The sequence below is a fragment of the Rhinichthys klamathensis genome, unplaced genomic scaffold (genome assembly GCF_029890125.1).
Source record: "Rhinichthys klamathensis goyatoka isolate OS25496 unplaced genomic scaffold, OSU_Roscu_1.1 h1tg000440l_1, whole genome shotgun sequence".
In the NCBI taxonomy this organism is placed as follows: domain Eukaryota; kingdom Metazoa; phylum Chordata; class Actinopteri; order Cypriniformes; family Leuciscidae; genus Rhinichthys; species Rhinichthys klamathensis.
Window position 1 is genome coordinate 733,571 of NW_026606936.1, and position 72,089 is coordinate 805,659.

The window sequence follows — 72,089 nt, forward strand, 5'->3', positions numbered from 1 at the left end:
GCCCAAAAAAGGCCGAAACATAAATTATCACATTCATTTAATTTTTCCTAGGGGGAAATCACCGACAGGGGGTGGGTGTTGTGAGGTTTTGCACTCGTGCACGGATGCACTCGAAGTCGGAGCAAAACCTCACAACACCCACCCCCTGTCGCAACACACTGTTGGTGATTGGTTGGAACACTGTTTATTTAGGTTTTGGTGGTTGGTGAAACCCATTGTTTTTGTGTGCAGATCTCAGAGCGTAGGCTGCCTACAGAGACGCGTTTTTTTGATGGTATGCTTATGGGGCGGGCAGTTAGCGGATCGCTAGGAAAAATTAGATGAATGTGATCATTTATGTTTCGGCCTTTTTTGGGCCTGAAATCGCTGATAGCACCTTTAATGCCGTTTTTAAGAGGAGCAGCGCCACTTCTCCTGTGTTCAAAACTCATTCACTTCTTGGAGGGAGCCCGGTTCACAGGGTGTCGCGTGATTTTCGTGCATCTAACCTGGACATTGCCATTGCCAACTTCACACCGAAAATATGGCAAAATCTTTTACTATGGTGATTTTTATGAAGTATTTAAGTTTTTAAAAAACTCTAAAAACACTCCCTCAAAATATTTTGTTACAAACTACATTTTATTTTTTCCACACCTGCAAAATACAAATTACAAAATACACTAAAGTAATTAAATACGTATTTAAAATACATTTAATTGAAATACTGCCCATGTCTGGCTGTTTTATTTTACATGTAGCGGGTCACCGGGCAGAAATGTTTTGGTGAGTTGGTGTCTTTCATGTTGCGACAGTCTTTGTTATTAGTTAGTTAGTTATGTCAGTGAGACATTAGGTGCCACAGGATGTAAGTGGTTTGCTGTTTATGTGTGAATTCAGTGCTATTTACAGGTTCCTTTTCTGGTAAAGAGAGTCTCATCTGCTCTTTGTTTTTCTAGAAGTCTAAACCACAAATGTTTCCAGTTGACGTTGTCATTGACCACTTTTGGTCGTGCATGTGCACATCTGTGTTATCAGGCTAATGTTATTAAGGTAAATGTTCTATATTATTACTTGCAAGGGCATAGGTTTGATTTTGAAATTGGTGCGGACATACCCAGAATCTGAGGATTCAGGAAATGAATAGGATAATGTAAGGGCACCTATTATTCCCCTTTTGACAAGATGTAATATAAAGTGCCTGATGTCCTGATTGTGTGAAGTTTTAGCTGAAAATACCCCACATATTTCTTTTTACAGCATGTTAAAATTGCCTTTTTGGGGCTGAGCAAAAACGCGCTGTTTTTGTTTGTATACCTTTAAATGCAAATGAGCTGGTGCTTTCAGAAGAGGGCGGAGCTTCAAGAGCTTGTGCTCCACCTCCGGTGTCAGGACGAGCTCATCTCACGTATGAAAATATCAGAACAGAAACTGTCAGTAGCGATGTTCAGTTCGACCTGAAGTTGGACAATAATGCCTGAGCCAGATATATATGCTGTATGGAGATAAAACAGGTATAGTTTTGTTTAATTACGGTTATAACTTATTTGTACTTGTATCCACTATCAGTAAGCCTGCTTAGCACACCCCGTCCGAATGATGGCCAAAAATGTACCGATGAGTTTTATGAAGTTTATTGTACTTAACACAAAAGACGAAGCGTCTGTTTTACTCCAGAAAATCACCGTAAGAGCTGAATAAAACACAGTACAAGAAGTGTGCATTAAATTCTTATCCATAAACTCTCTCTCTCCCTTGCATTATCAACACACACACCGAATAACACAAAAACACTCGTTACAACTAACAGTAAACAAATATATACAGATCTTTTCAGGGGGTGCTTATTAAATTGGTAAACTTTATATCTGTAAAACAACTCGGATGAACTGTAGTGAAGTGCATGCTCTCCCTTTCTTTACTGCCATGACCAGGCCTAGGCCTATTGCTCCGGAGACTGTAAGATGGATCGCAAACAGTTGGTACAGATCCATCCTCGAGTAACAACTTTTGAGCAAAGCCTGCTTTGTACTGGGAGTTGGGGATGAATAGGGAAAGGACAAAGTGGAAGGGAAAAAGGGATGGTAGTCAGGTTAATCTGGGCATCTGGTGTTGGTGGCCAGGAGACAGTGAGACGAGAGAGTGGGGGCATCATCTCATGATGTATCTCTGTATGTAAACAGAAGGCAAAGCTGTTTGCCTCAACTCTCTTCCAGCCAACATTAGTGTTGATAGTGTTTACTGTAGCTTTTGTAAGCCTGTTCACCGCCACTTAGGAAAATTAACCATGGTTTTGTGATCGATTACTGTTTACTGTATTACCATAGTTTTCCGACAAGTATCATGAGTAAATGGTGTATAACATCGTACCTAAAATGTATAAGAAAAAACAAAAGAAAACAAAACAAATACCACACTGAAACGTCCTGTGAAATCTGTGCTTGCAAAGTCTGTGCATGAAATCCGTTCTGGACGATCCTCTTGTTTGTTAACATTCTCAATAAGGCTTGAATTGGTATGAAATGGACGCCAGCCTTAATATTTGCACCTGAGCAGATAAAACTCATGCTTATGGTGAGGGGCGTGACATATCCCAAACACATGCTAAGCGGTGCCAATAACAACACACTGGGCCAGCTAACCAATCACAGCACATTTCATATTTCGGAAGAAGGGACTAATCGAAACCGGAACTAACGACGCGTTCGGGCCAGACCATGGGCCAAGACTGAGGAGAGAGGTGCTGTAATAATGTAAAATATGTGCAAAATAATGTGTTTTTTGAACAATCAAGCATCAAGCAAACCAAGCAATTAGAATAGGATAATCTTGTACCATATTGATATACATACAGGTCCTTCTCAAAAAATTAGCATATTGTGATAAAGTTCATTAATTTCCATAATGTAATGATAAAAATTAAACTTTCATATATTTTAGATTCATTGCACACCAACTGAAATATTTCAGGTCTTTTATTGTTTTAATACTGATGATTTTGGCATACAGCTCATGAAAACCCAAAATTCCTGTCTCAAAAAATTAGCATATCATGAAAAGGGTCTCTAAACGAGCTATTAACCTAATCATCTGAATCAACTAATTAACTCTAAACACCTGCAAAGGATTCCTGAGGCTTTTAAAAACTCCCAGCCTGTTTCATTACTCAAAACCGCAATCATGGGTAAGACTGCCGACCTGACTGCTGTCCAGAAGGCCATCATTGACACCCTCAAGCAAGAGGGTAAGACACAGAAAGAAATCTCTGAACAAATAGGCTGTTCCCAGAGTGCTGTATCAAGGCAACTCAGTGGGAAGTCTGTGGGAAGGAAAAAGTGTGGCAAAAAACGCTGCACAACGAGAAGAGGTGACCGGACCCTGAGGAAGATTGTGGAGAAGGACCGATTCCAGACCTTGGGGGACCTGCGGAAGCAGTGGACTGAGTCTGGAGTAGAAACATCCAGAGCCACCGTGCACAGGCGTGTGCAGGAAATGGGCTACAGGTGCCGCATTCCCCAAGTCAAGCCACTTTTGAACCAGAAACAGCGGCAGAAGCGCCTGACCTGGGCTACAGAGAAGCAGCACTGGACTGTTGCTCAGTTTTGCATGTCATTCGGAAATCAAGGTGCCAGAGTCTGGAGGAAGACTGGGGAGAAGGAAATGCCAAAATGCCTGAAGTCCAGTGTCAAGTACCCACAGTCAGTGATGGTCTGGGGTGCCATGTCAGCTGCTGGTGTTGGTCCACTGTGTTTTATCAAGGGCAGGGTCAATGCAGCTAGCTATCAGGAGATTTTGGAGCACTTCATGCTTCCATCTGCTGAAAAGCTTTATGGAGATGAAGATTTCATTTTTCAGCACGACCTGGCACCTGCTCACAGTGCCAAAACCACTGGTAAATGGTTTACTGACCATGGTATTACTGTGCTCAATTGGCCTGCCAATTCTCCTGACCTGAACCCCATAGAGAATCTGTGGGATATTGTGAAGAGAAAGTTGAGAGACGCAAGACCCAACACTCTGGATGAGCTTAAGGCCGCTATCGAAGCATCCTGGGCCTCCATAACACCTCAGCAGTGCCACAGGCTGATTGCCTCCATGCCACGCCGCATTGAAGCAGTCATTTCTGCAAAAGGATTCCCGACCAAGTATTGACTATTGAGTGCATAACTGAACATAATTATTTGAAGGTTGACTCTTTTTTTTTGTATTAAAAACACTTCTTTTATTGGTCGGATGAAATATGCTAATTTTTTGAGACAGGAATTTTGGGTTTTCATGAGCTGTATGCCAAAATCATCAGTATTAAAACAATAAAAGACCTGAAATATTTCAGTTGGTGTTCAATGAATCTAAAATATATGAAAGTTTAATTTTTATCATTACATTAGGGAAAATAATTAACTTTATCACAATATGCTAATTTTTTGAGAAGGACCTGTATAAAAAAAAAGAAACCCACTAATCATACAAAGAAACTACTGTTCAACTGAGTAGCTGACATGATTCCATCCTAATCATATTTCTCCTGCACACTTTTTTATTTATTCATTAATTTATTTAGCAATATTACAGTAGTATATTTTTTTTAAATACATTTGTATACAACAAAATATTTTGTTTAAAAAAAAGTTTTATTGTGGTCTCACAAATAAGAATAAAATAATAAAAAATAAAACTGAGAACTGCTGGTTTAACCTAGGAAATATTATTTATAAATAAACAAGAAATGTATATTGCCTCTTTTGTCATATATATGTAATATATATGTCATATGTGTATATATATAATTATATTAGTAATTCATGTGCCCCTTTAATCTTAAATTAAAATAACTTTCAGTACTTGCAGTAACATCTCTTGTCTTCTCTAATGAAGTGTTTACTGGCGTGACAACGGGCCAACCTGTCAGTCATATGACATCACAGCAATAGCAAACCACAACCATCCAATTCCTGATGGACAAAACCAAGTCCTGCCTTAGTTACATTTCCTACATTTTTCTTTTTCGAGAAGATATTTCACTTTGAAATTCGTCACAATAGGAAAGATGATCACAACTTCCATTTAATGCCAATTTTAATGGTTGTTATAAAAAGCATCACACACTTTTGTATATTGTGTAGTTGATTTATCATATATATTGACCTTCACATGTGTTACTGTTTCTGTTTTAGAATATAATGCGGCTGATTTCAGCTCAATGGACAGCTGTTAGTGTCAGTATAACCACAGTATACAAGCTGAGCTAACTTCCTTGCAAATGTGTGCACTCTAACAAACACACAAAACCACAGAAAGGCCAATGGAAACATTTGTGCCTGCATGGTGACCAGTGATCAAGTAAGAGGTGTGAAGTTTGAGTTTGATGACATGTCACAGCAGCAAATGTGAGGCGTATGCTGTAAGTGGTCTGAATATAAGAGTTGTGGTTTCCTGTTTTGACATGTTTACACGTTGCTTGTTTGAACCCACTACAATATGACAGAGAACATCACTTTGATAAAAAAAAAAAAAACTTGACCTATAGAAAGCACAATATTTCTCAAGTGAAGATGATTATCTGCATGTCTGAAACCAAATTATTTGATGCTAAACACATCTATGATACCTATCAGATAAACAAAAGTTGTATCCTCTCTTCATATCTGTTTGATGATTATTTTCTATTTTTTTTGTGAACCAATCAGAGCAATTCAGAGCAAAATAAGTCTATAGGGTAACTAATGTTTGGTTAATACTGCTCTTACTCCTTGTACATACACGATAACCGAATTTAATGACAACCCCCTGTGACGTGAGACATTTTAGAAAAGATTTTCCATTGACGTGAACCAATCAGACGAGAGCTGCCGTCTGTAAGACCCTCATAGTGTCAGTTATTCACAGTCACTCACAGAGATGGAGAGGCCAAGACATGCTTTCGTCGTGTTGATGTGTAAGAAAAAAGAGTTATGAGAAAGTTTTCAGCTGTTTTGAGAGTTTTTCAAATGTCAATATTACATTATGTGCATGCACAGTATTTTTGAATGGTAGTTTTTGATTTTGAATGGTAGTGCATTTCAAATTTAAGTGCTTTATTAAGTTATTTTGCACTTTTACAGGTGTTTTGTTGTTCATTCAGATAAGAGTCTATGGAGCAGAAGTGGAGATGAAAGTCAGACCAGGAGACAACATCACTCTCTACTCTGATCGCTCTGTAACTCTTGGTTTCCGCTTTGTATGGATAAGAAACTGCTCTCATGAAAACCAACCCTCTCTCGTAATAGATTTTATGAAATTGGATCTAGAGATATTTAAGCGTTTCAGCTTTGTCCACAACCGCTCCAGTAATTCTCATGATCTACATATTACTAACATCAGTGTCTCTGATCTGGGACTGTATTACTGTGCAGAAGTAGAGCGTAAGGTAAATAAAGATGAAAAAGGCATCATCTCCTCATCTGAAGTGTACTATTATGGAAACCGAACAACTCGTCTCTCTTTTGCAGGTAAGAAACATTTCTGCTATTCTTATTATGCTTGATTAATTCTGGTGAACTTTACCTTTCTCTGTGAAGAAGCAAGATGAACAGATCAGAAATATTTTTATCAGCATTATTAATATGTTTATGTTTATTTTATATAGAGGGAGTAACTTTGTGTTCTGGACTCTCAAACATCACCTCCACTCTTCCTCTATTAGACTGTGTTCTCTGCTGGACGCTGCTGTTCAGTATGTGTCCGGTGTGTGTTCTCCTCTCCTCACTCCTGTCCTCCATCTGTGTGTACTGCCTCTGTCGGGCTCAAACTGCAGGTATCTCGATCACTGTTCATTTCCTCGGACCTCGACACCTTTATTATGATTTTCCCAATATAAAAATGTCTTTGATCAGTGATCAAAGCTGTAAACAAATTATAAATGTGTAAAAATGTGGTTGATTGTTTTTATAGGTACCATAATGTGAGTTTTTTTTGACAAAGCATATGAAGCTGATTCTGATATGAAAGAAGAGTTTCACATATTTAATGTTGTTTATAATTAAAATGACAAATTAGAAAGAAAACGATTACAATTATATAGTAGCATTTATGTGTTTATATGCGACTGACATTTTTATGTATTTAAGATCACATACGTGCTTAAATTTACTAGGTTCAGACTTGCATTTTTTTCTCACTACTGGCATATTTTCACACGATCTTTAGGTTCTGAGAGTGCAGAGATTCTCACAGCGAATTTTATTAAGGTATCTATATTGTTTCAGTAATAAGTTTTAAGCTTTGCCATGTCAAAGTATAGACATATAGTTTAGATTGTTTCATGTGCATCTCCAATTCATTTCAGGGGGATCCAGAGAAACATCAGTGTGAGACGAGTAAAACTGGAAATATCTGCCTCCACACTGAAGTCTCTTATAGACTGCTGACATCTTCATATCCCTATGCCAAGATGTGATTCTGCCTGCTCACTTTAAACACTCTCAGCTGTTGCTATAGGGCCTGTAGCTGCTTTTGGCATTCTTTTTTTGTACATTCTTTTTGTAAATTAATTGCATTAATCACAATAAAGTTGCCACAATATCACCCTGTTTGGACTCAGTTGCACCTATTACCCTGTTGATATTTTTTAATACTGTTTGAACATTTATCTTCATGCCTTTATATGCAGCATAACTGTTACAAAAGTAGCCTATAGGTCAAGCATCATGGGCGTCAGTTTGGTTTGAAATGTGGGGGGGACAGAGACGCATTCGGAAGGGCATTTTCAAAAGTGCTGGGTACAATGACGCATTCATTCTTTTTTCTCTTTCGCGCAGGTCATGGTTTGAAAGACGATGTCCTGTAGCTTACTGATTTAAATAAATAAAAATGTATACAAAGATGTGATGATGTCTGACCAAAAATGTGATGGTACTTTGGGTTTAAATTTAATTGGTCGTAAAATGAAATCTAATATAATGTTGTTAGTATCGTGAATTTTTAGGTGAATAAATACATAGGTTCGTTGCGTATATATTGTAATGGTCCAGTGGCAGAATTTTTGCCAACCGTGTCGGAGGTTGAGGGTTCTAATCCGCACTCGTATAGTTTTTTTTTCCCTCATCAAAACCGATAATGTTTATCATCAAGAATCTTGATATACTTTATCACTGATAAACATTATCGGTTTTGATGAGGGAAAAAAAAACTATACGAGTGCGGATGGATTAGAACCCAGAGAAGCAGGGACACGTTTGTGTGCATTTTGAATTGTGATTTCTCTGGAACGAATAGAATCTCCGCAACGGATTGAAGCGCGCGTCCGAGTGAAGACAACACATTTCAGCGCTAGATCGCCTCTTATTTAACAAATGAATGAAACGAATGCTGCTAGTTAACTGGAGATGTTTTATTTGTATTGGTACATCCGTGACGCGAGATGTTTCAAAAGTGGTGGGGACAATATCGACCCTGGCAAAAAGTGGTGGGGACATGTCCCCCCCGTAAATGACGCCTATGTCAAGCATGCCTTCAATAAGCACATGGCACATTTTTTGTTCGACCAGTGTTATGATTTACACTCTAGCCTATTAATATCAAAGTAAAAAAAAAAAGGCTTCTAAACCCCTATTTGATTCAATGCTACTTTAACGGGTTTACATTTTATTTTCTTGATAATATTAACATTAATTATTTGCCATCTGTGTTAAGATTATACAGAACATGTAACAAAAAATAAAGAAAAGAAAAGCTTTATTATTTAGATGTTCCAAGCAGTTAGTCTAAAAGTAAACGCCTACAGTTTTGTGTCTGTTTTTATTAGTAGATCATATGAAAATGTATCTCAAAATACATTTCAGTGGTAAATTGTAAAATAAAGTTCAGTCAGTATAAAAAGCACAAGTTTTTCAAATGGTTAGACAGAATTGTCTAATATGCTTATGCTTATGTTATGAGAGTGTCTGTGAATGTGAATAAATCTTTAAAAAAAGAGAGGAAATTATGAACACTCAATGGCTCTATCTAGTGGCGAATAGCTCAAACTGTCTTGTCCTCCTTATAATAGCAGAGAATGACGTCAAAAACACTTACCCACAAACCATTTTATCAGGACCAAATCTTGATATGGGCACTTAAGTCAGGAAATGCTTTTATGAGAGATAGACTGTAATAAAATGAATCACATGTGTGCTCAAATTAGTTTTTCCCCTCATAATTGATTCATGTTATGCAATGCTCAATATTCAAGATGAGAACACTGAATTAAGACATTTATACTTGAATAGTCATTGATCTTCAGTGGCAGGGCAGAGACATCATTTGCTTGAGCAGATTGATACAGGAATATACTGTAGACGTCGCATGCAAGTCTTATAGACCTATTACAAAATACAACAGTGGCGTTTTGATGACACAGGGTGTAAGAAGTGGTTTTCGTGTGTGAATTCAGTGCTATTTAAGTTGTTGTGGAGAGTCAAAAGAAAAAGAGAGTCCGGCCTTCTGTTTGTTTTCAAAAGAGTTAGAAAATAAAATATTGGCAACACTTTACAGTAAGGTCTCATTTGTTAACATTAGTTAAAGCATTAACTAAAATTAACAATGAGCAAAACATTTTTATAGAATTTACATACCTTTAATGTTTATTTTTATTTTTAATTGTCATTTTTTTTTACATTCATATTAGTTCACAGTGCATTAAAGCATTATGTTAATTAGATATAACTTTTGATCATAAAAATGTTTTAGTAAATGTTGAGATTAACATTAAAGATTAGTAAATGCTGTAGAAGTATTGTTCATTGTTAGTTCATGTTAATTAATGTAATTAACTACTGTTAACAAATGAAACCTTATTGTAAAGTGTTGCCAAAATATTCTTAGAAGAACTTTCTCCTTTGGCATTTGGCCTTTTTCCCTTTCCCAAATCTGGAACCTTTACTTGTATGACTATATTAATGGAAGTGTCATGATTCTGCCCTCTTGTCGTTGATTTTCTCTGGTCATGAGGCAGGATCAGAACAAAATCATGTTTTGTGTGCAAGCGCATGGCCAGCTGTTTGGGCCATGTGCTTGTGTCAGTGGCGCCTCCAGAAATTTTTCATAGGGGTGGCCAGATGGGGTCACTTAAAATCTTGGGGTTGCACACCAAAACTATAAACCATAATTTCAGAATTTTATTCTACTGTTGTAGTAAACCGGCCTGTAGAAAGCTATCAGAAAGACTTAAGGAAACTCCTACTGATATACTTTGGTTTATTGTGTTATATTTAATGTTAGCTTACTAATGATATTAGTAGGGCCCTACTAATATATATTATATATAATGATATATATATTATATATATATATATATATACACTCACCGGCCACTTTATTAGGTACACCTGTCCAACTGCTCGTTAACACTTAATTTCTAAGCAGCCGATCACATGGCGGCAACTCAGTGCATTTAGGCATGTAGACATGGTCAAGACAATCTCCTGCAGTTCAAACCGAGCATCAGTATGGGGAAGAAAGGTGATTTGAGTGACTTTGAACGTGGCATGATTGTTGGTGCCAGAAGGGCTGGTCTGAGTATTTCAGAAACTGCTAATCTACTGGGATTTTCACGCACAACCATCTCTAGGGTTTACAGAGAATGGTCCGAAAAAGAAAAAACATCCAGTGAGCGGCAGTTCTGTGGGCGGAAATGCCTTGTTGATGCCAGAGGTCAGAGGAGAATGGCCAGACTGGTTCGAGCTGATAGAAGGGCAACAGTGACTGAAATAACCACTCGTTACAACCGAGGTATGCAGCAAAGCATTTGTGAAGCCACAACACGCACAACCTTGAGGCGGATGGGCTACAACAGCAGAAGACTCCACCGGGTACCACTCATCTCCACTACAAATAGGAAAAAGAGGCTACAATTTGCAAGAGCTCACCAAAATTGAACAGTTGAAGACTGGAAAAATGTTGCCTGGTCTGATGAGTCTCGATTTCTGTTGAGACATTCAGATGTTAGAGTCAGAATTTGGCGCAAACAGAATGAGAACATGGAACCATCATGCCTTGTTACCACTGTGCAGGCTGGTGGTGGTGGTGTAATGGTGTGGGGGATGTTTTCCTGGCACACTTTAGGCCCCTTAGTGCCAATTGGGCATCGTTTAAATGCCACGGCCTACCTGAGCATTGTTTCTGACCATGTCCATCCCTTTATGGCCACCATGTACCCATCCTCTGATGGCTACTTCCACCATGTCACAAAGCTCTAATCATTTCAAATTGGTTTCTTGAACATGACAATGAGTTCACTGTACTAAAATGGCCTCCACAGTCACCAGATCTCAACCCAATAGAGCATCTTTGGGATGTGGTGGAACGGGAGATTCGCATCATGGATGTGCAGCCGACAAATCTGCGGCAACTGTGTGATGCCATCATGTCAATATGGACCAAACTCCCTGAGGAATGCTTCCAGCACCTTGTTGAATCTATGCCACGAAGAATTGAGGCAGTTCTGAAGGCAAAAGGGGGTCCAACCCGTTACTAGCATGGGGTACCTAATAAAGTGGCCGGTGAGTGTATATATATAAGGGCCCTCGCCCCATGGCAAATTTCCAGATACTTACATAATTGTGATGAATTTAATCCTTTTTAAGTTATTATTTTGCAGTGTAAGATTACAGTTAACACCTTTAAATATTACATAAATGTACTATGAATTTTTAATAAACTTAATGAGTGTATAAATCAGCAGCAAAAAGTCATTCTTGAAAAAATCTGCACAGTAATTTTATAAAATCTAAATATGTTAATAAAAACAAATTACTATTAGTTCTCTTATAAAATTCAATCAGGCAATCATACATTTCACAATTTTATAATTATATAATGCCAAGAATTCAGAAGTGCATATATAACCTACACTACAAAGAAATAATATACAATTAAATTATGCTTATTTTAAATGTATTGAGCAGGCTAGGTATAACAAAATATATTGGCTTTTAATAATATTTCAGTGCTCAAACACTGATAACATGAAAAACAGAGCGCACAGCGTGTATGCGCATCGCGGGTGCAGAATGATGTGCTCAAAGCAACATGGTGACTCTGTGTGCAGCAGCGCTGCGCTGCATAAGTGCGCATTTATAAGTTCACGTCACAAAGCGAAGAAATGTCGAGCGCACAAATCCTAGTGCGATTTGTTCCTTTGTTTCAGTTTTATATTCCAGTTATTGTGCGTTTGATGTCGATTCATAGTCCCTGTGATGTGTGTGTGATGATCTAGCAAGCACACGGTAGTGAGTCGTTTAAAAACAACAATAAACTCCAACAAAATAAAGTAATTTTATGCAAATCTACAGCCTTTTATCTACAGATCATGCATTATAATGTGAATATATCATATTGGAGAGAGTTTTACCGTGCATCCAAGAGGCGCGCGCGCTGTTTGAGTATGAATGGAAAAGTGATTGACAGCCGCAGAGAAGGGAAAAGGAGTTTCCATATACTTTAATGATGTAAATAGACTTCTGTCCCTCACATTAAGCTATGGAATGACTTCAGATGACTTTGTCACCCAAACTGACGTAAAAAAAAGCGGGAGGCGCGCTGTTTGTATCCCTGCTTGTCAAAACGTGGCAAAGACACATCAAAAAGCTGCTGTCACAGAATACTGTAACCATTTGGCACTTAAAAAGCACGTCACGACACATCATGCCCGTCTTCTTTTACTAAAGAATATTTTTGACTTATTTATGAAATGCATAACTGATGCTACTAAATTTTATTCTGGCCATTGGGGTGGCCAGTGGGGTGGCCAGGAGTCGGCCAGGGGTGGCCGTGGCCACCCCTGGCCACCCCCTGGTAGCGCCATTGGCTTGTGTTGTCTCGTTTCGTTACCCCGCCCCCTTGTTATCCTCGTCTCTCATTATTGTCTAGTCAGTTTCACCTGTCCTTGTCATTAGTGTTCCCTTTATAATCCCCTTGTGTTTGCTGTCCTGTGTCGGTTCATTGTTTGACGTTGAGTGAGTTTAGCTGTAAGTAGTTTATTGAGAAGTCTGTTATTCGAGAAGTGTCTGTACCTGTCTTAGTTTCAAGTCTTAGTCTGGTGTGTTTTACCCTGTCTTGTTTTGCTCCCTCGTGGGTTTTGTTTTCTGTTTTTGTCCTTAATAAATCCCTTGGAAGTCATCTGCTGTCAGCGCCTGGGTTCTCCTTCCATCCACACAACAGGAAGTTGTGTTCCAACTTAGTATGTGTTCATGGTTAAAGAAAAAGAAAAAGAAAAGTGGATTGCATTTTTTCTCTCTCTCTTTTTTTTTTTTAGATAATACAGCTTCAATTTCATCTTATTCAATGTAATAAAGACAAATATTCATTTTACAGTGTAAAATAATTGTGATTGTAATGAACAGCATTTATAGCCTGTATAGCCTATTGTGGAATAGCCTGTGATTAGTCATTGTTAATTATAGTAGAATAATTATATGTGATAAAACATGTAGCACTGACACTATATTAGTAATATATTATTGTTACATTTTAAACAGAGACTGGCGTTTTTTTCAGCTTACCTCAGAATTGTATTCACCTCAGAAATAATTACTACATACTTTATTATTACAACTACATTACTAAATATTATTTTCATTCATATTATGTAATATATAAATATTTAATTATCTATGCTAATATATGTAAATTTGCTAACGCATGTGCTAGCGCATGTGAAAAGGAAACAAACCTCAAATGTTTCCATTTGCGCATGCAACAAATTGAACATCATAAAAGTGTTTGTTGTCAACCTAGGGAACATGCATGCTCGAGGTATATGAAGGTAAGGGTACAAACTGTGGTTTGACAAAAACAGAAAGAAGCATATGGAAAAGGTTAACTGCAAGGTGCTGTCACGAGTAGAGCTGTGTGGTGAAAAGATCATCCTTAATATTAGGTCAGAAAACAAGATGAGTAACACAAACGTATACTCTTATTACTGAGCCAAATAACCAGGTTCGGTTCCCTAAAAAGAACAGGTGTGTTGCCGAATTCTGAATAATTTGGCAGGGAGTCGAAATTCGGCACAACACATGATTCCCATCATGAGGAAACAGCCTATCGGTCACGTGGGTTCAATGAACGCTACGTCAGAATTGATTGCGCAAATCCGTTTCCATCTCATTATTCGCATTAGGCTAACTCTTTTTTTCGCACAAGTCAAAAACCACTCAAGCGAGCGAAAAAAATCTTTTTGCGAATTAATGAATTTATATTTGAAATTTGGCGTTTCCATCTCTCGTTTCTGATGCGATACTTCAAAAAGCGCATAAAAACATGGTGATGGAAACAGCTTGTGATCTTCAGTATCTCTCTCGTATTCTCCAGCGTCTCCTTTGATCCCTCTCCATATATACCTTCTCCACGTACCTCTCCCCACTCCTGGAATCCACTGATCTCGATTCAGGGAAGTGTGTGCTCAGCTCTCTGTCTATCCACTCCTGTGCTTCCTCAACCTGGTAAAAGAGAAATAGCTCTATTTTTCATCTGCCATTACATGCTAACTTCTCTATACCTGCATCACTTACCTGTTTATACTCGTTATCCACCTGTAAAATAAATACCTGCCCGATTCATTAAATCCTCAACCAGGAAATCAGAAAATTATTCAGATACTGAATAAATTAGACAAACCATGGACAATGGACAATTTTAATTCCAGTTTGGGTTACTGGTTTAAGACAGATAAGGAAATGTATGTCAGACATTGTTCAGTTAATTAGAAATGTGCATTATCTTGAAATTTCATACACTGACCTTACAGTTATGTAAAATAGTAAATGTAATTAGAAATGAATTGTTTGTGTGGAGGACCAGAAGTAATTCAGCACATTGGACAGCTCCTAGTGCTGAACCAACTGAACCACATCTGCAGAAGAATTTCCGAATGATGCAGATGATTTTCTCCTTCCTGAATATTAAGGAAGTATTAAGAAAGGCCACATCTGCCTTAGTACCTTGCAGACATAATTAAATTATTTTTTAGCTTGCATTTGACTGATCTCATGAAATGGCGTATGTATGACACGCCAATTCGTATTTCCATTTTTGGCGTGCTATTAACACGCATAATCGCTTTTCAGCGTGTTTATCAACGCCTTTGACTTAACGTTATATTACTGTATTATGTATATATAAATATATGACCTACCCCAACCCCGTCCCTAAACCTACCCGTCACTGGGGTTAATACCATTTATGAGTCTTCTCCTACCATCCTAGGAAAAGAAATATCGCTCCACAGATGTAGATATAGATTTTGCTTCGTTTCGCTCGGACATTTAACGGCGTACACATACACGCGGAATCACTCGGACATTTAATGGCGTAGACATACACGCAAAAGATTTCGGCGTGGACATACACGCGGATAGCTCAAAATGCGTATAGATAGCACGCCACTTGAATTGAAAGTGGCGTGTATGTTTACGCAAAGTCATGATGTCATGTTGCATTTGGCAACTGTGTCTGACCATATTAAATCACACTGTCCTCAATGACTGCCATAGAGCACCACACACTTCGTCTGACTAAAACAAAGTTTATTGCATGTAAATGAGACAGAGAGTTAAACAGAGAGAGTAACTTGGCAGACAGACTGTAGACTTCTTTGAGGTGAGATATCATCCAGATAATACATTTTACACTGAGTTTGTTTGGGTATTGTTAAATAATCACTGAAAAAAAAAAAGAATAGCTGAAAACTGTAACCCATATCTGGCTATCCATATCAGTCGTTCTTAAAATAGTTGGGCTGACTACTTAAAATGAATCAAAATGTGAAGCATTTACATTCAAAGACTACTGGGCTTATTTGTTATACAGGTGTTCTTAAATTGTATATTCCAATTGTTATAACATTTTGTCAGTTTTGGGCGAAATATAACACTGGGTTTTAAATAATAATTTTCAGTTGAATACACACTTCATTAGAAGGCTATTAAGATTAAGAAAACATGGAAAACATTCCCTAGTGCATGTTAGTGCAAATTTGTGCAAGATGGCCCAGGGAAACACATGCACTTTAACCAACAACAACAACAAAAAAAAACCTAACAAAGGCAAATGGAAACATTTGTGTTTTGTGACCAGTGATTTACTGAGAGATTAGATCTGAGAGTTTGATGACGTGTAAAAGCAACAATTGTGAGGAGGCTGTAAGTGGTCTAAATGAAGCTTGTGAGTTTCCTGTTTTGATATGTTTAGATGTTGTTGCATTAGTCCTCCAGTTCAAAGGACTTTTATCACAATCATGAATTTACTGACTGCATGTGAACTCTTGTGTTTAATACATTTCTGATGCTAATCGTATCTTAGTTACATTATCACTAAATACTGAAGCCTCTCTGCATATCTGTTCGATGATAAAAAGGTTTAAGATTCGTCTGATTGCAAAGCCAAATTAGAGCAATAAAAGGTTGTAATGTAATCGATGGTTGGTTAAAATTGCTTTCACTCTTTGTACGTAACCCAATTTAATGCCAACCCCTCATGACGTAAGGCTTTTTTAAAAGCTAAAACTTTCCATTGACGTGAACGAGTTAGAGGAGAGCTGATGTCTGTAAGACGAGACCCTCACCAGAGTCAGTTATTCATAGACACTCACTGAGATGGAGATGTTAAGACTCATCGCGCTCATGTGTAAGAAATATTATTAACTTCTTAAGCTGTTTTTGAGAGTTTTTGAATGAAAATGTCAATATCACTGTGAACATGTTTGTATGATAGTATAATTTGAAGTGCTTTATATAGTTATTTTGTGCTTTTACAGAATCTATGGAGCAGAAGTGGAGATGAAAGTCAGACCAGGAGACAACATCACTCTCTACTGTGATCGCTCTGTAACTCTTGGTTTCCGCTTTGTATGGATAAGAAACTGCCCTCATAAAAATCAACCATCTCTCGTAATAGATTACAGAGATGAGATATTTAAGCGTTTCAGCTTTGTCCACAACCGCTCCAGTAATTCTCATGATCTACATATTACTAACATCCGTGTCTCTGATCTGGGACTGTATTACTGTGTAGAAGTAGAGCGTAAGATATATAAAGACGAAAAAGGCATCATCTCCTCATCTGATGTGTACTATTATGGAAACCGAACAACTCGTCTCTCTTTTGCTGGTAAGAAACATTTCTGCTAGTGGAAATACAATTGAGGTATGAACAACGCAAACATGCCCTTTAATTATAGACATTTATATATAATATATGGAAGATGAAAACTTAATTTCTTTCATTCCAGGGTGAGGAGGAAGAGGTGTGTTACGCATCTTTAGACGTGATAACCAGGAGACAAAACCGGCACAAGAAAACAAGAGTGCCGAGTTCTGACTTCAGGACATATGCTCAGGTCAGAGAAGGAATAGATTAGAAAGTTGCAGGTGCCATGACCAGTGAAACATCATGTTCATGGTATGTCTGTTGGTTGATTAAATCGTAGATAAAATATTTAGCAAAAATTAAAATGCTTCTGTATTTGAAGTAAAGAATTATCAAATAAAAAACGTTTTTTTTTTGTTGTAAAAGTACTTCAGTATGTTTATACAGTATTTGTGGAGACAGTAATGACCTGCATTACAGGATGTAGAAGTGGGTTTCCTGTATGAAGTGGTGTTTAGTTTAAGGTGTGTATATTTCTCTTAAATGGATGACCACAACATTTATCCGACTAATTTTTACAATAAGCATCATCAAATTACCCTGAAACACACTCCATGCTGAATGAGAGATCAGTATTCTGGGCCTGCTGAGCAGGATAGTGTGTTTGGATAACAGCTGGTGACAAGCAAACAGGCGACATGTAAAGTGGGTTGTAAAACATAATCCAAGTGTTAATCTAAAACTTTTAGTGTGTCTTACAATTGCAAAGTAAAATAGAATTCCTACATACATGCCCACTTTAGTTGCTCCTCTGAAGAAAGATACATTTCTTGTTTATCTTTTTTTGTTTTCCTTCAGACTGGTGCATGTTAAGTCTGTCTTTTACTAATTGTACATTTAATTCTTTATTACATTTAAAATTAAATTGAAAGAAGTTATTTGAAGCGTTTCTTTTGAACCGCCCGAGTTGTTCTTCAAAGGTGCTTTAATGCCCTGTTCTTTTTTTCTCAAGGAAGGGTCTTGCCCTTCTTCTTGCCCTTATCATTTAAAAAGATAATTATCTTAACCACAAATGTTTCCATTTAGTTTAGTGCTTGTGTGCATATGAGACAGAAGTATGAAGACAGAGGTTGGTTTGTGAGTGTAAATGTTCATGTGGTGAGTTTGTGGTGAAATTGGTTTGTTTGCATGCAGTGTCTGCAAAAGCTTGATTTACAGCAGCAGTCTTTCTTTAGACTCTCTGATGGATGAGAAAGTTTCACATTTACTGCATCTACATCTCGAAGCACAGACAGCACTTTCAGCCTTGAGATTAAGGCTCTGAGATGGACTTCACACATTCCAACCCCGAGATGAGAGAAAAACATTAACACTTTTATACCCACATTTAAGTCACTGAACTCCAGTGGACTATCTTACACAATTAATGGATTAAATGCACTTGGTGAAGTGAAAAAGGACCAAATTTGAGGTTAACTAAGTAGATAATCTGTTGATGAAGCCAAAGGACAGCTCTTCGTACATTTACATCTACATACTGTACATTTTTGTTACTGTATATAATGGATGTGATTTAAAGTATGTGTCTTGTCTTGTCTTATCCATGATCTGTTTATGTCTGAAAGAGACTCAATTTAGTTGTTAGAGCAGTCAGTGTGAGATGGCCTGAGGGGGCAGTGTGTATTTGTTAAATCAGCAACATTTTGGGCCCTATCATACACCCGACGCAGTTATTATTTTCACATCCTGCACCACGTTGTTTAAAGGTAGGGTATGGGATTTGCAAAACAGCCGGCAGATTTTGAAAATACACAACTCAAAAGGTCCTACATGCTTTCCTCCAACGCTGGCTCTGACTCCACCCATTCGAAGAACATGGACGCGCAATCATGCATCTGCAAAACTCAGATGCGCGAGATTGCACTTACTCTCTCTCTCTCTCTGTGCCGGGGCGACTTGCACTTACTGTGACTGGGTCACGAGCTTTGAGTATGCGCATGAAGGGGACACGCGCGTGAGGGGGGTATGGTACGACCATTTGATTGAGTTGAGTTTTTCGAGTCCTGCCCGTTCCACAGATGATTAAATTGCTTAATTTTCATTTCAGTGCTTCTAACTCAGTGGCTGTAAGTGGGTTAGGAATAGGATTTCAAGTGATTTTGAAAAAATGGTCAAAAAAGAAAATCACACCCCACCTTTACATAGCAAATGCATTTGCGCCCATTTGTGCACCCATGGGCGTGCTGTTCTGAAAATGAGGTGTTGGCGTGTTACTATTTTGAGGCAACTGAAATAGACTGCAGTCAATGGCGCAGTATTTTTTTGTTATTTAAAGAGCGCGTTAGTAATGTGGCCTATAGGCAGGTCCACAACGCGCATACACTTTGTCCCGTAGATGGTCTGCTCGTGTGCTTTAAACTTGTGCACGAGCAGATCCGTTTTCTCACTAGAGAAGCGTTCAGTTTTTCCACTTGCTTTTTTTGCAAGTTATGCCCAAAACACACCCATTACTCATTAAGAGAAGAGGGACAACCCTTTTAGACGTCCAGCATCCCGTCGCTAAACTAGCAAAAGTGGATTCGGACACGCCCTAAGTGCACTTGCGCCATGCGCTTTAGACCATGCGTTTAGATCGTTAAAATAGGGCGCTTTATTTTGAAGGTCCCTTTTGAACATTCTGCTGACTTTAACTCTGCAACTACATGTCAACTAACTCTCATTAGAGTATTAGTAGACTGTCTGCTTAATATCTGCTAACACTTTATTGTGATGCTCCCTAACAGACATTTTACTACTGACTATAGTAACTCTGCAACTACATGTCAACTTATTCTGACCCTAACCCTACCAATACTCTACTAGCACTCTAATGTGAGATAGTAGACATGTTGGTGCAACATTATGTTGATGTGCAACATTATGACATAATGTGTTAAAGGGACCATCAAAATAAAGTGAAACTGTAAAATCTTTTAAAAAGGCCAAAATATTATTATTGTTCTTATTAAAATCTGTCTAATTCTTGTTTTCTCATATTTATTGGCTTTATTTTTGTGCAGCACTTTTGAACTGCACATCTTTGAAGGTATGTGAAGACAAATACATAATAATAATAAAATGTGCCATGCCAATCCATCTTGTGATTTAATTAATTCAGTGTCTTTAGTTGTTTTGTAAGTGACCTTGGCTTCGCTGTTTAAAGGTTCACTATTTAACTTAGCAGTTAAAAAATAAACTGTATGCATCTTGCAGAAGAATATTGTTCTGGTTGTGCTTTGGCTTTATGTCTCTGTGCGGATGAATATGCATTTGTACTTACAAATTTAAGTCCATTGCTGATTCCAGATTGCATGACAAATTTTAGTTGGTAACTTATAATCCATTTACATTACACATTTTAAATTATAATATCTGACTGTTTTGAATTACTTTTGACCCAACTTGTTTATCACAATAATTTGAATAGGATACTCTTGTACCAAATTGATATAAAAATACAAAGAGAAAGAAACCCACTAATCATACTGTCACGAACACGAGACACGAAGGTTGAGGATCCAAAAGCAGTATTTATTGAACGGGGTAATCCAAAGTACAGGCAAGGTCAAACATAGGCAGGCAGTCCATAGAAACAAACACAACAAGGCAAGGAACACGGGCAAAAGAGTAATCCACGGAACAGGCAAGAAATCCAAAACCAAGAGACATGAAACCAGGGAGAATGCTCGGAATTGCAGTGTAACACTAAACAAGACTTTGCAGATAATGAATAATAATAATAATTTGTTACATTTATATAGCGCTTTTTCTGGGGCCTCAAAGTGCTTAACATATGGAAGGGGGGAATCTCCTCAACCACCACCAATGTGGAACATCCACCAGGATGATGCGACGGCAGCCATAGTGCGCCAGAACTCCCACCACACACGCGCTTACTGGTGGAGATCAGACAGAGTGATGAAGCTAATTAGTATATAGGGATGATTAGGAGGCCATGATGGACAGAGGGCAAGGGGCAAATTTGGATTTTTTATGACCACAGAGAGTCAGGACCTCAGTTTAACGTCTCATCCGAAGGACGGTGCTCTTTGACAGTATAGTGTCCCCATCCCTACTGGGGCGTTAGGACCCACACAGGCCACAGGGTGAGCGCTCCCTGCTGGCCTCACTAACACCTCTTCCAGCAGCAACCTGGTTTTCTCAAGAGGTCTCCCATTCAGGTTCTAACCAGGCTCAGCCCTGCTTAGCTTCAGAGGGCAACCAGTCTTGAACTACAGGGTGATATGGCTGCTGACAATGAGAAAACCAGGCTTATATGGGGTGAGCTAAACAAGATAATGAGACAAAGTTGAATGTGATAATGGTTGAAGAGTCCGGGCAGTGAGTTATGGGAGATATAGTTTGTGAGGGAATGACAATAGTCTGATGTGGAGTGCCCTCTGGTGGCTCTTAAGGGCAATCCAGCTGGTGACCTTTACACATATAAACTACTGTTCAACTAGTTTTTGAGTATACATGGATTTCTCGGCGACGTCATCACTGCTTGCGCACGCAACCGAGGCAAAAGACCCGCGGGCTTCCTACCGGAGTAAAGGGTTTGGGCTAATAGCATAGTGGTGGTGTTGTCGCTAGTCAAAAATCCGGTGCAGCATCAAAGTAGTTGACGAGCTGCACATGACCACTGTAGCGACACTGACGGGTATCCGGCCAAAGGTTCGGAATTAGCAAATCCTGGTCAGTGGATTAAAATTACTGGAAGCTAATTTAATCAACCACAATCAACTCTACCCTTCTTTTTGGCTGTGACACAAAGAAGTGTTGTTCGGACTTGATTGAGTCACTGACTACAATTCGCACACACGGCAGTTCTCTCTAATGATTAAGTCAAAGAAGACTTTGTTTACCACCAAAATACATTTGACCAAGAGACCCGCTTTGGCGAGATCACGCGGAGAGCGCCCCGAGGGTTTCCTACGAAGATGACAAGACGAGCATTGTCAATTTAAATCCGCACACACAGGATTCCCCGGAGAAAACGCTGACTGAACAATCACATCCACGCATACCCGCACACAAACGACCTTCCTGTATGCATGCATATCTAATTAGTTTTGTCTTATTCTATAGATGTAATTTGAACTGTTCTGTAACTTCGAACCTTAAGTTTATTTCTAAAGAAAGATTCTATAACTCTCCCTCTTGCAAGGTCATAAAACTTTATGACTCCCAAAAGGAATTCCAAGGGAAAATCACGGCTCCCACTTGAATTCTGATGAAGAAAGAGGAATAGACTCTGCAATCTTATATTGTCTATAAGTATAACCACTTAAGAAATGCATAAACATGAATTTGATATTTCCTAGGTCATGGTAGCAGGTATTATGGCTTTATAGTCGTGTGAAGAAACTTTAAAATGCTTGTAATTCTGCATATGAATGTAACTATGTTCTTCTACTTTTACCTGCCATGTCTGGTAGCTGTTTGACCGTCTTGTTTTGACTGAACCAGTCATACATAGGATATTACTGTAAAATCTATTGTCCGGTTTGTACAATCTTTCTGGGTAGGAATGACAAAATGTTATACCATCATAAATGATCCTGACAAGACAAAGAGGAATCTTCCGCGGGCACTTTTCTCCCAGCTGATTGGTGCCTTCATGCCAGAAGGGGCGTGAACCTAAGTGTCCTTAAAGAGACGCGCCGAGCTTCCCTTCTCCCCTCCTTCTGAAATGCTTCTGAAAGCTTCCTGAAAACTCTCTGCCTAAACTCCCTGGCTCTTCCTGCTCTTCGTGGCTTCATCATGTGACTCCTCGTGCGTCTGGACATCGCCTTAGTGTGATGATCCATCGTTTCTCTTTTTGTTTTCTTCAAGTTTATTTTATCTTTTTCGAAGGCTCCTCTGTTCATGTCTTCTCGCGAAGAAAATGAACACAGCCAGACTGGCAAGCTTCACCTACAAGGACATTCAAACACGCCGCGCTCGCTGGACGAACCCGAACGCTCGGCATCCACATGACAGAGATACACACACACGCCTTTTCCAGATCAGCCCCACCAAAGAGCTTTACCTGTGCAAGTATCCGTTTTACTATGCTTATTTAAGATCTGTTGATTCTTGGTGTCTAAAAAGGTTCTGTGTCTGTGATGAATTTTGCCAAACCAGAAGATCTCTCATCTTCTTTCTCTCTCTCTCTCCTGTTTGTTATTCGTCTGTCTCGTTAGTCTTACTGTTTAACTGTACATACATGTATCCTGTGTTCAAATGTAGAATTCTGTATCCGTAGTTTCAATTATTAAAACCATATTCTTGATTGATCCTGAAGTGCTCATTTACAAGTCAATGAAGTGAATATCTCATAGCTACAATGCTTTACAAGTTGTTACTATATCAGTAACGTAAATTTTATAAACACGAGAAAATTAATGTTCACGGCCGGAACATTGAGATTTCTTGGAGTTTATAAAAAGGGATAACGTTGTTGAATTAATTGATGGGTTAATCTTACAGCCGTTTGCTGGACAAACCGATTGTTTGATAGCCAATTGATTCCCTTAAAGTTATCTCATATAATCGATCTGTAATGAGACCATTGATATATGAATGAGGAATTATAATTCGTTATGATTGATCATTCTTATATACAATCGATCTATTTTCAATTTCGATAATTTAACTGTAATATGCAATATATTAATCATATTCATGATTAATTATTAAAATTCCCTATGCATAATTTGAGCTAATTAAGGCACATCTCAATGTGGCTACACCACATAGCACGTAGTTGTATGCATCAAGGGATTTGTACAGCGTGCAGTGGAGGGATATATTCAAAACATAAAAATACGCAATGAAGGAGACACACGACTACTATCGAGGCTAATGCTTATACCGGTCTCAAGCGAAATCTGAGAAACCCCATGACCTGTAACTTAACTTACCTCAAATGCAACCAGCACACCATTGAAGAAGATTTTATAAGCTGGTTCAGTGGCTAATTGTTTGGAGTTAGAAATATATAACTCGCGAGTCGCGCTGCATATTTTGTAATTTTGCCTCAGATACAGGATTGTTCGCTTTAACAAGCAGGTTGTTCATTACCACAGCAACCGCTTGCGTGTCATGCTGAATGCCATTTTCGTGTTTAAAAAGTAACTATACATAAGAGACGGAAATATGCAGATAACCATAACGTTATATTATTAAAGGTTATTTCTATTCGTTACGATATTGATATATGAATGAACTGATGTTGTCAAGTAAGCTTCATGCTTTCCCCCTTGTGAACGTGCACTCCTCTAAACTGTAACGTTAGTCTACGGGTGCTTCACTGCTGCTCATTTTCCCCTGAGAATATCATGTTAACAACAACCCTTTAGAAAACGTAATTCCTTTGTGGATCCTCTTGATCTGGTTTCTCCATGTTTCTTTGACTAATCTCAGTGTCTCAGTCTCACGCACACTGGACGCGAGTTAACCATGTGTTCGACACATTTAACTGGGAGTGGGGCCGTCCACACTGTTTTATCCATTGTAGGCACCGCTCACGTTGTGTTTTCGGCTTTGGAAACGGAAAGAACACAACTCCAGACAATCGGGGTACCTATGTCCGATTTACAAACGCCGTGGGCGCACCGCTTCACCATCTTGCTTGGAGTCAATGTTTGACTAGTCTCAGCCTCAGACGTCACGCCCACGGAACGTTGGCTATACGTCTGATGCATATGGTACACTTAACTGGAAACACTTCAGGAATGTCGAAGTCGTCATCTGATTCGTTGAATTTTATCGGATTTCCGGGGGGCGCGAGTGTCGCGGTTATTTTCGGTCCGCCGTGAAACAAAGCGCAGACATGTGATTGTGGAAGAAAAACTGTTGTTTACATTTGTGACAATGAGCATTTATCAAGATCAGCTAAACGTAGAATTCTCAAAAGTCTGCGAGGTTCACGGCATAGACTCTTTAAGAGATGTCCAGGAGTTTTGTTTGAGCCACTTAGTGGAGACAAAATGAGATATTTTAGCCTGTTTGCCGACGGGATTTGGGAAGAGTATTATATTCCAAGCCTGGCCGACCCTTTGTCAGCATTTAGAAGGATTCCCAGCAGATCCAATTTTACTAGTTGTGTGTCCCCTCCTATCTATTATGGAAGATCAAGTGAAGTACTTAACTGCGAAGGGGATATCAGCCGCGTTTGCGGGCAAACATGAAACAACAGACGCTGACATCGCAGCTGGCCGATTCAGTATTGTGTTCGGTTCTCCAGAATTGCTTGTGGGTGTTAAAAAGGTGCACGCCGGTCTGTTGTTGTGGGGACATTTCCACGCCCCGCAACGTGACGCTGAACGAAACGAACTGTAATTGGTTGTTTGACATGTCGGCCAAACGGCCTTATGGGCGGGCCTTGGCCAAAGAAAGCTGCTATGAATTCCAGACCTTCAGCCGTCAGTCTGAAGGTCTGGCTACGCGAGACTAATGTTTGACGGACCTGCTCACATAGTAACGGTTGCTATGATGTGTGAGGTACTAAGGTTTCCGCAACGCATTCTCATCCCAAGGCGTCATATACTGACGCTTTTGCCAAAGCGTCTACATCCGACGCACATGGCACCCTTTAGCGTCAATATAACACGCTTCGGTTATGGGTAGGTTTAGGTTTGGGGTAGAGTTAGGGTTATACCACTAGGAGGCGCCATATATCTGCGTCTCATATTGACGCTAAAGGGTGCCATGTGCGTTGGATATAGAGGCTTTGGTAAAAGCGTCAGTATATGACGCCTTGGGATGAGAACGGGCTGGTTTCCCACATAATCCATCGTCAAATCTTTGATTTACAGTAAAGTAACGTTATATGTGTGCAGTCATGATATGTTGCAGGTCGTAAAGTAACCTAAACAAGGTTAACTTATATAAAAGCAAATTCGGGCTCTATAGAGGCTATTACATTACTAACTTAGTCTAACATGATAATTCATACATGCATCACAGTATGTGTCCGGATTTTGATTCGTAAACAGTTAAACGTTTTACATAATGTTATATTAATATGAAACACAAACAAACAGATCCAACTCTGAAATGGCAGTTTATTGTTGAGTCAACAGGAAATTACAAACAATGCGAAATCTACGTTAATTAAAATGTTCTTTTACAGAACTCGGCATAACAGATAGCGTTTTTTTGCCTCCTGGATGCGCGCGCATCCGGTATTGTTTGTATACAAGAAACCCGTGTACACAGGATTCTACCCTAATCATATGTCTTTGGCCCATTTTTTATTTATTCATTCATTTATTTATATTTTTGTAATTAAATTTGTGTATAATTAAAATGTTTTGTTATGGCATCACCAAAAGACAAAAAAAATATAATAAAATAAAATAGAGAACCACTGGCTTAAGACTTATAGGGAAATAGTATTTATAGATAAACAATAAGAAATATATATTGCCTTGTCATTTATAATCAGATTGTTTTTTAAGAAGGATCTTTCATAATTCAATGTATGGAGGACTAGTGTAAATTCTGCACATTGGACAGCTCCCACGTTGTAGGCTACATTGTAACCCCCGTTGTACGTTGTAACCCCACAACCGTACGTTGTAACTTTTTTCTGTATAGTATCTTTGGGTAAGCATAAGAGGCACTTCATCCGGTTCGCAAACTCTTTCGTTCCAACATAAGAAAACATTTCTTGCAAATATGGCCGCAGGTGTTCATCTTTTGTTCTTCACCGGAGTAGCAGGTGCTGCCGCTAGAGGTCGACAGGTAGTGGATTTTACCGATAACAATAACTAGTTTGGACCATGCTGGCCGATAACTGATTAATCAACCAATAGTTTGTAAAATGGATACTGATTGAAAACAAACATAACATAAAAAAGTGCTGAACTTTATTTAAAAAACAAAACAAAAAACAGTACTGTACCATGAAAATGAACGGTACCATTTAATATATATATATATATATATATATATATATGTATATATTAATTATACCTTGATCATCTTGATGAATCTTGATATACCTTGATGAACTAATGTTAAGAGATACAACTTTAAAATGTTAAAACAATGCGACAAAAGTGTTTATTGTCACATTTACATCAATTTGTTCACTTTTATGCATTCGTTATCCAGCGAAATGGCATATATTTAAAGCTAGTGACAGAAAACGAACAGTATCGTCATGCACCCGAGAGAAACATAAATCAGAAATGCATTCGATTTCAGTTCTCTTTTTTATCATCACTGAAACACATATTTTGATTAGATAATCATCAAGTGTTCTAAAATAAAAGCAAATAAAGTGTGAGAGTATACATACAATATACATATGTCTAATTTCAATGCTATGGCCTTTGCGTAGATATTTAAAAATGGCCACCCATAAGCATGACTTTTTGGATTTATATGAAATGGTAACACTTTACAATAAGAGTTCATTTGTAACATTATAAGGTTAATAAAAGTATTTTTCATTGTTAATTTCAACATTTACTAATACATTTGAACCGCTTGAGGTAGGCTACTAATGTTTGCATCCTCTCAGCCTCGACGGCAAACATACTGCTGTTCTCCACTAATGCAGCATCTAGTCAACAAATTAATTACTTTATATTGATATGAAAACATGAACTGTATAATACAGTTTTGTTATGTTTTAAATCCGTTTTTGAAGTGTCCCGCTCTGTGCAACTTGCAGCCTTACGTGTCAAAACAAACTCCACAACGCGTCCTTTTATTTCGGTACTGTATAATGCCAGCAGACCCTTCTCAGCCACTCTAGCAAATCTGAAATCAACTCTGAAATGAATCAACTGCGGTTGTGCGAGCACTTGTTTGCACATGCTTGCTTGCAGTCTGTGTTCTCCCGAATTTATTTTGAAGTAAGTAACAAAAATTCTTCGGGGAAATTTATCGAGGTAAAAGTGTAGGCCTACATTTTATTCAGGAAATGTAGTGGAGTGAAAGTGAAAGTTGACAGAAATATAACAACTTAAGTAAAATACAGATTCTCCCAAAAAATACTTGAGTACTGTAATTAAGTATTACTAGTTTGTTACATTACACCACTGTTTATACTGTACAAACTGAATTTTCTATCCCCATAGGCCTACACTAATCCTACCCCATTAACCTAACCATCACAGAAAACTGAATTACATTTACATGACATTACATTTCCTATATTCTTGTTCAAGAATATATTTCACTTGGAAATACGTCACAATAGGGAAGATGATCGCACCGATAATGTTTTTTATAAAAAGCATCACACACTTTTGTGTATTGTGTGGTTGATTTATCATATGATGCATTGACCTTCACATGTGTTTCTGTTTTAGAATATAATGCGGCTGATTTCAGCTCGATGGACAGCTGTTAGTGTCAGTATAACCACAGTATACAAGCTGAGCTAACTTCCTTGCAAATGTGTGCACTCTAACAAACACACAAAACCACAGAAAGGCCAATGGAAACATTTGTGCCTGCATGGTGACCAGTGATCAAGAGGTGTGAAGTTTGAGTTTGATGACATGTCACAGCAGCAAATGTGAGGCGAATGCTGTAAGTGGTCTGAATATAAGAGTTGTGGTTTCCTGTTTTGACATGTTTACACGTTGCTTGTTTGAACCCACTACAATACGACAGAGAACATCACTTCGATAAAAAAAAAAAAAATACTTGACCAATAGAAAGCACAATATTTCTCAAGTGAAGATGATTATCTGCATGTCTGAAACCAAATTATTTGATGCTAAACACATCTATGATACCTATCAGATAAACAAAAGTTGTATCCTCTCTTCATATCTGTTTGATGATTATTTTAATTTTTTTTGTGAACCAATCAGAGCAATTCAGAGCAAAAGAAGTCTATAGGGTAACTAATGTTTGGTTAATACTGCTCTTACTCTTTGTACATACACGATAACCGAATTTAATGACAACCCCCTGTGACGTGAGACATTTTAGAAAAGATTTTCCATTGACGTGAACCAATCAGACGAGAGCTGCCGTCTGTAAGACCCTCATAGTGTCAGTTATTCACAGTCACTCACAGAGATGGAGAGGCCAAGACATGCTTTCGTCGTGTTGATGTGTAAGAAAAAAGGGTTATGAGAAAGTTTTCAGCTGTTTTGAGAGTTTTTCAAATGTCAATATTACTGTGCATATTTTTGAATGGTACATTTCAAATTTAAGTGCTTTATTAAGTTATTTTGCACTTTTACAGGTGTTTTGTTGTTCATTCAGATAAGAGTCTATGGAGCAGAAGTGAAGATGAAAGTCAGACCAGGAGACAACATCACTCTCTACTGTGATCGCTCTGTAACTCATGGTTTCATCATTGAATGGATAAGAAACTGCTCTCATGAAAACCAACCCTCTCTCGTAATAGATTTTAGGAAATGGGATTTAGAGATATTTAAGCGTTTCAGCTCTGTCCACAACCGCTCCAGTAATTCTCATGATCTACATATTACTAACATCAGTGTCTCTGATCTGGGACTGTATTACTGTGCAGAAGTAGAGAATAAGGTAAATAAAGATGAAAAAGGCATCATCTCCTCATCTGAAGTGTACTATTATGGAAACCAAACAACTCGTCTCTCTTTTGCAGGTAAGAAAACGTTATTATAAATGCTAATTATTATTACATTATTGCTTGTGTAATTCTGGAGAACTTTCTCAATCAAGAAGCAAGATGAACAGAACAAAAATATATATTTTTTACTAAGATTCATTGATACTTATTTGTTATATTGAGCAAGTGGCTTCTTGTTCTGAACCCTTTACACCTTATGACTATACATAAAATCAACATTCATTGATATATTTATGTTTATTTTATACAGAGAAAGTAACTTTGTGTTCTGGACCCTCGGACATCACCTCCACTCTTCCTCTATCAGACTGTGTTCTCTGCTGGGCGCTGCTGTTCAGTGTGTGTCCGGTGTGTGTTCTCCTCTCCTCTCTCTGTGTGTACTGCCTCTTTCAGAGGAAAACTACAGGTATCATTCACTATTTCCTACTCTTCTTTTGCATTGCCACAGTTTTAATTTGAATATAAAGGATAAACAGCTTTGTCAATTAGCATACTTTGGATAAGCAAAGCCTGCAAACAAACCATTTATGTATATGTGATGTTCTAATTTAAACAATTGTAGATGCTGCAACAGATCAAAAAGACCATTTGAAAAGTGGAAATACAATTGAGGTATGAACAATGCAAACACGCCCTTTCATTATAGACATTTAAATATAATATATGAAAGATGAAAACTTAATTTCTTTCATTCCAGGGTGAGGAGGAAGAGGTGTGTTACGCATCTTTAGACGTGATAACCAGGAGACAAAAACAACGCAAGACAAAGCGAGTCCAGTGTTCTGACTTCAGTACATATGCTCAGGTCAGAACAGAAACAGAGTAGAACTAAAATAGGACTGAAGTGCTTTCTGAAATATTCCAAATATGATAAAAGTTGCAGGTTTCATTATCATGTACCACACATGTAATGATACAAGGTAGTGGACTTTCCACCATTACATCTGAATGTAAAATGTAATTCTATACTTGGATACTTAGTCCCACTTTATATTAAGTGTATTTAACTACTATGTACTAACATTTAAATTAATAATTTTTAGTAATTCCTTATTATGTACATACATGTTTTTACAGTGTACTTCTATTTAAAAATAGCTGCCTGTAGCTGCAATTAATATCTGTAATTACATCTATAATAACACCGTTGATCCTTCCCTGCCCCCTTAAATCTAACCATACCATGAAACCTATCCCTAAACTTACCCGAATCCCACCTCAACAGAAGCAAATGTGTTTTTAATACAAAATGAAGACAATATTTACCTAACTTTTTTTTTATGTTAGTACATAATTAAAGACACCTAATATAAAAAGTGACTGGATACTTCAATAACTTTTTTCACACTTTTCACACACCGATACTTGTTTTTTCTGTCATGAGCTGTTATTCTTACTGTTGTTACTTTGTTGTTACTCTGGTCCTCATTGCAGTACAATGTTGTTTTCCTCTATTAAAAGTGTTTTATACAGTCTTTGTGGACACACAGTGATGACCTAAATAACAGGATGTAGAAGTGGGTTTCCTGTATGAAGTGGGGATTAGTTTAAGGTATTTCTATTTCTCTTAAACTCAATGATTGCAGCGTTTATCTGACTCAACTTTATAGTTAGCCTCATTAAATTTTCCCAAAACGTAATCCGTGGGGGATGAAGCGATGTAATTCTTTTGAACAGATAAAATCTAATTGAAATCAAAACAAATTTAAATATTCAGAGCATCAGAGTTGCTCTTCAAAGGAGTTTTACTGAAGTGCACCGTCTGTGTCTTTTTCTGAGGAAGGGTCTTGCTTTGTTTCCAGTTAAAAAGATAGCCATCTTAACCACAAATGTTTCCATTCAGTTTAGTGCTTGTGTGCATATGAGACAGAAGAAAGAGGTATGTGTAAATGTTCATGTGGTGAGTTTGTGGTGACATTGGTTTTTGTACATGCAGTGTCTGCAAAAGCTTGATTTACAGCGGCAGTCTTTCTTTAGACTCTCTGATGGACGAGGAAGTATCACATTTACTGCATCTCTCAGAATGAAGCACAAACAGCTGGTTTAATTTTTTGTATTTGCTTTCCTTTTTTTACGTTGGCAATGCATCCCACATGACCTCTCAAATGATGTTCAAATAATGCTAAATCAGTGCTATGCCATTTATATAAATGTGTCAAAAGGAATATGCTTCTTTTATCTGTACATTTTGTCACTGTATGGGCAGTTATTTTTTATAGTATGGGAGTGTATATTTTTACTTGTCCATGATCTGTTATTATGTCTGAAAGAGACTCATGGTGGTCAGAGCCATCAGTGAGTTTAGTTTTATTAGGGCCCTGAGGGGGGCAGTGTGGGTTTGCTTTTTGTAAAATGCCTAAAACATTTCAAATGCTTGTTATATTCCACATTTATTTGACTAATATTTGAAAGCATTTTTTTAATATGAAGGTTATATAGCAAATAAATGTGTCATATCAATTAATGTTATGAGTCAGTTTATTCAGTGTCCCTCATTGTGCTTGGCAAATCATTAAAGATATATTATAGATAAGTGACAAAAGAACATATGTGTTAAGAACATATTCGTTTGTTATTATTGTTGTTTAGGGTGTAAGTACAGTAACTGTGTGTGTGTGTGTGTGTGTGTGTGGCCCTATAATAAGAAATGGCAAAACATCATGGCCACTCTCTGTGGCCAGTAGGTGGCGCTCATGCAGTTTCAACAACAGTGTTTTGCTGTTCAGTAAAAAAAAAAAAAAAAAATCCATTCCACACTTTGCAGAAAGCAAGTCTGACAGAGAAAACTGGATTATAGAGTTATTAGAGGGTTGCAGTAACCCTGTTTGTTGAATTAAAAGGGCAAATAAGGTGTGGGTGATAACGAGATATTTAGACAAGTCCATTCAATCACTTATTTATTCTATAACTAAAGTGCCTCATCTGCACAACATCTTTATTTGAAACCCAAAAATCAAGGTTATTATTAACTAAATTATTATTAAACTATTATTAATTATCAATAACTAAAACTAAAACCATAAAAACATTTCCGTTCCATAAAATAAACCTTAACTGAAATGAAATAAAATGTAATAAAAAACAACCTAGTATCCATTTATAAGGATAATAAAGATTAACAAACTATGTTGTGTTTATTGAATACATACAACTGTTTTGCTTTATACAACAGCTCAATAAACAAGCACAGCAGTGGTGTTTCGTTCCTGAATGAATCAGCATTTTTGAATGAACCAGTGATCACTACCTTAAAATCACTTGAGACAGTGGCTGCGTCCGAAATCACATACTATACTATAAAGTAGGTGAAAAACAGTATGAAACAAAAGAAGTATGTCTGAATTCACAGTACTCATAAAAGTGTAGGCAAAAAGTATCCTGATGACCTTCTTCTTCCGGCGAGATTCTGAAGTCTGCATAGAGAGGGAGAGGATTTGTGAATGGCAGTGAAGTGACGTAACTGACACTGGTAGGTCAAATTATAAGACGTGTCATGGCGAATATAGTATGTCAAGGTTACACCCATACTAGTACACACATTAACACACTTGTTTAGCGGTCGTGAAGCTATTCAAAAAGAGTACCTATAGTCAAAAATGCATACTCTTGAGTAGGTACAATAGGTACTTTTTTTGCAAGTGCTAAAAGAGTATTTTCTATATTAGGGCTGCACGATTAATCGATATGAGACAGCACACGATTTGGCAAATGCTGCGATTATTTTATGCCAGTGAAGAACGGCACTGTGCTCAGTAGTAAATGCTGCTCCATCTGAAAGCCAGAGGGCGCTCTCAGGGGCATCATGCAAGCCAAAATTCTGGGGGGGGGGCACAATCTGAGACGTTGCAATTGTTTTCTGACGGGTGATATGGATCATGTTAGGAGGGGTCAGGGGGTTTCTCCCCTTGAAAATTTTTTAAATTCTGGCTGCTAAACATACCATTTCAATGCAGTTTGGGAGGGACAGAAATACCTTAACGGAGCTAGCAGCAACCCTCCTCTATCTGAGGACTAAGTAAGTTAAAGTATCTATTTTGTAAGTTTATGTAAAGACAGGTTGATGAAAGAACTGTAAGCTCAAATTCAAAAGCTTTTGAAGTCTACTTCATTAAAGCATGTTTACACACACACTTACTGTACACTTAGGCCTACTACACATGATTTTAAAAACAGTACCATTGCAGTTTTTATGTTATGATTTTAAATTGGTATGTGACCTATAGAACGATCTTACATTAAAGGTAGCCTACATAAAGGTGCTGAGGTCTGACTTTGTGGTGCTCTGAAATGAAGTTATTTTAATATTAATATGTGATGAAGGACTTTGAAAGAAGTTTGACAGATTTCAGTGCTGAATAAGGTTAACACTACCCCGTTTATTTGAAAATGGTTAATATTTGACAGAAATGTAAAAAAGTAATCAAATCAAATGCAATATGTATAGCGATCTGTATAACAACTGCTGTAGGCATTTGGGGGGTAGTCCTACTATGATATTAGACTACATTAAAAGATAATGAATTTCAAACCTGAACCAAACATATTTTTTAATTCAAAGATCAAAGTCTGTCATTAGTCTTTAGTCTGCCAAAAAAAAAAAACCCATTAAAATCATGAACTCAAATGTCATTGTGAAAAAAAAATGTGTTACTGTTGTAACAGTGTGTAGGCTAAATCAGACCTTTCAGGCTATAGCCTAATGCTAATAAGCCTTATGGCAAAATTATTATTACAACTAAATTGTCGGTCATTAAATAGGAAAACTAAATAATTTTGTAGATGATTTGCTTTGTGTAGGCCTAACCCGACATCAGACATTATAAGGCCCGGACGAAGTTTTTTTTTGCACACAGTGACGCGACCAATCAATCACTCCTTTAATGCTGCGTTCACACCAGACGCGAATAGCGCGTCAAATTCGCGCCTACCGTGTCTAGTTATAGCCTACGCGTGAACACTTTGAATCCATTCGCGCGTCAAGAGCAAATGACGCGCGTAAAAAAACTAAAGTTTAGACTGGCTGCCTGCACATTCACTGTCCTTGCGGCTGCGGCTGCGGCTGCGGCTGCTGCTGCTGCAATTGGAAGGGGCTGGCTGCAGGACGACTCAACTTCCACGGACAGTTTTTACAATTTTATATCAAGATTTTGCTTTAGTATAATTTTCGGGACAATTAAGGCCGGTTTCGGGATTCGGGACAACAGCTTAGATTTCGGGACTGTCCCGAATTTTTCGGGACTTCTGGTCACCCTAGGGAGGAAAAATCTGAAGGGGCACGTGCCCCCTCACTTTGAATGGGCATGACGCCACTGGGCGCTCTCGTGCAGAAACTCCACATATGCCCCACCACAGAAGTAGATAACACATGTCATTCCCATAGACAGTAAAAGAAATGGACACAGCGACCCCATAGACTTCAACGGAGAAAAGTGAAGTCAATTAGAAGCACTCACTTCCTGATGGCTGAGTGTTCTGCGCAGGCTCAAACTGAGCTTGACAACGTAGATGTGACGTGAGCAACCTGTCTGACAGTCTTCTAGCAGCTGTGCTAAGAGGAATCTGAATCATTCCCTTCAAAATCTTGCAGAGACGGAGAGCGTGAGTAGGAGCTGTCCATGAGCTAACAGCAGGATCAACTTTATGACTCTCTATGGGCTTCTGCCTTGTCTTTATCTGACTTTCTGCCTCCACGTCCCCCCGATTGCCTGCGAGCTTCTCCTCCAGTCTATACGGTAATTTCTCTACTGTGCGACAGAGAGATGCGTGGTTATGACGCAATCGTTAGCCTATTTTTACAAAAACTGCTTCTACGGGGCCATAACGTAAGATACAAGGTAATGGAGCCTTTTATACATTGTCATGTTTCTTTAGAAATAAACAATGGACAAATGGAGTCTTTAAACGCCTCAGATGTAAAGTTATTCGCTGTCAAAGTGATGCCAAAATGAATGGGAGTCAATGGAATGCTAACAGCAGGTGAAGGCTTGCTAGCCAATGGATGCCCCCATGGAAGGTACGCTTTCCGGGTGCTGGTTTACCCCCTTGGTCATTCCAGGAAATCCCGGGCATCCTACTATCGCTGTAGCTAAATAAACAGAAGATTGAAATGCTTAGATTGATTTATTAAATGTTGTCTTTTGTTGGACAAGAGGTTCATAAATCTCTTCTCAGGTTTAGAAAGATGTTTGACGCGTGTTGCTTTTTCAAATGCACGTTATAAGTGACTCAAACTCACAGTGCTTTCAGATGGAGCAGACAGAGCCGTACTTCACTGACAAGCTGCACATAAAAAATAATCGCAGCCTTTTGCGATTTCATAATTATTATTTTTTATTTTTTATCAATTATTATTAATCGTGCAGCCCTATATAGTATCAATGTGTGTAGTATGAATGTACATCCGCCATGTTGTCATTATAATGTGACTTACCAGCGTCAGTTGCGTCACTTCACTGCCATTCACAAATCCTCTCCCGTGGCCTCATGGGATAGTAAAGTGCCTATCATATGCAGACTTCAGAATCTCGCAGGAAGTAGTTGGCTATCCGTTTTTTTTTTTTTTTACACCTACTCTTTTATGAGTACTGTGAATTCAGACATATTTTGTCACATACTGTTTTTCACTTACTATATATTAGGGAAGTAGGCTATGTGATTTCGGACGCAGCCTTGGTCTTTGAGACTGGAAGGTGAAATGCTTGCAAAGGGTCACAATTTAAAACTTGTGCAAAAAGGGCCACAGGCAACAAAGTATTTTTCTATAAAAAAAGTGTTTTTAAAAATATGTCAAATAAAATTGTTCTATGTGGAATTTGTTGTGGGCCACTATGGACTCTGAGGGAAAATAGTATCATCAGTATGACACAAGAAATACACATGCAAACCTAAAAACAACAGGAATAAAATAGCTTGACCTTAATTTGGATTTGGCGTGAAGTTTATTTTCCCTTGCGGCATTAATTTCTGTTTCCATGTGAGTAGATATCAGACATTCTTTCAGCTTAACAACAGAGTAGTCAAACATAGACAATGTCGATTTCGGTCAGTCGAGGAACAGATGATTTCCTTCATGGTTGTGCCAGCTGCTGTCGATGTCATGCTGTGTGTGTGTGTGTGTGTGTGTGAGCATGTGGGTGTGTGTGGGTGGGTGCGGGGCACAAACGCTGAATGCATCATGTCATTCTCAACCTTAATTTGTAACTGTGTAGTAGTATGAAATGACATTATCAAAAATGTTATAATAATTAAAATTTACAATTAAAAAATGAATACATTTATTTAAATAATTAAAATATTATTAATAACTTTATTTGATTATTCATTAATTTAGTTATGTATTTTTTGCTGTCTAACCAAAAAAAATACATTTTATTGATTTACTTCATTCAATGTATCTCAAAAAGTGTATTTTGTGTGCTCTTAGTTTTATGAGCTTTAATGATTATGATTAAGCTGAAAGCACTTTCAGACGTTGATGCCATCAGTGACCAAATGTCCCCACATGGATAATAAAACCTGATTTTTTTTGGTCCCCATGAGGAATTTATTTTTTCATTTACATTGAAAATGTAAAAATGCATTAAGTTTTCTACGATGGGTAGGTTTAGGGTTAGGGGATATTTTTTTTACAGTATAACAATCATGAAGTCCCCATAAATCATAAAATAATAAAAACGTGTGTGTGTGTCCAAAATGTCACCACAAAGATGCAATAACCGAAATGTTTTTGGGAAAACAGCTTATAAATCAGACTCAGGGATGTTTTTTGAACATGTAAAAATGCATAAAGTTTTCTGTGATGGTAGTTTAGGGGTAGGTAATAGTGGTATAAAAATCATTATTTCTATGGAAAGTCCCCATAAAACATGAAAACACAACATGTTTGTGTGTGTGTGTGTGTGTGTGTGTATCAGCCATTGCACACTTTGCACTTTTTGCTCATGTTGATGTTAGCATTTTATGACAGTGTTGCATGAAGACATCCATGTATAATACAAAAAAAGAGATGAAATAACCTGCAAATACATGCTGTCAGGCTTGGCAACACTTTCCTCTATACTGTCACTGTGTGTTTCAGCTCTGATGGGAAAAGAATATTACAGGACTGTCATTTGTTAGAAAATCACCTACAGATTTTTGTATAATGTGTCTCATTGTCATATCTGAAATAACCACATCTGCATTTGATGCCTAACAGCTGTTCTAAATTCTACCATGCACATCCATCTCAAACACAGAAAAGTTCAACTGACCTGGTCTTGGAATCTCCGATTCAGTTATGGATAAAGATATAGTGAAAAAGACACTCAAAAGCCTGAAAGAGAAGTGTAGAGGACAGTGATCTAATACAGACAGTGCTGTAGGGGTTGAAAGGGCTGCTGTCAAAATAGAAGCAGCGTTTTAACTTGAGTAGCATTTTCACTCCATCCAATGACCTATAAAGTAAAAGTACAAACTCAGAGTTTCTCCATGTGGATATGCTTCTGTGGAATGAGTAACACTGCTACAAATAACTCCATGCTTGTTGCTTGAATAATCTAACAGCGACACATGGGTAAATACTTTATTTGAACTCTTTCCCCACCAGTAAAAAAAAAAAAAAAAGTTGCAAGCCACCGCCAGCGTTTTTGATCATTTTCACAAAAATGGCATGGCCCACAGAATATTTGTTTGTATTAATATCTGAACATCAAAAGAAAAAATAGAGCCTCTCTCTCTCTCTCTCTCTCTCTCTCTCTCTCTCTCTCTCTCTCTCTCTCTCTCTCTCTCTCTCTCTCTCTCTCTCTCTCTCTCTCTCTCTCTCTCTCTCTCTCTCTCTCTCTCTCTCACTCACACGCACACACACACACACACACACTCAAAAACTGTTTTATTTTAGCTTCATGGATTCTTTTTTATCAGCACTTGTTGGTAATGTGGGCAAGTCTCATAAAAAAGCAACATTTTGAGCAAAAAGCTGAGAAAATCACGTTTTTGTCAAAGACTACATCCAGATCGGATTCAGAACGATGATCAAAACATAGATGGAGTAGATCGAGTCCATCAACACCCTTAATACTTGCACAGTCCTAACCACTTCCTGGGTCGACATTTCATTCAATAACATTAGGCCGTTTTGATTTATAAGTTTAATGTTGACGATCGTGTTATTTTACATATGCAAATGATTACATATGATATCGCTTGTTTCTGCATCTTCTTCACATGTGTTTTGATCAGGAGATTCAGTACTCTTTCAGAAGATGTGTCATAGCGCCCCCTACCGTATAACAGAGAAAACATGGAAAGCGGAAAATTCCGTAAATGGCGGGGAAACGTTTTCTCACAAATAACGGAACTTTTCGTCAATGGCAGGGAAAGAGTTAAATTTAGCCCTAACCAAACCTTTAGTATTTGGTGGATATGAAACCGAAGTTTTGATAGCTTTTCTTCCCTATTGTGATGTATAGCCGAGTGAAATGGCTTCTCAAACAAGAAAAAATGTAGGGCGGGACTTGATTTTATCCATTTGTTAATTGATTGGATCTTTGTGGTTTGCTTTTGCTGTGATACAGGTTGTCACTGAATTACCTTACTATTCCAATATTGTCATATTTTGATTTCATGGAGATTTTAACGGTAGTTTTCTGAAACTTCACCATTTCACTTTCTGTAAATTCAGAAAAAATGGCCCATTCACAAGAAATAAAATATTTAAAGAGAAAAACATCTCTTTTAAATATTACTTATTGGTAACCATGTTGCGAATGACTGCACCGCAGCAGCACTTAATAAGAAAGTAGCCATATCTTAATAATATTTTATAATCTATAATTAAGCACCATTTCACTGCTGTAGGACATAATGAGCTAACTCTTGTATAGTACAACAAAGACCAATTTTAATGAATCATAACTACACAGTGATCCAAAACCATTTAGGATTTTATTTTAAAACTTAAACATCTATTTAAAAAAAAAAAAACTTTAAATATAGCAGAATTTTAATTTTAAATATAGCTTTGAAATCATTCTTTTGGAATTTGTCATTTCACAGTTCATAATTCAAAACTGCAGTACTGTGTAAACATATCTGTCAAATTGAACTCAAGTTTTAACTCCAGTATAATTTGTTCTTTGAGGAAAAATGACAACCAGACCAGAGGTGTTGAGACATGAGGAACTATTAAAAGAGCTGTGACAGGAGTTTGTTCTCTCATTGAGCAGATGTTTTCACACATAAACGATGGGTTTAATCGAGCTTGGATAAGAAAGGCTATTGGATGAGCAGTAATTAAGTCCTTCATTTGGACCCATATTGTAAAATAAGGTGAAAACACTCATTAGATTCCATTTTTTAGTTCACTTTCCATTAGTTTCTGACATTACATCCAGGTCACTGTGTGGGTGTAGTGTTTTTCTATGGTCCTTCATAGACGTCATGTTATCTTAGGACACACACATCATGTGTAAGAGTTAGAAAGTACAGCCTAAATTATGTATAATCAGAAGTAAAGTACGCAATCTACACATTACTAAAGCCTCTCTATAGAATAATCGCTAACACTTTATTTCTACAGTCCACATTATCATTATACTATAAGCAACTGCGTCAACTAATTAGAGTAGTAGACTGTCTGCTTAATATCTACTAGCACTTTATTTGGATAGTCCCCCAACAGACATTCTACTGATTATAATATGCAAGTTCATGTCAAATTATTCTACTAACACTAACCCTAACCTAACAGTCTATTAATTAAGTGTCACACCCCCTTTTTTGAATAAACATGAAAATGCACAATCCAAACTTAAATGGTTGTATAATTAAAGAATGCTTTGGAATATAGATGTAAGATTGGTCTTGTTTTAAAGAAGATATTTGGCAGATTTTTGTAGGTCAGAGAGTATAGTACAGCATAAAGAGAGTTTGTAGACATTGGTTGCAAATTAACAGAGTTAGCTGGCATGTAGTTGCAAATTAATGAGAGTTATTGCAAATTTACTTATAGTTAGTAAAATGTCTAATGTGGACTATCAAAATAAAGTGTAATTGAACATTCACATAACAGTTTACTTGTGAATGCAAACTCAATTCAGTGGAATACACATTGTAAATCCCTATTTTTTTGTTTAAATAGTCTGACTGGGAGACCATTTTACAGACACATTTCATCCAAAGTGACTTTCAGTACACTAATTGAATAAAAGCAGTGTGGGATTTGGTGCCATGCTCCAGTACACATTAGTGATGGAGATGATTTTGATCACCTACCTGAGATTGAACCAGCACTGTTTATGTCAGAAGCTCAAAATCTGAGCTTTTAGGGCGAAACAGTGAGCACACACTCCCCCAGTCACTAAGGATGCTTTCCATTTTCTAGGTCAGCTCATCTAAAGCCTGAAGGTGTCACAAAGTTGCTTTATGCTTCGTGCTATGTGCTAACACACACACACACACACACACACACACACACACACACACACACACACACACACACACACACACACACACACACACACACACACACACACACACACACACACACACACACACACACACACACACACACACACACACACACACACACACACACACACACACACACACACACACACACACACACGCACACAAAGTAGTTTAATTAAATTATATGTCGACTTAATTTGTACATGGCACACCGCCAGTTGCCTGCCTCTGTTGTTATGTTTGGTTATATTAATTGCAGTTGTTGGTCATGTGTTTTTTTTTTTTATAATTTCTCCTACTGTGACTATTTAAGACCTTAAAAACACAGCTGACTTAGGAGATGCATGAAATCCTTTCACACACAAGCATGTACAGTACAATTTTTTATGCTGGATTTTAGGATTTTTTTTAATTGTCTGTTTATTAATGGGGGATTTGTAGTTTTTTTAAATGAAAAGTTTTTTTTATTATTATTTTTTTTGAATTAATTAACAATATGAATAATGAATACAGTTTTGTATTATGTAGTATGTTCATATTTATGTAACCACTTATAATTCTCATAAGTATGATGATTAATTTTTCATTTATATTATTTATTATAATATGTGACCTGATCCAGCAAAATGAGTCACAGTGACCCAAATTAAAAAATTGAGATTTTGGTATTAATGGAAAGAGGAGACCATAAGCTTTCAATTGATATCCTAGTCAAAGTCATACCTTGAATGGTTGTAAAGATATACACATTTGAATTATGGTCGTCTGCCCTCTTTTTCCAATTGAAAACCTGAGAAAATCGATTTTAAAGTTTTTTGCCCGTTTTTTGTTGATATCTTTCAAAATCCATTACATTTAAAGGGATAAACTATATTTTACAGCTTAATTTGACCAAAGAAATTAATATATAAATGCTATTAAACCAGGCTGAAGCTCAAATTATTTAAAAAAAAATTTATTTGAATAAATAATTTAACAGTAGGCCTACCTTTTACAAAAATGTACTAAAATCAGAAAGATTGAACAGAGGTGCTACATTTTTGCTTGAGAGAGAGGGTGTGTGTGTGTGTGTGTGTGTGTGTGTGTGTGTGTGTGTGTGTGTGTGTGTGTGTGTGTGTGTGTGTGTGTGTGTGTGTGTGTGTGTGTGTGTGTGTGTGTGTGTGTGTGTGTGAGAGAGGGTGTGTGTGTGTGTGTGTGTGTGTGTGTGTGTGTGTGTGCGTGTGTGTGTGTGTGTGTGTGTGTGTGTGTGTGTGTGTGTGAGAGAGAGAGAGAGAGAGAGAGAGAGAGAGAGAGAGAGAGAGAGAGAGAGAGAGAGAGAGAGAGAGAGAGAGAGAGAGAGAGAGACAAGGAAACAGAGATCAAATAATGCTAGTCTATGCAATCATATCTTAGTGTAGGCTAGTTGACAATAACAGCGTAACAAATTCATAACGGAGATACCAACAGTAATTAATCAAACACATTGTAATGGATTCTGCTTGCAGATAAATAGCTACACTCATTCACCTTTGTCAATCACGTTATGTCAATCACACGTGCACACTACGAAACTTTCATCCGTTATATAAAAACAATCGTAAGTTTTTCGCATCCGTAGCAAGCAGTTTGAATGGTGTTTTGACAATTCGGAGCCACCGAATCAATCCGAAAAAAACGCATACGAAAAAAACGCGGACTCAGTGTGCAATGGCCAAGGGGGCTTGATGACGCTTTGGCAACTTTGCTCACTTTTGACAGCGACATTTCTCAAATTAATAATATTTAATGTTTCTGAGGAGATCTGCTAGCTTGTTTATTACACAGAGCGCTCGCTGCGAGTCTGACAGGAGGGTGGCTGGACCAATCGCGTGCCGGTCAGTCGAAACGGCTTCCCATCGACAAATGATCAGCATTTGTGTACATTTCTAAGCTTTTTGATTGGTTCTATACAACGTGTAACACCATTTAAAGAGCAGAGATAGTGACATTTCAGGGGATACCCGGGAAATGCTCAGAGGTGACGAGAGGAGTTGAGAAAAGCAATGTTCATTTCCAGCGAATTTAGTAAAACTTTGTACACTTTAATAGTAATTTAAATACCTTTACTCAATTATCTGGACTATGAAACTTTGGGAGATTATTTTTGAATGTCTGTTCTTTGAAATTAGCACAAAAAAAAAAATCTATTATTTCATTGTTTTTCCACATAATCGGCCCATATCTTAAAATAGAACGTTGCGACTTCCGACTCATTTCGCCAGATCGGGTCACATATGATACTAATTTATTATTATCATTTAATTATTTATTTAATTTAAAACATATTTGTTCATCATCGTCTAGATCTTCCCTGTGTAATCTTTAAATCCTAATTCATTGTCCACTGGTATTATTATATAAAAATATAGGCCCATATATCATTTATAACATATAGTGTAATCAGATCAGATGTATACGTTTACTAAATTGTCAAAATGCATAAATTCATATTTGCTTTATAAAATTACATTTAAAAACACTTTTCTAAAGAAAAAACTGTTAAAAATGACAGATTATTCAGCAAAAATTCAGATGACACTTAGAAGGCAATCTGCTAACCAAGTTAGCTTCTATTTTCCTTAATAATATATGATATGATGCATCATCATCCTGTACATGCTAAAGCCATATCTATAAGCTACAATTTAGCATATAACTGTTATTAAAGAGAGAATCTTTATTACATTTTTATATAACTTTATATACATTTTATCACACAAGAATGCAAAACCCTAAATGCATATAAATTTGAGAAACAAAAAGTAAAGATGAAAGATCAGAGGATAAAGGGTGAAAAAAAAGACAAAATGAGCCTCTTATCGTCTTCCTAATCGTCATTTCAATTTTCTCATGCTTCGGGCTCCCTGTGGTGTTTTTTATTCTCGTTCGATTGCCCTTTTTTCCTCGCTACCAAAATTAGAGCGTTCTCTCTAGTTCATGTCTTTAAGGTCAGGCCTCACAAGTGTAGACACTTTGCGCAAGGGAACGATGTTCAGGGAGATAATGTTCGTGTGTGTGTGTGAGTGTGTGTATTCTAGGCTTTTGGGCATGTTAGACATGAATCCAATTTGATGTGTAATTTTGCATTCTGATAATTTAATTAAGAATGGCTGTGTCACATTATGTCTTACTGATGGAGGAGAGATAACAACATGAGAGGTGACAGAAAAGGATCATGAGTAAGGGGTAAGGAGAGAGAATAAGGGTATATCTCAGCTGAAAAAAGGGAGATATTGAGAAGAGAATCAATAAAGTTAGAGGTGTGACCATTTCTTCAGGCAGTGGATCAGTTATTGGCCCATACACACGCATGTTGCCATCTCCAAGGGCTCAGCTGTGTGTGTGTGCTTGCGTGCAAGTGGACCTCTGACCAGAGCCTCAGGTTAAATCTGAGACCAGCTGAGATAATTAATATTAGGAGAGTTATTGTGACAACTCCCTGTGCTTTTGTCCAGACATGTTGTTGAAAAATACATTGTGCTTAATGCTTTTGAATGTTTCAAATGCCCCATGCCAACTCATCTCTCACAGCATATTTTTTAAAATATGTCAGGAACATTTGTGCAGACCTCAAATGGTTTATTTAAGACTGTGAAGCATTGCTGTGACCACACAAGACTTAACCACAATGTGGTGCATGCAGGGCTTGTATCCTCACACAGCTCTATTAAAGACAGAAATAGAGCATCCGTGTTTGTTTTTATCCACCTCACTGGATCTCAGGACTAATTAGTGGATTTTTAGTCCCAGAGTTCCCTGCAGTCAGAGTAAAAGTTAAAGTCGGCATGAAACGGAAGTTGTGATTGTCTTTTCTTTTCTGTTGTGACGTATATCCACGTGAACTGGCTTCTGCTTCCCGTAGTGACCTTGTCACGGATTGTGTTGATATAATACACACGGACACGAAGATGAAGATGAAGAAATTTAGACAATCTTTAATAAATCCACAGGGTAATCCACAGAGTAAGAGTATCAAAACAACACATCCAACATAGACAAGACCCGGCAACAATGAACAGAAACAAGGGAACTTAAATACACGTGCAAACAAGGATGATTAGACACACACACGAACTGAATGACAAAATCAAATCTGTGACCATAACAACAAACAAGACAATGAGATATGGTTCAAATGAAAACAAAGTCCAAACTGAGTTGACTGTGACATTACGCCCCCTCCCGGAAAAGCGCGACCTCACGCTGGTAGATGAATGGAGGAGGAGGCTCAGGTGGAGGATGAGAGGCCGGGAGAGGGATCGAAAGGAAAGTCCAGGGTGGTGTTATCCAGTGAATGGCCTTGAACAGGGACAGGAAGGTGGTGACCCAGGCCACAGCCAGGACTACGCTCCAAGACGGCCTCGCTGGAGGGAGGAACCATGGAAATGACAGGAGACGACAATGAAGAGGAGCCCACCGTGAGCCGATGTAGCGCAGGGTACGCAAAAGACCTTGGCGGCCACGAGGGAGCCGCAGCGATGACCCCCCGAGATGGAAGTGGGGTTCCGGAGGGCAGAGGTGGAGCTGGAGAGACCAAGGGCAGTGGCGGAACCTGAGGGAGGGCAGAGCAAGCCAGAGCCGTAGGGGTGGAGGGCAGGAGAGCAGTGGACGGCCCACAGGTCCGTGGCGAAGGTGGTGCGATGTCCGACCCAGGTGGAGCTGACAGTCCGAGGGTATATTTTTTGTTATTCTGGTTAAAACCCTCTTCACATACTGATAGAAATCAATAATAGAAGTTGTCTAAATATAGGCTATATATCTTATATGGAAGTCTCAGGACCAAACATTTTTTGTCCAATCATTGCATTCGGTCCGGAAGTAAAAACTCAAAATAATAATGTGAGCTACGAGGTTGTTAATTAATAGTATTTGCTTCTGTTGAAGCCGATATCCCTAATTATTTCTACTAAGTTTTAAAACAATCATGTTTAACTACAGAATTCATGGTGAAAAACTACATTACACATGATGCTGTACAGAAAATTCCACTAATTCAAATCAAAACAAGCAAAATGCGCCAAATGATCTCTTTAGCTCCACAAATGACGTAATCGAGTCGGTTTCCCTACACTCTCAAGTACAAGTTGTTATTTTGAGTTCTACGAGGGAGTGAATGCTTTTTACAAGTCCACTACGTATTGGATTTAATGTAGTACGTCATTGCACTACAGGCTGCAGAGAGGACGCCTTGAAAAAAAAAAAACTTAACATAGGAAAAATAGAAGGCCTTTTCATTTCCTTTTCAAAGATTGCAGGGAAATCAAAAAGATAAAGGTCAAATACAAACAGTGAATAAATATAGAGAGAAAGATGTAAATGTCTGTTGCGAAAATCACTAAAAGCCTCTTTTGTAATGGCAATACGTGGCTGTGCGTGTAATGTGTCACAACGTTCAGTCAGGCAAAATCACATACGCGCAGAGCCATGGGAGACAAAGGAGGGTTTTCTCTTACTGTTAGCAAAGAGCCATTCAGCTGATAAAGACAAGAAGAAATGCATGAAAAATGCATGAATGAAATCTCCCTCTACTTTTCTCTCTCTTGCTCGTTCCCTGAATCACTGTTGGATTAAATGAAAGGGGGATCTAAGATGAGAGTGCGTGTGAGAGGCATAAGCTTTATTTATTCATTGTCTTAAGTGGTTGAGTGGGTGTGTAAAACCCCTCTGGCACAACCCCATATACACACACACACATTCTCACCAACACACACACATGCACGGACTGGTGTCAAACGTCCCTCGGGGAACGGGTTGTTAGAGGTCCGTTTAACATTCGATATGATGTGGTGAAATTGCGGACATCTGGGGTTAGGGGATTTCGACAGACTATGTGCTCATATACATGCAAAGCAAAGCCCCCTTTAGCTCTTGAATTAAGTGCATTATGGTGTCACTCCTCTTTAAATCTAAAACCAAGCATGGTTTGCTAATTGGAGAAGGCCAAGGGAGCAAGTGGGGGAGGGTTTGTGCTCTGCTGGAGTATTTAAAGGGATAGGTCACTGAAAAAAGAGCATTCTGTAACGGAATATAGAAACGATTTTGATTTCATGGGGACAAATAAGAGTTTCATAAAGGGACAGTTCACCCTAAAATGAGCATTCTGTCATCATTTACTCACCCTCATGTCGTTCCAAACCTGTATGAACTCCTTTTTTTGTGAAAGACTAAAGAAGCTTTTTTGAAAAATGTTTCAAATGTCAGTGCTGCATGAAGACTAACACATCTGAAGTTTTTAAGATTCTATGGGCACATGATTTTTTGATGCCAAAATTCCTGTTTTGTTGAGTATCCTCGTAAGCTTAAATGAGTTAAAAAGTGTTATAGGAACACGTCATGTGGCAGGTCTTAAAGTGTCCGCAGCCTAATAAACAACAGTCTGTGTCATTAATGTTAATCAAAGAACAAAAGACAATTAGACAATATCTCACTGCTCTTGACTGAATAATGTTTGTAGCTTTAATAAGGATTAATCTATATTTAATTTATAATTTATGCAGTGAAGACTGTGAAGTGTTTGATAACTTCATTCAATTTCTGTATATTTACTACCTGTTAGACCTATAATTTTAAAGCATTTTTTACAAGGTTACATGGGTCAAAAACAACGAAAACATACCCTTGTTTGTGCATTTTAGCAGGGCTAGGTAAAAATCTGAACGGTCCCGTCTGGAAGATAACCTTAAGGCCCGTGCACACCGGGACGATTATCGCGCACGCTGACGTTTAACACCACGTGAGTCGTGACTAAACAAAGGGCACCAACGTGAGTACACCGACGTGCAAAACGCCAGACGTAAAAGCGTAATTTGTTAAAAACTGGCCGACCAATGAGATAAGCGATTTTATTCACGTGCCTGGATCTACTGAAGTTGGCATAGACAAAATAAATATTATGTTTATGGTACTTGGTACCAAGGCCGTAACCAGGGTTTGAAAATTAGTGAGGTCCGGGGTGTTGTGTAAAGAATTTTGCTATAATAATGGTTTGGCCATTGGACCCACATTTCCCAATGGACATTAAGCTGTGACCCTTTTTTTTAATGGAATTTGGCATATATATATATATATATATATATATATACAGGGGTTAAATTTGGATTTAATTATGTGTGGGGTAGTCTCTCACTAGGGGGGTCCGAGGGTTTGCCCCCCCGGGATTTTTTTGTGAAAAATAAACCAAAATGGCACTTTCTGGAGAGTTTTGTGCAAAGAAAAAGTAGGTCTAGCAAGTGCAACGCAATCTCACGACCAATTCGTCCGAATTTGACGAGTGATTAAAAGATGGCTAATTCGTACGAATTCGTACGACCTCATTCGTAGGAATTTGTACATTTGTCTAAACCCACGTGATGGGTAGGTTTAGGGGCGGGGTCAGGGTCATTCGTACGAATTCATACGAATTGGGCAACTCGTCAAATATGTACGTTTTAGCAAAAATCGTACTAATTCGTACGAGTGAGGTCGTACGAACTGTTACGAATTAGCCATCTTTTAATCACTCGTCAAATTCGGACGAAATTCACACAGATCAAACACAAATATGCTGACTGAATAGATTGCTAGTTGAGAAACACTGCTTTAATTAATGTTTTTATGATGGCTTTGTGAAAGGTTAACTAAACAGCATGAGCCGTCTTCCAGCTGGCCAGTAAGTTATTTGGCAAATTTCATTCTGTAGGCTAACATACAGATCTGTTTTATGCTATTGTTTTTGATAGTGTTATACATTTCTTACAGATAATCGATTGTCATTGCGTTTGTCTTACCGAATGTGGTAGCTTTATGCAATTACAGTTTGTCTATAAGCTTCTTTTTTTTTAAATGTATTAATGCCGACAGTTAAATGTTGCCAGATATTGCTACGAAAAACAAGCAAAACAAAATAATAATAATAATCCGAAATAAGTTCAAAGCTTGTGTTTTGGAAATAAGGTTAATATATCACTAAACCTTTCCACATTAATAACTTCCTAAAGTGTCACATTAAATCAGAAAAACAGGTGACTACTGCCACCTTTCTATTAGGTGGATCTGGCAACACGGAGGCTGCACCCGCGTTCACAACGCGCTCTCAAGCCCCGTTCAGTTCACTGCGCCAGCTTCTCGCAGCAACATGAATTGCAAACACTCATATGAGGTGGTTTAAACACTGCTAATTAATCATTCAGAGAGCTTGACATTTTATTTTTGAATGTAAAAAAAATGACCGAGGTCCGGACCTCGGTGACCTCATAGCTGGCTACGGCCATGCTTGGTACATTGATAGAAGAAGATGACGAAGAGGTAGATGCAACGAGGCGAGATGAATGTAGAGCTGCTGGTCTCTTTGGTGTCTGAACACAAAGAACTTTATGACAAACGCCACAGCGACTACAAAAATCCCGATAAGGGGGAGTTGTTATGGAGAGGAATTGCAGATCAAATAGGATTCAGGGAGTGAATTTGCACGTTCAATTCGGCGCATCACCAATGAAAATCGCTTGGGTATGAACTCAAAGACGCGCCGAAAAACGTCTCGAAAAACGCTGGCGATAAGCGCCCGCGATAATCGTCCCGGTGTGCACGGGCCTTTAGCGTTGAATCCTGATATATTAAAGGCACAGCTAATTGTGACATTTAATACAATGGGTTTATGTGAAGATTGTTTTAAGTTCACTTAAATGAAATGTTGTTATATATTTTAAAGCCTATTAAATATTAAAATATTAAAAATTTCAATTATACTGTAATGTTGAATTGCTATAATTAATGGCTAAAATTGAGAAAAAATCCATGTAATAGAAACATCAGTATTGGTATCAGTGATACTTATTAAAAAGATGCAATTAAACAAATATTTAAAATATACTGTCTAAATGTTGTTTCTACTTTAGTTCAACGGAAATTGTGATCATACTGTAGTTGGCCAACGATGCTTTTGGGAAACGCACCCCAGTATGACTTTATTTTTCTGTGAAACACAAAAGAAGATATTTTAAAAAATGTCTCAAATGTGTGTTTGTCCATACAATGAAAGTCAATAGTTGTTTTGGATCCCTCTGACTTTCATTGTATGGACACAAACAGTTCTTTAAAATATCTTCTTTTGTGTTCTGCAGAAGAAAGAATGTCATACAGTTTTGGAACGACACGAGGGTGAGTTTCCATTTTTGGATGAACATTCCCTTTAAACCTTTTTTTGAATTTGTGTACCAGAGAGTGTGTGATATGCTTTTTTTCCTGTTGTATTGGTGAGGTTGAGTGTGTTTGTGTGATAGGGAATTTGTCTCGGCCTGGTCTTTTCATGAAGCCGGAATGGTGTGCGTTCTGTTAATCCACTGTATGGTGTCCTGCATAAATAATGCACTGAAGGGTTTTTGTGCATGTGTGTAGGAAGGTGTTTGGTGGGTGTGCTGGCATTGTTCGATGTTTCGAGTCTCACAAGGTCGTCTGCTCAACCGTAACGTTCAAGCTGCACCATCGGGTGGAGAGATAGAGTAAACAGCAGAGCCGTGGTATAGTGGTCCGCTTTGCTGCTGTGTGACAGGATGAATGGATGGCTCGGCCTGGGTCAGCATTGTGCTTCCTCTAGTCCTCGTGGCCTCACATACACAAAGCTTATCGGAGAGATGGAATAAAGAAAAAGAAGGAGTAAAAGAAAAAAGGAGGTAATAGAGCAAGAATAGGCCTACATGAGAAAAACAGTAACAGATGTATTTAGTGAGAGCCTTGCTGTACAGCATTGACATTTAAGTGTTTCAAATGTTCTTTTTTTTTGTTGCTTTTACAGCCAAGATGACAAACAGACGATGGTTAGACAAGGACCCCCAGGTTTGTTGCTTGGTAGAAGATGCTACCTTGTCTCCTGCTGAGAGAGAGAGGGGACAGTGGAGCACCTGAATATAGCTAATGGTGAAGATAGTGTCAACAAGAACATTTACTCACTGTCTCAATGGCATTGCACTTGGAGCTTGTCAAATTAGGCCATCAAGACCAGGCCATTGGATCAGGTTTTTCAAGGACTTGTGGTGTCTGTTCACAGCAGAACTCTCAGCATCTGCTCATCTCTTGTCTTTAGCCAGCAGCTGCCCTGTTTGTTGTGATGGGGTCATTAATTATGAAAATGTGAGAATTGAGAAAACCAACATGGAAATGTTGTCAGATACCGATAAATAATCATTATAAAGTAATTGTAATATTGATAATAAAGTGTTAGAAGCTGACAACCGAAGAACAACTGGCTCTAAACTCTTTCCCTGACAGCGTTTAAAAAAAAAAAGTTGCCAGCCACTGCCAGCATTTTTAATCACTTTCACAAAATTTTCATAGCCCCCGGAATATTTTGTTGTATAAAAAGAAAGAACAGAGCCTCTGCTTTTAAACAAAAAACACTTGAGTGTGGGCAAATTTCATAATTACATTTTTATCAAAGACTATATACAGATTTGGATTCAGAATGATGATCAAAACATAGATGGAGTAGATCGAGTCCATCAATGCCCCCTAAGGTTGCACAGTCCTATACCTCATCCTGGGTCGACATTTCATTCTGTAACATTAGGCAGGTTTGACGCTGTTTAATGTTGATGATCGCTTTATTTTACATATGCATTTGCTTACATATGCTATCGCTTGTTTCTGCTTCTTTTGCACCTGTGTTTTGATTGTCTCATAGAGGATGAAAATTTCCGTCAATGGCCGCGAAAGAGTTAAATCTGACTCATCACCATTTCAAGAGTGCTTGTTACAGTAAAACAGCATCAGGTCTCTTTCTGCAGTTTACATCAATAGGTGGCCACGTGACTGTATTTAATAGTGAGGCTTTGATTTATGTATTCATCCAATTAATTCAAAACGCTGATTAATTCAGGAACAAAAGAGAATATTGTGAGAATATTTTCGTTGTCTGAGCAAAAATGGACTGCATTTATATAGCGCTTTCACAGACCCAATGGCCACCAAAGCGCTTTACATATTGCCTCACATTCACCCATTCACTCACTCATTCATACACCGACAGTGGTGTCAGCCATGCAAGCGGCCATCCAGCTCGTCGGGAGCAGCTGGGGTTAGGTGTCTTGCTCATGGACACCTCGACACTTGGTCAGGTGGAACCGGGGATTGAACCACCAACCTTCCAGTTTGTAGACAACCTACATGAACCACTGAGCCAAACAACAGACCACTGAGACAAACAACAGACCAGAAGTCCTTCATTTCCCATGGAGAAGGGTGCGAGAGCTTGTGAGCTGCGTAGTACGGTGTTCCGAATATATGCATATAAGGAAATATTTGGATCCGATTTGAGCTTTAGATGCCTTGAAAAATCAAAACATTGGTGGCTAAACTGTCACTTCCACTGCCATTGCGGGAAGATGTCCAATATACCAGTTACTCGGAAAATGCCAGTCCACATGAAATCCAAATTGCCTGTTTACTCTCTGCACATTACCAGTCTTGCGATGAACAATTAATCTGTTCAAGTTAATCCACAGAATTTTTTTTTTTGTCTTTGTTAATGCAACTCATGCAAAAACATATAAATATGTGGACCTTGTATCCACGCTAAATGCAAAATGTGCAGGTGTTATATAGTGGACTATATTTATTTTGATTTCCCCAACAAAAGTTTGGTGATAAAACTGAGAGCAGTTTTGGGTCTGTGGACACATGCTAGATTTTTCCAAAGAGTTCTAACATGTCTAAGGTCAAGGTCACTATTTCCACAACAAACATCTGAAAGTATAAATAGACTGGGCACTATCACTGAGGGAGCTGGTCTCTGGATTACAAGGTCATTGCCACAGTTTCAGTCTGGATATACACAACCTCACATTAAGAAGCAGATAGAGACTTGTTTCTTGAAAGCTGTATAATGTAATGAGAGAGAATACAACATCACATTGAGGCCACTGTTGAAAACTATACATTTTGAAACATTAAAACCTGTATTGTTGTGCTGATATTTTAAACATTTCCATCACTATAGCACTATCATATATAGGGAGTGCGTTCTCGAGACTGGGGATGGGTGGCCGGAGCGCGTTAAGAGTTTTATCTGTTAGAATGGTGTTGTGTTAGCGGTCCCTAAGTTAATAACTAATGATCTTCGCAACAGAAGTGAAACAATCAAAACTAAATTTAGCTGGACAATAACTTTATCCTAATGCTGCCGTAAAGCCAAAACAATCTGTTATGGTAATTTCTATTATAACTGTAAAGCTGCTTTGAAACAATCCATACTGTTAAAAGCGCTTTATAAATGTAGGTGACTTGACTTGACTTGACTTGACTACCAGTAATCAGTTTTGTTCATATGTGATGAGATGATCTTGATCTGAAGAAATTGCAAGGACAATCGCAAACCTTCTGTTCAATAAACGGACAATCTATTCTAGGGTACATGGCTCAGACAAGTAACAATTAACACTTTACTTGCTATAGTACAGCTGACTGCTAATGGACAGTAGAAACATACATTTCCACTCCATTTCATACCTGATCCAGTGCCAACTATCTGGATAACATAAGCAGTTAAAAATCTCAACACCTTTTTACCACACTAGAAAATCTTGTTTCTCCACACTGGATTACAGAATCAGTCTTAATTATGGATTTGGATTAATATGCTTGGATTTTTTTTATTAAAAAGACACAAGGCAGTCAAATCTAATGTTGTGTTTAACAGAGATCTAAAGCTTGTGCCCCCCAAAAAAACCAACACATTTTTACACAATTTATTTATTTATTTCAAAAGCACATAATCTATGCCATCCAAACTGTGATTCAAAGCATTTTGTTTAATTTTGTTTAATTATTGTAAACCTCAGAACCGTTTTTTTACATGCACACAAACATGAGGTCAGAATATAATATGAGCCATAATCTATTTCAGTTAGTCTGCATAACATATGCACAGCCTGACAGACTAACTTTAATAAATGTTTAGAGGAACCTTAAAATAAAATGAATAAAAACTTAAAGCTCTCTTTCGAAGTGAACTTCAACGCTGCGTCATGGCATTGATACTATAGGAACGTTTCCGCATGAGCCGGTGTCCGAAACACGTGTCTAAACACACCAATCTTGATTGGCTGAACGGATTACCGAGACCATAAATAGATACCTGAAATGCATGTCATCATCTTCTTTGTCTTCAGAAGCCACATGTTTGTTGAGCGCATGTCTGTGATCCTCCATTGTATTGTGTGTGTGAAAAACTATTAGAAATCAGGAGTTTAGTCAGTACAATTGCAGGGTTGAGTTATAGGAAGTGTGTAATGCCATGCCCCTGCTTTATCACCGAAGATGACTCAAACCAAATATGTGTTAGGACCGTGTGCATATCTAGGCATTATTGACATATTGACTACAGTGGTCGGTATGCGCGAGCAGGGATATGGGGCGACACTCGCAGCCTATCTCTCCCCCTCATCTGCATAATCGTGGAGGAAACATGCCTTACCCACTAAGTCCTGCCGAGTAACATCTAACTTAGTTGGGAAGGCATATGGGTCAGCGGGTCAGGCTGGTGCGTCCCTGTACACCATGGCAGTTCTGCTGGCGTACCAGGCTGACCTGTGAAATGGTGAGGGATTTGGTCCTGAGGCAGTTCAAGAATTCCACTGAGCCACAGATCTCGCCATCTGAGCAACCAAACAAACGGCCCGCTCCATCGGCTGTTCTATGGCAGCTACGGTTTCTATGGAGAGGCATCTATGGCTCAAACTTACATTGTGTGCCCGATTTCACTCAGTCAATTAGTGGGTGTCTCTGCTTACCTTACTTGGGAGGTAGAGACGTCCGAAAGGCCATTTTGCCCCATTTACGCTTATGTGAATCCTCTCTTTGGTTAGTTCGGACATACCCTGACATTTTTACTTCTTCATGGCATCTAACGATTCTATAGAAAAAAATGACTCCTCTGACTGACTTTAGAGCAGTGTGGCAAATTCTGCCCAATGTCTCTCAGTGGGTCCTAAATACTGTAAGAAAAGGTTACAGGATTCAGTTTGCTACACATCCACCTCATTTCCAATGTGTCGTGGTAACGAAAGTGCGCCAGAACAAGACAATATATTTCTCGAATAAGAACTGTGCTCTCTTCTGGCGAAATGGGCCATAGAATATGTACCCCTCCAGGAAAGAGAAGCTGGGTTCTACAGTTGGTACTTCATAGTTCCCAAAAAGAAGCGTCCAATTTTAGATCTAACCGGCCTGAACTGTACTCTTCGGACATACAGGTTCAAGATGGTAACCGTCAAACTAATAGTGCCACAAATTCAATTCGAGGATTGGTTTGTGACTACAGACCTGAAAGATGCTTGTTTTCACATTGAGTTTTTGCCAGAACACAGGAAGTTTCCCAGGGGTGCTTTTGGGGGTGGAGCATACCAATATTGAGTATGGTGGCAGCAGGCGATGTCACTCCATTGGGTCTACTGCACATGAGACCTTTCGAGTTCTGGCACAGGAGCAGAGGTTTCCATTCTCTGAATCATCCTTCCAGAGTCGTAAGTGTCACGCACCACGGGTATCAGAAGTATCACTTCGGCTTTGGAAGACGCCAGAGTTCCTCATCTCTCATGGTACACAGATTACTCTGAAACACTTCCTTCCCCTGCTGAGGGTTTACCATGTGCTGGTCCTAACAGACAACACTACGGTAGTATCCTACATCAATCACCAGAGCGGGCTGCTTTCGTGTCCGCTATTCAGGCAGGCACAGCAGATCCTTTTCTGGGCGGAAACCAAAATCCTTTATCTGAGAGCAGTTTACATTCCGAGGCATATAAACATGGGGACATACATCCTGTCGAGGCAGGGGCTGAGGCCCGGGGACAAGTAGTGGAGTCCACATGGCAGAGGTACAACAGAGCAGAAGTGGATCTGTTTGCCTCCGAGAGGACAACCCACAGTCCTCTAAACTCCAGAGCTCCTTCTACTAGAATGTTGTATGCCCTGAAATGGCAACTCTAGTTAACTGTCCTGTCGGTCCAGTACTGGAGTTCCTTCAAGAGTGTCTCACAGCAGGGCTGGCTCATACCCTTGAGGCCTTTAACCCTCTAGGCGCCACGGTCGAGTTTACTCGACAAGATGTGGCACTGAATAAAACGGCCGATTTTGTCAAATTGGGTGTCAAATTTCGTTCGACCTCCCCTCCACTGGATGGCAGACATGTCATACTTCATCCCCGAATCAAAAAAACGTCATGTTTCCATACAAAATGTTCGAGTTAGAGCGCATTGAATCAGTGCGATCAAAAGCGGAGCTAGTGTGCGAGTGAGCCATTTTATCAGATCCTCTCCGCAATCGCGGCGACAGTATTGGGGTGGAGACTTTGTCTAATACCACTGGTTATGTTAGACGAGGTCGAAGTATTTACAGGACAGTTAGGAGGCAACGTGGAGGCAGGGTGGGGAGTCGCAATGACAATGACAGTAGTCCGAGCTGTGCACACTCGGCGCGCGCGCGAGGCAGATCTGGCCGCGCTGCTCGTATCATCTCACTCATGATCTGTGCCTTGCCGTGGCGAGTGAGCGTTTGAACTAAACAGGTCTTGTCTACTTGTGTTTTTATGTCATATGAATAATATATATGTGCCCCATACATAGAATCAGAGTGCCTACTGTATTTAGTAAATGGAAAATCTCTACAGCAAAAGGCCAACCACTACATGCATTCGGTTTGTTTCTACCATTTATTCAGGGCCGGCTCTAGCCCTTTGGTTGCCCTAGGCGAGATTGATTTTTTGCCCCCCCTCTCCTTTAAAAATAATGAGTATTTATTTAACTAAACAAAAATGCTCTTACAGTCACTCCAAAACTTCAACAAGCAAATTATGACTTGAACTGTAATAAATTGTTTACAAATGCTAAAAAAGAACGTTCAAGGATATTTCAATCATCCTACATAGTTGCATTGTTTAAATACATATTATCTGACCATGTAACTTGTAGTAGATAAATTACAATTACTACCACCACTACTATTATTACTAATCCATTAGGCTGCTACAAGGCTAGGGGGGTACGGGGGCATGATCCCCCGTAAGAAAATTTTGTGCATTTTAATGTTAAATTCATCAATCTGGTGCACTTTGAGAGTTCAAAATTAAAAGCTCCAACCCATATTCAGTGTTCAAATTAAACAAAGAAAAATTCAAACCTCTTTTAGTTAGTGTCTGTCTACATTACATAATAATAGTTATAATATTAATCCCATGGTAATACTCATTGTAAAACAATGCACTGAAAAATAAAGGAAACTTTCATAAGTTTTGTACTAATTTCTATACTAATAGAAAGAGTATTTTTCTGTACTTCACATTAAAGATGTGATTGGGCCAGCCCAGTGTCAATCAAGAAAACAACCAATGGGCCGCTGATCTACGCGTTTCATGCGGTGTCAGAAAAAAAGCTTTTTTTTTTACCAATGCATTACACCAGCACTAACCCAGCGCCGCCGATTAAGCAAAACAAAACGAATGGGCTATTTCTATTTTAGCCCCCGGCCGCTTTTTTGCTTTATCTATCTTTTTCGACGACAACTCACTACTCGTGCCTGTTCGCTCAGCGCTCACGGCGCCCGCGCCCGCTCGCGATATTATTGGAGGGGGTCCCCTGTCAAAATTCTATGATGAAATCTTATGAGGGCGCCTACTCCGCTACACATACCGGTATACCCACATTTTGCGCCACTGGCAGGCTTATGTAATTGCTCCACTCGTTGCAGTGTTAATGAAGTACAATAAAAGCGGAAAGTTCCTTACGCGGCTCTGGCGCCCCCCCTATAGGGTTTAAGGCGCTTGCGCCCTTAGCATTTGCCTATACTGCCAATGCCACGGGCCGGCCCTGATTTATTAGTAATGATTTACACAGTTTATTTACTACTTACTATATACCTGAGCATTCAGTATTGTGCAATATAGCATACAGAAGGTGAACATTTTGGGGGGACATTTTGGGGGGAAAGAAGTGCTGCATTTTATCATTTAAACATGTGACTTTTCATGAAAATTCTATAATCCAAGATTGCCGCCACCATATGACGTCATAATATGCAAATTAGATGGGAAAATGTAATCCCTACATAAACTTTGGGTCATCCTTAATATTTCTCTAATTTACAGAAAGTCTCTATCTTTTATCACTTTTAAGATATAGCTTTTTGAAATTAAGATGTCAAATTCGAACGTTTTAGGAAAAAACCTCTGGCGCCTAAAGGGTTAACAGAAGTCCCGTTTGGGCCATTGGAGTTGGTCTCAGAAAAGCTTTATGACTTTATGATGTACACATCCCTAAAACACTGTCACCAACAAATAAAGACCTGGGAACTCATGTGTAAAAGTTTCCATCAAAATTCTGATTTATAAAAGCCACCAGATCTCCTTTATGAAACCCTACCATAAAAACACATCATCTGATATTCATTGTACAAGCTTACCAATTACTTTTGCATTAAACAGTCTTTCCTGCCAGGCATTTCACAACTACGCTAGTCAGAGTCAAGTACATATCACAGATTGCATTTTGATCATGTGAAAATTCTTTCTCAGAACGCAACTTCTACAATTTACACACTTTTGCAAGGTGATGGCCCTTGGGAATAAAAATTGGCTCATAAGCCAGTCATCACCATAAGCCTTACACAGAAATCCTTACAGTTCCTAAAAACACACTCCAATGTGTTGCAAGAGGTGTTTCTTAACCCGTTTAATCCCACATTTTTTCTTGCAACTTGACATTTTTTTGTACATGCATTTTACTCCTTAGACCTCCCTAACACTCAAACATTATGCCCTCTTTGATTTTATGTTGATTTTATAATACAATGCTAAATCATAAATCAGATGTACCTATGTACAATAACATACCGATGTCCAGCAATTAAATAGTACATTGTGTTTAATTTGTCGTTTAATGAGATCTAGTATGTGTTAGTGCCGAGAATTTTCACGTGAAGAAATACATAGATCCGACAGTTACATGCATACACTTTAATGGTCCAGTGGCAGAACTTTTGCCAAGCGTGTCAGAGGTTCTGGGTTCTAATCCGCACTCGTATATATATATATACGAACGAACAGAGAGTCTCTCCGCAACGGATTAAAGCGCGCGTCCGTGTGAATACTGTACGCGAGCCACAAGAGAACACTGATCGCAGCGGCAACGAGCACTTTGATCACTTGATTTCAAAAACAACACATTTCAGCGTGCTAGATCGCCTCTTATTTAACAAACGAACGAAATGAATGCTCTGCTAGTTAACTAGAGATGTTTTATTTATTTGTATTAGTTACATCTGTGCCGCGAGATGTTTCAAAAGTGGTGGGGACAATATCGACCCTGGCAAAAAGTAGTGGGGACATGTCCCACCCGTCCCACCCACAAATTACGCCTATGGCCCTGTCCTAGGCCAGTTTTAGGGAGATGTGTGTGCACTGTGTGTTGTGTGTGTTGTAGAAAGGGTTGTTTGTGGTCATGTGTGAGGCACACCAATTGGTTCTCATGAACATCTGCCTAATCCTCCAGATAGTTCACCTCTGCATCGCCATTCAATAGTCTAGCTAGCAAATGGGCCGTTTCACCCATGGTACTCCCTATCTGAGCCATCACTATCACAGTCACTTTCAATTGTACGTCTAGAAGGTACAGATAACTACACTGAACAAAATTATAAACGCAACACTTTTGTTTTTGCCCCCATTTTTCATGAGCTGAACCTTTTCTATGTACACAAAAGACCTATTTCTCTCAAATATTGTTCACAAATCTGTCTAAATCTGTGTTAGTGAGCACTTCTCCTTTGCCGAGATAATCCATCCACCTCACAGGTGTGGCATACGTTCAGTGTAGGATTAACAGCCAATAGCCGTGTTTTCAATTGAAGCACTGTGTTATACTACCGGTCACAATTGTGACCGTTAACAAATTTACAAGTCTTACGAGCAAAAAATATATGTAGGAGTATAATTCTCAAAATATATCAGTAGTAGATCCTTTAAAGAATATATATACAAAATATGATAGTTCTATCTGTTAATTAAGATGTTTTACATACTACTTTTTGTAGTAGTCTGAGGAAGACATCTTCTTCTAGATGTGCAAGCAGGAATTAAACTGATCTGGTCATGTGACCTTTCACAATAGTCACATGACATTAATAGATTTTAATCAAGACAATCTATTTTATTATTTAAAAATTGAATTTCTTACCCAAAGTCAATAACAACATTTTTAGAGCTTCCAGAAATAAGAAAAAAATGCGGTCACAATTGTGACCGGTGGGATTAAACAGTCCCCCTGTGGTGAAAATCAAGGTTTTAATGTTGTTTATATGTCTATGTGGTGTTTTTAATATGATTTAAGACAAACCATGTGCAAATTCACAAGTCAACACCATTGCTGAGTATTTTCTCTTTAAAACTGCAGTGATCTAAAGACAGTCTCAAAAACGTGGTTTGAAATCGGTGGTGTTTCTGACGTCACAAAATACCTTGTAACCAATCATGTCAATGTGCCGGCAGGCTTTAGCATATCACATCTAGCAGTCTTGAGAGAAGCCAGGTTATCCCGGTATATTTTTCTGTTGATATGAAAAATCGGGTAGATTTAGCAAAATAGCAGGTGTATGATGTATATTATGATGTTGTGATGAACTATTTGCCTTTCTCTACTGACTTTCTGCGCCATACCATTGTGCAGCGTTTACCTCAGTAAGTTGGCCGAGTGAATCTGTAAGCTGGCGTGAGCGAGTGGAGGCGGAGCTAATTAGCATGTTCATGGATCTACTAAATGAAGCAAGGGTGTGACGTCGCGCCCTTTACGCGTCACAGCCCGCCAGAATGGGTGTGGATTAGCGTATAAAAGCATGGCTCGGAGGCTGCTTCTCTGATTTTTCATCTCTTCAGCGAAGCTCTACGCATCGCTGGAACCTGAGAGAAGCCGTCGCCATAGAATCCAGCGACCAGCAAGTAGAGGAAAGCGCCTGAAGAAGCCGGTCATCTTCGCTGCCTTCAGCCATCCGTGCCTGCTACGCTATCCGGCGACAATATCCTTTTGCTCTGCTGTGCGTGTTCGCAGCTGCGACACAGACTTCATAAACTAAAAGAGCGCGAGGCGTTTTTGTCAAAGCGCCTCGCATTTCCTGTGGCTCGTCCGAGCCCCGCTCAGCGCCGGAGACCGCCATTGATTGCGCTCTCTGCCTGGGTCCAGTCACACAGCCCTCGCTCTTTCGCGGGCGGCTGCGTCCACTGCGAAGAGTTGTCGATGTCGACCCTGCGGGCTCGACTCGACCTCTTCAAGTGCTGAAGCTGTCACTCCGCCCTCTGCTGGACCGCGCAAAAGTAGCGCCGTGTACAGAGACTGCCGGAGCCTCACGTGGCATTCAAGCGCTCGCCGGATCAACTCCTTCGAGCCCTCCGCCCTGATGGGAGCTGTCTCGCACCGAAAGGTCATCTCGACAGACGCCTCCAACTCAGGTTGGGGCGCTGTGTTTGAGGGCAGACCGGTCTTTGGCCTGTGGTCAGACCGAGAGAAACGCCTTCACATAAACTGTTTGGAGATGATAGCGGTCGAAAACGTGCTGATGCGCTTCCTCCCGCTCATACGGGGACACCATGTACTGGTCCGCTCGGACAACATGTCTGTTGTGTCCTATGTGAACCGCCAGGGCGGCCTCAGATCCAGGAACCTCTGCGATTTGACAGAACGCCTCCTCGTTTGGTCCCAGCACCTTTTGCGCTCGCTGAGAGCCTCGCATGTGCCAGGTCACCTGAACGATGGCCCAGACAGACTGTCCAGAGACAACATTCCCCCAGGGGAATAGTCTCTGCACCCACAGTCCAGTTAAAATGGCGCCTCTTTGGCAAAGCGGAAGTCGACCTTTTTGCGTCAAAGGACAACGCTCACTGCCTGATGTTCTTCTCGAAGAACGAGGACGCGCTGGCCCAAATATGGCCCAGCCGCCCATTGTATGCCTTCCCTCCGGTCTCTCTGTTGCCACAGGTAATCAAGGGAATCAGGGAAACGCGCCACTCGGTGCTCCTCGTAGCCCAACTCTGTTTCCCGGAGCTGACGCGGCTGTCATGTACAGCCCCGTGGCCAATTCCGGTGAGGAGAGGTCTCCTCTCTCAAGCCCGTGGCTCAATCTGGCATCCCCATCCAGAGCGCTGGTCTCTGCACGTATGGTTGACCAACGGATACCCGTTATCCTGCCAGAAGGAGTTATGAACACGATCAAGCAGTCGAGAGCTCCCTCTACGAGACGGCTCTACGCGTCTAAATGGTCTGTGTTCTCCAAATGGTGCACCGACAAGCAACTGGACCCACAAACATGTGGGGTCCCGCAGGTGCTCGTCTTCCTCCAAGAGCTGTTGGACAGGGGCAGGTCCCCCTCCACACTCAAAGTGTACGTGGCGGCCATTGCAGCGTTTTGCGGAGTCGACGCGCGGCCAGTCAATAGGAAGAAACGAGCTGGTCATCCGCTTCCCTAGCTAGAAGGATGAACCCTCCGCGGCCCCAGTCAGTTCCTATCTGGGATCTTTCTTTGGTCTTAGAAGCCCTGAAAACATATCCCCTCGAACCGTTAGATTCTGTGGATCTAAAATACCTATCGCTCAAAACCGTTTTTCTGACGGCACTGTCATCAGTCAAACGTGTGGGGGACTTACACGCGGTCTCGGTTAACGCTGCGTGTCTCGAGTTTGGGCCAAATGACTCTAAAGTCATCCTCAAACCAAGGCATGGCTATGTCCCGAAGGTGATTGGCACTCCCTTCAGAGCGCAGGTCATTTCTCTATCGGGTCTGCCTGCATCCGATATCGAAAGCGATATTAACCTCCTCTGCCCCGTCAGAGCGCTGAGGGTTTACATTGCGCGCTCCGCCCCTTCAAGTGCTCGGAGCAGTATGGCGTTATTGTCCTGTCCAATGTCGAGAGCGCATTATTGTAGCGCGAAAGTACATTAATATTATGCGCGAGCGTGAATCTCTCTGCTCGCGCGCGGAATATGATGTGCCGAGCGAGAATCCCTCTGCTCGCGCGCGGAATATGATATGCACAGCGCGAATCTCTCTGCTCGCGCGCGGGAACTGGGCGCGCGCTCTCAGATACACTTCTCTTGTAAGAATTCTCTCTCTGGGCTGAGTGGGCTCGCTGCCTCGCTCAGAGAATATGCCTGCACTTAAAACGTGTTCAGTGCAATCGCGAATTGCTCCTCTTCCCCAGCTAACAATTTTAGGTTATAAGAACGTTTTCATAACGTTCCCATTAAGTTATAAAAACGTTATTTCTGAATGTTCTAGGGAATTTCAAAAAGTCCAGTTTTTTAGACGTTGTATTAACGTTATTTCTTGGTTATAAGACCGTTCAATTCTCCCGTTATGTAAACGTTGTATTAATGTTATTTCCTGGTTATAATAACGTTAGAACGTTCAATTCTCCCTTTATATAAACGTTGTATTAACGTTCTTGCTTGGTTATAAGAAGTTATTCAAACGTTCAATTCTCCCATTATATAAACGTTCTCTTAATGTTTTTCTAAGATAAGGAAAAACGTTTCATTCATAACAAGGTAGCCTATATAATAGGCCTATATGAAGAACCTAAAACAAGAACTTTCAGATTTTAAAATTAAGACAAAAATAAATAAAAAAGACCCATGAATCATGTCTATAATATGTGTAATGTAGTCCACTGAAGTCGAGTTGAATTGAACCCAAGTATAGTTTATTCCAATAAACTGATTTGGGTTGAAGTGACAATATGAAATTAACATGAACATAAACTTGGACTAAACATAGAATCACCAACAATGGTACAGGGAACAAAGCTAGACAAGAGACAATGGGAACACAAGGACAAGGATAATGACCAAAAACAACCAATGACATTCACAAGTTAAAGTTAATTTAATTTATATAGCTCATTTTTACAACAATTTCCAAGTTTATGTTCATGTTAATTTCATATGGTCACTTCAACCCAAATCGGTTTATTGGAATAAACTATAGGCCTACTTGGGTTCAATTCAACTCGACTTCAGTGGACTACATTACACATATTAAAGACTTGATTCATGGGTCTTTAAAAAAAAAATGTGTCTTAATTTTAAAATCTGAAAGTTCTTGTTTTAGGTTCTCCATATAGGCTAGGCCTATTATATTGTTATATAAAAAACATTAAGACAGGTTTTAATCATTATTAAAACATTTCTTAATGTTTTTTTATTGAATGAAACGTTTTTCATTATCTTAGAAAAACATTAAGAGAACGTTTATATAATGGGGGAATTGAACGTTTGAATAACGTTCTTATAACCAAGCAAGAACGTTAATACATACAACGTTTATACAAAGGGAGAATTGAACGTTCTAACGTTATTAACCAGGAAATAACATTAATACAACGTTTACATAACGGGAGAATTGAACGTTCTTATAACCAAGAAATAACGTTAATAAAACGTCTAAAAAACGGGACTTTTTGAAATTCCCTAGAACATTCAGAAATAACGTTTTTATAACTTAATGGGAACGTTATGAAAACGTTCTTATAACCTAAAATTGTTAGCTGGGGAAGAGGAGCGATTCGCAATTGCACTGAACACGTTTTTAAGTGCAGGCATATTCTCTGAGCGAGGCAGCGAGCTCACTCAGCCCAGAGAGAGAATTCTTACAAGAGAAGTGTATCTGAGAGCACGCGCCCAGTTCTCGCGCGCGAGCAGAGAGATTCACGCTCGGCATATCATATTCCGCGCGCGAGCAGAGAGATTCACGCTCGGCATATCATATTCCGCGCGCGAGCAGAGAGATTCACGCTCGGCACATCATATTCCGCGCGCGAGCAGAGAGATTCACGCTCGCGCATTATATTAATGTACTTTCGCGCTACAATAATGCGCTCTCGACATTTGCCAGGATAATAACGCCATAGAGCAGCTTCTTGTTTTGTTTGGTGGGCGCACCAAAGGTCTCGCCGCCTCGAAACAGAGCCTGGCCAGATGGATAGTGGACGCTATTGCAACTGCTTACGCGTCAAAAAGTCTGCAATGCCCTCTGGGCATCAGGGCACATTCCACTAGAGGCATGGCCTCATCGTGGGCGTGGTCCAGCGGAATTTCTATTCATGACATCTGTACGGCGGCAGACTGGGCCTCTCCGTCTACATTTGTGAGGTTTTATAACCTAGAAGTTCCCGCCTCGCAGGCTAAACTCTTGTCAGTCTTATAATGTGTATGTTCTGCCCGCGTCTGCAGCGCGCAGGCTAATATCACGTGACTAAGCTCTCCTGGTTGAGCTGCACTATAATGGGCCGTTATGCCAGACCGGCTACGCTGCTCTGCATTTCCCATAGGGTGCTTCTATACATGTGTCGGCCCGCTATGCTGGCCGCCTATTTTCCCACTTATCTTTGTTCCCCGGGACTCCCGGGGACTCATGGAGTAGATGCTTGGTGCGCATGGCGTTGACAAGGGGTTCCCGTAGCGTAAGCTAGCTTCCGCAATATGAGAGAACCTCTCGTAAGAGAACGTACTCGGTTACTTAACGTAACCTCGGTTCTCTCCAGAAGAGGGAACGAGTATTGCGTAACCTGCCGTGCTCGCGCCACGAGCGACTTTCGCTTCAGTCGATGAAAACCAGAGAAGCAGCCTCCGAGCCGTGCTTTTATACGCTAAGCCACACCCATTCTGGCGTGCTGTGACCCGTAAAGGCCGCTCAGTGGTAGGCTGCTGCAGTTGCCGCGGAGCAGCCAATGAGCATGCTAGACAGCCTGCTCTAGGTCTGCTAGCTGCTGCACTGCGTTGACAATAAATACAAAATTAAGGATAATTTTTTGTCTTCATATCTCAAGAAAAGATGACTTTACCCGTAGCGTAAGCTATCTTATGCAATACTCGTTCCCTCTTCTAGAGAGAACCGAGGTTACGTTAAGTAACCGAGTACGTTTTATTTGAATGTGTCAGAATTATTAATATTATCTGAAAAGAAAATAATTATCTTTTTTTGGACATTGAGAAAAATAACATTGAAATGTATCTGAAATTTCCAATATGGTCAGAAAAATAGATATAAATTAACGATTTTTCGGCAAACTGTCATTCTAGGAGGTATAGTGTTGTAATTGTGCAGCATTGAATCTTGAGATGCAAAAGTGCCTGACATTTTGTTCGTGATTTACTTTGTCTCACAGAAACATACATCATGGCTCAAATGTTTGTTGCAACTTACTGTGTCTGCCCAGGACCCGTCCCCGGCAGGCCTCAAGGTACAGACAGATTAATGGCAGAACTCTGTAAGGATCTATGGCTTTTGATTCAAAGCGATTTATATTTACTGTTTATGAAGTATTCAAAGTTAGGCCTGCAACCAGTTAGTTTCAGAAGAACAAGTTATGTTTTTACAAACAAACGAGACAGGGATATTAAAATTGGGCATAGTTTTACCTGGAGTTGAACATTGTTAAATGCATTGGTTAATATCAGTATGTCTAGAATGCAAGAGTTTTCTTCAGGATTTATCATAGGAGAGTGGCACTCTGTGTGGTTGACAATAATGGATCCACCAACAGTTCTACAACCTCTGCAGAATATACTTTGTGGACATCTGGAACAGATATATCACTATACTGTAGATCCCTCGATACTCTACTTGTCAGTGACTAAAAGGTGACATAGCAGGATTGATTTAGGAGATAAAGGTAAAACTATGAGGCTTAATAAAACTCTCAAGCACATTATTGACAGGATATGCACCTTAGGAATCCTTTAATCTGTATTTACTCAGCATATTAATCAAACATTAATCAATCTTTTTAGTTTGATTAAAGTGACTGCTTTGATGTTTTGAAATGTGGAGGTCATGAAGTGGAACTGAACATTTGTTTGATTTAGTCCTATGGTCTGTCAGCCAAATAAATAGCTGAACAGGTTGGATTCAGGTTTTGTGAGGACAGTAGAGCAGCTGCTAAAAAGCAAGGAAACAGCTTTTTCATTATAATTATCAATACCACTGGAAAAGGAATTATTGTTGTTAATTACTTAACGCTTATTTCAGGTCCAGTATAATTGTACTGCCTTAGCTTTTTTTTTGTTGGAACAGTACAACAATGCAAAATACAAAAATATAAAACTTTTTAATATGACATTGACTTATTTATAATAATGATTATTTTATTTTATGGTTGTTTGAAAAGAAATAAAACATAAATTCGTTTTCACACACAGATACACACATCTACCCTTGGCGGCTCAAAGCACCCATTTTTAATTTAGTTCAGCAGATACAGATCTGAGACATTCCTGATACATGGTTGATAGTGTAAGAGGGAGATAAACTCTCTGTGACCTATTTTACCTCTGTTAAAAACAGCTGCATCTTTTGGCACTTTTTTGAGTTGTTTTTAGTTTAGCTTCAACTGAATCTTTTTTCATCCATTTTTTATGTCCAAATAAAACGACTATATTTGATTTATTGAGTTAATTAAATATGTTCAAAGAAGATAATGAATAAATTTGGTTGATCTAGTTTCACATCATAAGAGTGCTCTGTATGTTTTGATTAATTACATTTAGTCTTTTTCTACAAGATAAAAATGTAATAAAACTCAGCTGTTATGATTATCAGCTCAGTTTAGCCTCATTAGAGTAATTATCAATGCTTTGTTTGCATAAGATAAATCAGTTATTGGCAGACTCTCGGATACTGAAATCATAATAGGAAAATCTTTTGTTTTTTAAACTAATAATACACATTTTTTCCTCAAATTGTACAGGGCATTTTTATTGACCTTCTCTCTAAATAGTCACTCACCCATCACATTAGAATGACTTTGAGAACAACTGCATAAAAGATTTAACTCGCCTGAAAGATGCCATTCAGAGTGATTGAATTTGAATTGCAATTGCAGTTTGGTTAGAGCAGTGCAGTGAGCTGTCTCTGTTGTGATGAAGACTTGTGACGTGCCGTGTGTTTTTGAATGGGACACGTCACTGCTGGCCTTTCTCTACCACTGCCTTCTCCCACTTTGACCTTTCCGACCAGGACAGCTGACAGACTGCTACATCTTTTTCCTCTCTTTTCTCTCTCCTCTACATAATGAAGAGGTAATTACCCTTCAACTTGTTGCCTTCACAAAGCTACAAGAACGAGGAGATATAGAGAGAGACAGAGAGAAAATATGAAAGGAATATAGAAAATGTAATTTGCTAGACTGTTGCAAAGTATAAAACCAACATTTCTTGAACCTGCATCAGATGAATTATGTTTAATGAATGATGAATGTTTGTATTCCTGGTATCTGAAGGGGAGTTGCTTGTTGATGTAGTCATGTTAAAAAAAAAAAATCTCTTGAATGCTGCCTGTAAAAAAAAGTATTTTGTGTAGTCTAATGATAAATTAATAAATTGCTAATTATTTCTTAACAAATTTGTTAATATTGTTTTTTATTAACAATTATGTTCATTTTGAGGAACTAGTTTTTCCTTTAAACATTCTCAAGTTCACAGGTATAGCTATTACTTTTTACTCCACACAAAAAAAAAAAAAAAAGAGAAAAAAACCCCCCACTGATTCGTGAATATTTGCGGGATTCGTGAACTTTGAGACGATTCATTTCACTGGACCGGATCTAAAATTTTGTCGTGAATCAAACTGCGAGTAAACAAGTCACAGAGTGATGCGGATTCTTGGGTGAATTTATCCATAGACATCATATATAATATCTATGAATTTATTTACCAACCTTGACTGGAAATGAGGACGAACCGGAAGTAACACGATCTTCAGCCATGCCAGTGTTTGGATGATTTGACTGGAATGAGAAGTAACGTTAAGTTAAAATAGCAGATTACAGTAGCCTATAGCATGTTATATGGTGTGTGCAGTCCGTATAAACTGCGAATGCTCTGCATACATTACCAACCCAAGCCATTTGAGAGTTTGTGGCATACCTGCAAACGCTTTTCGACGCAATTAATTTGCCTCGCTTTGAATCAAAATGTGTCGTAAACAGACTAGACTGGAATGAGCCCATAGTCTCGAGCATGGTCTCGATTATTCGCGATCCTTTTTTGGCACTATGTGCTGCTAACTAGCGCCTCAGTTCAAGTGGAGCGCCCATGAAACGATTATATTTTCCACTTTACTAGATACAACGCAAAATAAAAATGAATTAAAGCTACAATATGTATTTTTTTCGCCGCTAGGGTTCGCTAACCTCTTGCAATAACAAAGGCGTAGGTTGATGACGCTAAGCGGAATTATGGACTTGTCGTCATGCCGATGGATCTAATAATGTTTATGGATGAGTGAATACATTGATGTTTTTAACATGACTGTGGTATGAAGCAGGGCACGTTTGCTAATAAGAGACAGATATCAGCCACACACGAGTCCCGCCGAAATAAAGGAATGAGGACATTTCATACTACCGAACTACCCGCAAGTGCTGAATTACTTTTCACACAAGTCAGTTTATTTGACAAATTAAACTTGTGAGGTAACGCAGCGCTGTTTCGCTTGGTCTACACTATCATACTAAACTGCATTTGAGTGTGTTGAAAGTTATAATGTTATTCTATAATGTTATTCTAAGCTAGATCAACATTAGAATAACATACTGATCATACTCTAACATTTCATCATGTTGAGCTATATAACATTAGTTGTATGTACATTTGCTCACCTGTCTAATAAAGTACATGCAAGAGTGGCTTCTCTGTAAAGTCGGAGTTAGTCGCGGACGTGTAGCTCTCGGTATCTCAAAAACGCCACGCTAATATTGATCCTCGTTTTAGTTCTCCTTTTGTCCCAAAGTCTGCTGGCCATGGTCCATTAGGTTCAACGAAACAACAACAGCGTGAGCGTGCTGCTAGATGTAACGCAGTTGTCCACGTCTGTCGCCATGGTTACTATAGCAGTACAAATGGAAACCAGGGATAACGCGGATATTATGCGGCAATGACCAGGGACGAGCCATTATTTAAAATTGTAATTTCTCTGAAATTAAAAATCTTTGGGAACATTTGGGATATTGTAAGTACACAACTGCACACCATTGGAAGGTATGTTGAAAGATACATATGCACTATAGTCTTTTGTATTTTTATTTAGCCTGTTCTTCAATATTGAATGTATGTTTGAATAAATCCGTTTTATGACAGCCGCCATTGTTTAAATATAAAAACGAGGATAAACATAGGCTAATTATGTCATTAAAATGTATAATAATGTTATTATGTTGGCCTATACATGTATATCCTACAAATCAATTTATTTTAAATTTTAATATTTTAATGATGTAGCCAACTGTGGTTCCCTGTATAGTTTAGTTGAGATATATTTTTATACTTTTTATAAGGCAATTAACCATGTACTGTACCTGATAGACCCCAAATTAATCAATATTAAATCAAAGTTAATTGAATCAAAATCTAATCCAATTGTGATATTTGTGTCAATGCCCAGTCCTAGTTTGTCAATACATGTTTTTTTAGTTTTTTGACTTGAAGCAAATGTTGTCTTTTCCCTTTATTTTCTTTAGAGTGCACTTGAATGCTTCGTTTACATGTTCAAATACATTTTCTAATGGGGAGGAGGATGCCTCCATGCATTGATGCTGTACAATAACATTATTTGTTTAGTTTAAGCTTTAGATGCATAGCCTTGACATTAAAACTGTCCGCATGAGTTACTATGCGCAACTGTGAATGAACTTAGTTGCATGCAGCTGGCAAATTAGTTGCATTGCATGGCATCATGCAAAAATAGTATGGCTAATTTAATTCTGGAAATGCACTAGTTGAAGTGCCAGTGAGACATGATTTATTTCTTCTGTGAGTGAAAGTGTCCCATTATAGGTGGTTTACCAAGATAAAATATGTAGTAGGTTATTTGACTGGTCAGGTGGTCTTCCCGAGCGCTCTGCTTTGCAAGTGCAGTGCTGCACCAGCTGAGCTACCGAGCAAGTTTACTATGCCAGAAAAGCCAGATATGGAGTTGGTTATGTAAGGAATAATTAACGACAGGCCATTGAATTATTAGAAAAATAATGCACACCCGAGGTGGTAATGCGGTCACGACGCTAAGCGGAGTGGCCGTTACACCTCGGGTGTGCATTATTTTTCTAATAATTCAACGGCCTTAAGTCAATTATTCCGCTTATACTACAGTTACCACACCTCGAAACATTGTTCAGATGATGCATTTCAAGACGTTTGTCAAGTTTTTGTCATTAAAACGCTCTTGTATGTAGGACTAATTTCTTACGCAGCTAATCCCATGCCTCCGTTGCTAATTCCAAAACGTCATTTTAGAGTTAGTAAAGGAGGTTTGAGCCACTGATAGCAGACTAATGATAGGGACACACTTACGACGCTGAAACATTCGAAGACTTGCTGTTTCCATTCGACTGTAGCAGGTCTTAAACACAGACTGAACGCGCTGAACACGGGTTTGGGCATGATCTGTCATATTGTCATAAGTATCAAATTACATTCATAACTGGCCTTAGAGTAAGTGTGTCCCCGGCTTTATGCAGTTATTAATGCAGTTATTAGAGAGAGAGAGAGAGAGAGAGAGAGAGAGAGAGAGAGAGAGAGAGAGAGAGAGAGAGAGAGAGAGAGAGAGAGAGAGAGAGAGATGTTGCAATAATTAAACAGAAAAGCATATGCGTCAATATTATTATTTATTCAATTCGTTTTAATTAATTCGTTCATTCTCGTTTTCTATTATTGACAGTAGATAACCCAGTAAATGAAACACACAAAGCCCTTATAACAAGTAGGCCTGTCAATAATTATGTATTTGTTATATTATCTGGAATAATTACGAAAACCCGTGGGACCAGCGGCGGCGCCAGGGGGGGTCTTGGGGGGTCTCAAGACCCTCCCAAAAAATGCTTTGACCCCCCATTTGACCCCCCACCCCCTTCCTGATTAAAAAATATGTATCC

The 72,089-nt window shown here is 38.9% G+C and overlaps 1 protein-coding gene across 4 annotated transcripts; it reads left to right on the top strand.

The window, feature by feature from the left end:
* Nucleotides 1-834: 834 nt before the first annotated feature.
* Nucleotides 835-30,646, top strand: LOC130071403 (uncharacterized). Of its 4 annotated transcripts, none has more exons than XM_056236201.1 (5): nucleotides 835-1,032; nucleotides 6,081-6,467; nucleotides 29,943-30,098; nucleotides 30,255-30,304; nucleotides 30,390-30,646. In XM_056236201.1, exons 2-5 carry the CDS (start codon nucleotides 6,128-6,130, stop codon nucleotides 30,516-30,518), a joined length of 675 nt encoding a protein of 224 aa, XP_056092176.1. In that variant the 5' UTR covers nucleotides 835-1,032; nucleotides 6,081-6,127; the 3' UTR covers nucleotides 30,519-30,646. The 4 variants fall into 4 exon arrangements, with proteins under 4 accessions (XP_056092176.1, XP_056092175.1, XP_056092177.1 ...); XM_056236200.1 differs by lacking the exon at nucleotides 835-1,032 and adding an exon at nucleotides 5,496-5,914; XM_056236202.1 differs by lacking the exons at nucleotides 835-1,032; nucleotides 29,943-30,098; nucleotides 30,255-30,304; nucleotides 30,390-30,646 and adding exons at nucleotides 5,500-5,914; nucleotides 6,605-6,772; nucleotides 7,165-7,522.
* The last annotated feature ends 41,443 nt before the right edge of the window (nucleotides 30,647-72,089 follow it).

Excerpts from the sequence above, each read along its gene's own strand:
- LOC130071403 (XM_056236199.1), top strand. The coding sequence starts at position 29,269 with ATGGTACATTTCAAATTTAAGTGCTTTATTAAGTTATTTTGCACTTTT. Across the intron at positions 30,099-30,254 it reads CTTTCAGAGGAAAACTACAG|ATGCTGCAACAGATCAAAAA; the intron begins GTATCATTCACT and ends AAACAATTGTAG. Across the intron at positions 30,305-30,389 it reads AAAGTGGAAATACAATTGAG|GGTGAGGAGGAAGAGGTGTG; the intron begins GTATGAACAATG and ends CTTTCATTCCAG.